The 72,089-nt window shown below is 41.7% G+C and overlaps 2 protein-coding genes across 2 annotated transcripts; one reads left to right on the top strand and one right to left on the bottom strand.

The window, feature by feature from the left end:
• Positions 1-44,892: 44,892 nt before the first annotated feature.
• klhl20 (kelch-like family member 20) lies at positions 44,893-58,180 on the bottom strand. The gene is made up of 14 exons (XM_079172458.1): positions 58,105-58,180; positions 56,235-56,298; positions 53,438-53,695; positions 53,224-53,332; positions 52,251-52,457; positions 51,649-51,807; positions 51,394-51,488; positions 51,125-51,240; positions 50,745-50,928; positions 50,511-50,654; positions 49,439-49,572; positions 49,145-49,353; positions 48,876-48,982; positions 44,893-47,631 (listed from the first exon to the last, which is right to left on the bottom strand). Exons 2-14 carry the CDS (start codon positions 56,255-56,257, stop codon positions 47,547-47,549), a joined length of 1,830 nt encoding a protein of 609 aa, XP_079028584.1. The 5' UTR covers positions 56,258-56,298; positions 58,105-58,180; the 3' UTR covers positions 44,893-47,546.
• Positions 58,181-59,489: 1,309 nt separating this feature from the next.
• olfml2bb (olfactomedin-like 2Bb) lies at positions 59,490-67,236 on the top strand (the record flags this gene model as incomplete). The annotated part of the gene is made up of 10 exons (XM_079173082.1): positions 59,490-59,756; positions 60,751-61,023; positions 61,169-61,276; positions 62,334-62,498; positions 62,609-62,831; positions 63,230-63,444; positions 63,697-63,835; positions 63,942-64,118; positions 64,984-65,180; positions 66,847-67,236. 10 exons carry the CDS (start codon positions 59,490-59,492, stop codon positions 67,234-67,236), a joined length of 2,154 nt encoding a protein of 717 aa, XP_079029208.1.
• Positions 67,237-72,089: the final 4,853 nt, after the last annotated feature.

Genomic DNA, 72,089 nt, shown 5'->3' with positions numbered 1-72,089 from the left:
AAAACAAGCTGTGCTGGAAGCAGAGCAACAGAAGAAGACAGTAGCTGTGCAATGACAAAATAAGTTAATGGGAAAAATTATTGGTATTTATGAAAAATTATTGAATTAAAAAATAGCTCTAACTTTGTGATTCTGTTTCGGCCAGCACTGCTGAATCGACTCTGCTCCATATTGGGAATATACATTTGAGGTAGAACTGGAGGACGACTGGAGTTTGAACAAATAAAAAGACTTGCATGCTGCTAAACGGTCAGTTAGATTGCTCCATGTCTGTCCATCATTCATCTTCAGTGCCACGGTGTCACCCTTTAAAGCAGCGCTGTGTGGTAGTCTGTGGACTGTATAAATTCACAGCAAACTTTTCTATCTATGAAATAAAGTCTGGCCCGACCTCAGTTAGAGCTATTGCCCAAACTCTGTTGGCAGGAGTGGAATAATGCTTTGCCAGTGAGTGCTGTTTTTCAATCATTGCCAGATTAATCAGCGCTGTGGCACGGCGCCATGACTAATGCTTTGTCTGTTTGCAGTGGCTGAGGACTATGTCGGCCGAGCCAACCCTCGCTCCTCCAGAGAAGTGGAGTGCAGGAGCTGGGTGCGTGTTCAACCACGCACACTCCACCAGGCCAATGGTGAAATGACATCCAGAGTACAAAAAAAAAACCTGCATCTGCTAAACACAACAAGCGAGTTGTATCTTTTTCAGACTTGACATGTACATTATTCCATGACATTGCAAACATTATTTTAAATGACCTTCTTAGCGTTTGTGCTGTGTAGGATGTGCTAAAAGCTGCTGTACTTACAACTAGTTATCAGGTTCAAATGCTCTACATCAGTGCTGGCAAAAAAAGAGAAATAGCACACAAACTTTTTTACGAATAGTTTTTTTGAGTTCAGCATGTACAAGGTCCACACTGGTTGCTACTGTCTCCAGGATATAGCCACAACCTCGCACTCCAAGTCCAACATTGGCAATGCACACAACCTCTCCTGCTCACTCAGCTTTTCTATTTTACCATGACAAACTGATGTTTCTTTGGCAAGTGTACACACAGTTGTACTCTCAGCCATGCAGCCTGCTTGCATATATATAAATGAAACAGAGGAGGAAAAATGGCGCGTGACACTGTCAGAAATTGTTCACCGTAATCAACCACCTGAATAACATCGGCGACAGTCGGGGTTTACAAGTAGGAACACCTTAAGTGGGTTATATATCGAATATGTTTCGGATTCCGAGTTGTCTGGGGCGCAGCGAAAGTCCCGAGGAGCTTATGAGGGAATGAGATGCAGGTGAGTAGGTGGGCGGGGAAGCTCAGGTGAGGTAAAAGGGTTCTGAAAGGACAGCAGAGTAAACCGAACATAAAATATGGACATGATAAGGGACTGGCTGGGGTCGACGATTATGATGATTTGAATAAAATACACTAGGATGTCATAACTCATCGAATATTTGTAGCCTACAGCTTGAGATTTTGGAAAATATTGCTTTACTTCCAGTGAATGCCAGTACCCTTTCCCTAAAAGGTACTTTAAAAATACTTAGAAAACAGGAAAAACTGCACCTACTAAAGCAACATGGACTTGAACTCCCCGGTACTAGTTGAGATACGAAAAACGTACACAAGGACAAACTTGATACACAAATGTAACAACATTACTTAACAAAATTAAGCTTTGTTTGTACTCTCACAAAAGTGTTCATGCACAATGCCTTGTTGGCTCCATTATTCCCTGAAATGCCAGAGGACATAAAAACTAAATGTACTGTTAAGAATCAAGAAGACAACCAGTGTAACTGGCAAAACACCATAAACCAACCTCCACAACGCAGAGGAGGGATTGTGATTAACTTTAAACTAGTATCTCATATGTTTATTGCATTTATACAAACCCTGTAAAGGAAGAAGTCAAGAATGAAATGCATTATAGAGAAACAAAAGTTGAATATGCTGTAAACAGCTTGATTTGGCTGCAAAATATATTATATATTAAGACCTCCAGTTTCTAAAGCATCTCAAAGGGAATTGTTAACAGTACTTTCATCAGTGCATCTGTGACCATCATGTCTGGAACGCAGGCCGTGATGACGTCATGTTCTGGCTGTACGAAAAATGACCAAAATGCATCACCCCTTGTTAACCTGCTCTCCCCCTCTCTCCAACCCATGAGCAGCAGAGAGTGCAGCGGCAGAATATGTTAGTCTAGTCTGCCTGACTCATTGATCCTTTATCTGACTGAGGTTTGTGCATGTTACAATCTATGGCCCCGACCGTGGCTCTGAAATATCAGCAGCCTAACTGTGCTTGAGGAATCAATGGCGCGCTGTCCGTGGAGCTGAAGTAGTAGACGGATTTGTAATTGTGAGTAAGTTCTGCCCCTCTTTGTGACCTACATATCTGGTGGTTGTGACAGAGAAAACTGAGTCGACACACAGGATTTCTTTTTTTACATTTATCCCTTAAATCAATAAAGAACTGTTTTAGTCTCTCATTCATTAGCGTTTGATTCATTACAGCAGCTGACCATCAAACAACATCAAACAAGAAAAAAAGGCCACAACTTTGCAGCCCACATGTCAGTGCATGTCTCCATGCTCTAATACCACAGGTGGTCCTCCTTCCTTTTCGTTTTTTTCATTCTTCCATTATTCTCCACTTTGCTCTATGTCAAGGCAATGTCCAGATAGCTGTTTCAGGGGGCAACAGAGCGTAGCATCACAGCAGGAAAGGAAGCAATCAAGTCATGAGAAAAGTCCATGTTAGAAAAAAAAATGCTGGAGAGAAAGATGGGGAATAAGAATGAAGAGAGAAATAAGAGGTGCTGAGCTGATAGACATGTGGAAATACAGTGCTAACGAATGGATATCTTTGCAGTGAAGCTCCCGTCTCCAACACTCTCAGGACATCCATCACGGTGCAGCTGGCAGGGTGATCCGTCACATGAATACTTTATAGCTAACATTTATTGGTTCCGTACACCTTCTCTATTCACTATTCATAAGGATTTCACGGAGTCAAATTGTGAAGATGTAAATGTAAAGCTTAAAAAAAGTTTCTGCAAATTTCTGCAGAGATGACAGAAGCATAGACCTCGCCTATTGATATTTTGTAAGTTAGGATTACAGAAAGAGAAATAAAATAAATCCATGTGCAGGAAAACAGGGGAGAAGAGTAAGTTCTCTTGTTGGCCGAAAACCCTGATTATCAAAAATGTCAAAACTCCTTAAGCAAAAGACATAAGACTAGATAAGAACAATATTCATCCTGAGGGGATTTGTTATGTATAATTTAACAACGTAGACGGGATGGGCCGCCGTACAGAGCGTCCAAAGTTAAATTAAGTGAAAGTGGGGATGATGCATGCTTGTATGTTTTGTGCCTCTGACATAGATGCTTTTTAGTGTCTAACAATTGCAGCATAATATTGTCTTTAGTCCATGTTTCTATTTTAATATAGTTATCTGCCTCTGTGAGAGCCTCTGTGTTGCATGTCTTGTTAGTACTTGACAATGTATAAGAGTCTCCTGAATGATGATACTACGTATATTAATATTCTCACTTTTCATTGTTTGGGCACCCATTGTAAAGCGTCAATATTGTATAACCTTTCAAATTTAATCTTATATTCTGTTTTTAGGTTTATTTTGTAACATCTGCCTCTTGGGACTACAGATGAAAAATAGCCTTTTGGCTAACTGGTACATTTACAGAAATGTTTTTATTAATGTGTCCCTTATCAAATAAACCAATAAGTAAAATAAATGAGAAATGTATTTTTAACCATTTTAGATCACCTCCACAGTCATATTGTGCACTTAATTAACAATGTATGTAAAAAAAACAATACATTTCTTCTATTTTATATAAAAATCCAATCATTTTTTCTTCCTGTAAAACAATATATGAGGTTTGATTACATAAGCTAGTGCCAACCAACTCCAACCAATAGCATTGTCACATCAATCCATCAATCAACCTGCAACTTTTAGCAACAAGGGAGGTTAATGTGGAACATAGACTGTATTTAAGAAGTAGCGAGGTCAGCCTGACGTCAACCTTTGGTTTCTAGACTGCAGTTTTGAAGCCTCGAGTTTGGAAATTTTTCGCCTAACTCGTAGAGCAAAATCTTCTTTTTTTGCAACCAAAGAACAGAAGTGACCGTGTTTGGACTGTGGAAGAGTGACGTAGAGACGCCGTATATAACTCTGGTAGCGGTAGCGACCTGTATAGCCCCACCCTAAAGCATACCCTGCTTTATGGTCTATTTGACTCTAAATGGAACATCATGCTGTATTGAAGAAGACTTGAAACTAGAGATTGAGACCATAAACTTTTATAATGTTTACTGAGGTAATAAATCAAGTGAAAAGTAGAGGACTTTTTGTCATAGACTTCTATACAACCAGAGGAGTCGCCCCCTGATGATCCCTCTTGTAACCGCTCAAATATTCCCATTCACTGGGAAATACTCACAGTGAAGAAGATAAAGTATTTTTCACTGGGACTAAAAATTAAAAGAAATTATATATTTAAATGATATAATTGAAATCAAATATTATACTAACAACAAGATTAGTCCCCTGAGAAACGGCCCTGCATGTTGGTATCAGTTGTTTGCCGAAGCTGCTGCAGACTGAGGTTGTTGATCCTGTTGGTGCTGCTCTCATCACACCACGACATTGACGAGAGCGTTGGCCACCGGCGAAGCATTGAACATCTGCAGCAGACGAACGACAGGGGCCTCCATAGGAAGTAATGTAGGCTCTGAGCCTTCTTGCTGATTTAGCTTGATTAGCACGTAGCTTGGAGTTTATCCAGCGGAGCTTTCGAAGCCAAAGAGCAGATGATGCAACCTTTCATTGAAGTCGATAGATGCAAAACACCTCGAGACGTTTTCACATGACAAAAGCAATATGTATCTGCCCATCACCATCGCCATCCTCGCTTTCAAAGTGACTTCAAGTGAGTAATGAAAGGCAGGGGATGTCTGAGCAGTGCGCAGTACACCGAGAGTGATAGAAAAGACCTTTAGCTGACCTTCACAGCTGACGGATCCTGCTTGGACTTCAAAATGCACCTTTTTCTGTCTCGGCCCGCACGCTGAAATCAATGATGGTGTGTGTGTGTGTGTGTGTGTGTCACTGACCCGCCAGCAGCAACATTGAGTGATTTGATTCAAAGGGACTTTGAGGATTATGAAATCCACAGGTTAGCAAGTAAGCGGCAGCCAATTGGAACTGCAGCCCGAGTGCAAAATTCAAGAAAATGTTTTTAAGAAAGTGTGTGTGAGACAGAAACGCCAAATATGTGTTTTCACTGCTTTCACATTCACTGCTGCCCACTCCCAGTGTGTCAAGGACCCAGTTTGTCACGCGGGAGAGATGTTGACCTCGGGCAAGACCCTGAATCGCTAAAGACTTCTTGTGTTTGAGCCTGAGTGAAGATGGGAAAGAGAAGGACTCATCATTATACTTTGAAAAGCTGCTGCAGCGTGAGTTTTAAAATGTGCTTGGAAGTACGTTTTTATACGATCCTTAACTCTGGATCTGTAAAAACACTGTAAAGGCTATAATTAAGATAAATAAAGGAGATACAATTTTCAGGTGAATAAAGCCGAGTGAGTCAGCAGGTTAACTAACGACCCTAAAAGTAGGACGACGATTTCTCAATACTATGATGCTACATATTTTGTTGAAAGGTACATATTGGTCACAATTGGGGTACATAATTTTTTGTAGCCCTACAGTTCGAGCATTCATATCACAACTAAGAGTAACTTGCGAGAAAAGATACCTTCAAAGGTAACTTCAGTACTGCATCACTGACGGAATTTTTGATTGTACTACACTCTTTTTTTCTGATGGGAATATCTAAAGCTTCCTATAGTGCAGTTTAGCAGAGGTGCTAAATGCTAAGCATTTTCTTGGAAAAGCACATTTGTGAGTCCCTTGGGGACAGGGGAGACATGTTGCCAACATAGTACCACCTTTTAAGTTGATGCGGCAGAGGGGGGGAGCTGTAAAGGATGAGCTGAACTTGTTTTTCAGACATTATTGCATTTTTAATGGCGGGGTCTCGATGGACTTAACCAATAGTGAAGCCTGTTAGAGGGCTAAGCACATACTCGTAGAACTGGAGTTGCATCTAGTAACTGTGATTTTGTTTGTTGTCTCTGTATACCTGGGTTCAGAACCTCTAAACATGCCAAACTTTTAACTTTTTTCAGATTTTCAAGTATTAACATTTCTTGTGACTGCAATGAATGGTGGGTGTATAATGCTACTTATTGTAACTGAGAGAAAACATCAAAATGGAGCCAGAATAATAAAATACTCTGCACACAACTTCTAGTCATGCTTTGGGTTGATGGTACAGTATGTATCCAGATAGCAGCGGCAGAAGCAGCAGAAATGGGCAGAAAGACATGTGGCTTCACTTATCTTGTCCTTTCCAGGTGGCCCACATTTCCACAACTGTCCAGTCAAGGCAGCATGCCAAGCTTTCTTTTAGAGTAAAACACAGAATAATTTCCCCACCTTGCTTCAGATTGCTGCGCGTGTTCAAAGCACTGCAAATGCCTGTGGCAGATTACGTCAAGCAAATGAACACCAAGCTGTATTTGAACATACATACATAAAGGATCTTTTTTTGTCTCATTCTAAACTCATGCTATTTAGTTCATGTTAATTTTCACACCTTATGATAAACCTTAAACTACAGTCAGTAGAGTGCCAGTTTAAGCACTGACTATGATTTAGTTGTATCTTTCCAATGTTTGTTTGGTATGTTTCTGAATTTGTCAGACATTTCTTACAAATATTCCTGCTCATATATTCAGACTGAGTTAACTAGTGCTCTAATGGTTAAGTTGTCAATATATTAAACTGCAGAGCACCAGCAAGGGGTTGCAGAACTATGGATGACAAGATGATGAGACAAATTACTATTTTCATCGATGAAGCAAAATCTCCCACCAAAGATAAATAAGTGACACGGATGTATTATTACATACTGGATGTCTTGAATTTTGTAACGTGAGGATCATCTCGCATCTGTTTTCATCTCCTCAGTTTTCTTTATTCATTGACAATAAAGACTTACATGCACATTCCTACGGTATTTCAGACGTTCCGCCACAGCTTGTGTCTTCCTTGATGGATGCCTGCGTGACACATTGTGGAATTGTGAGTATATAGGTGTACTCATACATAATGACGTCTTCTTTTTCTTCAATGAATTCATCTTGCATCTTTTTTTCAAATTGCTAGAGGTTTTCCAATTTCGTCATCCTCCGCCTACTCAGATTTATGCCATTGCTAATTACCTTCGAAACAAAAAGTGAATTTACTCAAAGCATGCAGGCTGCTGTTTCAAGCCAACGAGCACAGCTACTGGTCGCAGAATTATGGATATCCAGAGTGTCTGCCTGTGAGGTGTCCTGGCGGACTCTCGTCTATACCAAGAAACCTTCCGTGACGGCGCAGTATATAGTCTGAGCACCGAGGGGGGGCTTTTCCTCTCCACACTTCTCTGGCTTTTGCTCAGCTTCTTAACTTCAACCACATACTGAATGGATCAGCCGTACAAATCTAACCCCACGAAACAACTTTTTCTTTAGATTTTCTCTTCCCTGTTAAGATTTGCTGGCCTGTAACGCTCTGTCTAAAATGTTCTTCTCTCGAACTTCAGTCACTCCCACACGTTTGTTTCAGAAAAGTGTTCAAGGCCCTTTTCTGCCAAACTAGACACGATAAGTTTACTGGTAACAGCAGAAAAAAGTCTTTGTATGTAATAAAAGGACATAAAGGAGACAAACAAGATTCGGTAGCTCCCATGTGGCTTAGACCGTGTGCCGATGTCGTACTGAAGATGTTGCTGCTGTATGCAGACAAAATACCTAGTTATAATTGTACCTTGGTTGGTGCTCAATTTATTAAATAATAATTGTGGTTCTTTTCAAACAACTTTTTAATGTGAATTTCTATTTACTGCCTGTCCACTGTCACCAATTTGCCCTTCATTATCATTAGCAGTAATCCAACTGAACATCATTGCTGAGATTCGGCATCTCATCGCTAAATGACAATCTGGTGGACATGTTGCGGATGAACTGAAGGAAACACACCCCCGGAAACAGGAAATCCCAACATGGACGCCACTCGGCCAGGTGACAGCCGCTTAAAACGCTATTCTTTTTCCGATCGTTGGATTGCTTTTATCCTTCTATATTTTAAGTTTCTCTTTTTCGACTGTACTTTTAAACTTTATTCTTGGACTACAAACGAGTTTGGCTATGTGTGGGGACTGCAAACCTGCATACTCACGGGACGATTTCCACCACCTGGAGTCAGAACTCCGCAAAAAAGAACAGCTGATCGACGGATTTGTATCCGCAGCGGCGGCCCAGGCAAAGCATATCTCATATATGCAATCTTCCAGGCTTGCTGTCACGGCAGCCCAATCTTCTAATTGCATCATACAAAGGACTTGTCTCTGTTCTTGTCTTGTTACACCTTAGTGCTGCGTTCGACACCATAGACCTTTACATCCTGTTGCAGAGACTAGAACATTATATCGGCATTAAAGGAACCGCACTCAACTGGTTTAAATCCTATTTATCTGATTGATCACAGTTTGTACATGTAAATGATGAAACCTCGATGAAGACCCACGTTAGTCATGGAGTTCCACAAGGTTCTGTGCTTGGACCAATCTTGTTCACCTTATATGCTTCCTTTAGGCAATATTATCAGAAAACACTCGATGAACTTTCATTGCTATGCCGATGATACTCAATTATATCTATCGATCAACCCAGATGAAACCTAAGGACATAAAAACCTGGATGACCTGCAACTTCCTAATGTTAAACTCTGAAGTTATTCTACTAGGCCCAGAACACCTCCGACATCAGTTATCTAATGATATAGTTTCTCAAGATGGTATTGCGCTGGCATCCAGCAGCACCATAAAGAATTAACTTTGATCAGGATGTCTTTTAACTCCCAGATAAAACAAATTTCTAGGACTGCTTTTTTTCAACTACGTAATATTTCAAAGATCAGGCACATCCTGTCTCAAAGCGATGCAGAGAAATTAGTTCATGCATTTGTTACCTCTAGACTAGATTACTGCAATTCCTTATTATCAGGCTACTCTAATACGTCTCTTAAATCTCTCCAGCTGATTCAGAATGCTGCAGCTTGTGTACTAACAAAAACTAAGAAAATAGATCATATTACTCCTGTATTAGCTTCTCTGCACTGGCTCCCTGTAAAATCGTGAATAGAATTTAAAATCCTTTTACTTACCTACAAAGCCCGAACTGGTCAGGCACCATCATATCTTACGGAGCTTATAGTACCATATTACCCTACTAGAGAGCTGCGCTCACTAAATTCAGGGTGACTTGTGGTTCCTAGAGTCTTAAAAAGTAGGATGGGAGCCAGAGCCTTCAACTATCAAGCTCCTCTTTTGTGGAACAAGCTTCCCGTTTGAGTCCGGGGGGCAGACACACTCACCACATTTAAGAGACTTAAGACTTTCCTTTTTGATATTGCTTATAGTTAGGGCTGGCTCAGGTTTGCCTTGGACCAGCCCCTAGATAAGCTGGTATAGGCTTAGACTACCGGGGGACTTCCTAGGATACACTGAGCTCCTCTCTCCTCTTCTTCATCTCCTTCTGTATGAATTGATGTCCCATTAATGTTCATTACTGACTTTGCTTCTTCACCAAAGTCTCTGTGCTTTCTCACCTTGCAGGTTTCCATGGATCCTGGTTATACCTGGACCCTGGTCTTGCCTCTGGCCGTGGTTCTGTCATATGCATTGAATGTGTTATAACTATGTTATGCTGTTCATTCTGTACACATGACTATTGCACTTCTGTCCATCCTGGGTCCATCCTCCATCTCTCCCTCTTTTCTCCCTCTGAAAGTTTTTTTTTGTCTTTCCTCTGTGAGGGTTCCGGGACAGAGGATGTCGTATGTGTACAGATTGTAAAGCCCTCTGAGGCAAATTTGTAATTTGTGATTTTGGGCTATACAAAAATGAATTGAATTGAATTGCATTAAACAAAGTAGTACAAAGAAGTCCCAAGCAGTCACAGAGTTTAAAATAATCCCACAGATTAGCTACATTTATTCATAAGAGAAACTGTTAAAGGTGTTTCCCAAACTATCTGTAAATATCAATCACAGTTAGATCAAGAAGGAATTAAGGCCTTGGCACAAATGTTCATATTTTGTATGCGTTCTTTTCAGATCTGTCATCCGATAATAATGCAGCAACCTTGCACACTGGGTTCAATGCGTTTCATTATTCTATTTGTTGCGAAACCTTGATATAAAAACCACAATGGACTAATCCCTGTGAGGTTACAGATAGCGACCTCACTGTCGCTACGTAACCATGACAACACATTAGTCTTCCCTTTTTTCTCAGACATTGAGTGATACTGAAAGTGCAAAGGAATTAGACATCACAGCAATGCTGATGTATTATATTACGGATATGAACCAATCAGATTGTTTGATTTGAGCTACCTATTTTATAAACTCACAACAAATGTAAGCACATTTATTTATTAAAGTGCTTGTTGGCAATTGCTAGTTTAATGTGTACCTCTAATCAAACACACCTCTGGTCAAATGAATTAGGTCAAAAATGGTTTTCCACAGGGCGCAGTGCTTGGACCACTTATCTCTCATGGATTGTAAAATTTGTTGTCAGAGATCCATCTCTGGATGTGTATCATCTTCCTGAATTGGAATACCCAGAAGACGGAAAACTCTCATGTTGCTCCAGCCAGACATAGATCAGGTATCATGGATTTTTCAATTAATCTTGATCGCTGTACAATTTCACAGAGTCAGTTTTTGGAAATGTTTTTTACTCCCATCTCTTAATTTTGAGCCAGAAATTAAGTATACGTATCACGAAAGCTACCTTCTTTGATTGATGCAACATTGCCAAGACAGGCCCAATTTTATCAAATTCGGACGCCAAAATCCTTGTTCATGCTTTCATAACATCCAGAACTGACCACTGCAATGCGCTTCTCTCTGATCTAAACATGACAGCAACAAGAGGATTCATGTGGTCCAAAAACACAGCTACCAAACTCCTACAAGATCATAGAAGTTGATCATTTAAATAATATTGTCTTCTCTCAAGCTGACATTTAGGTTTACTTATAGACTTACTGTAATTTGCAATAACGAAGACAGTATCCCCAGGTTGAATGTAGAGTTTGGAAGAAAGACTGAAATCTAATGACCTTATGAGCCATCCACACACACATACACACACATACACGCTGGAATCAATCACACCAACCAGTCTTTTGCAAAACTATAGAAGTCTGGGAATCTTTCTGTGTTGGTGTTGTTGAGCTCCCCTTCAGTCCACAAGTTGCCCGATCCAATGGACAAAGTATTTTAAGCCAGTCATGGCCGGTCAACCCATGGTCAAAATGTACTGTAGCATCTAAACAACACTAAATATTATTTACAAAATCTAACCAACAAAGTCCAAGAAGTCAGAACTCTCTCTGTTTTTTTTCATGGAAGTGACAGCCTCCTCACCCTCAGTGAGAGCAGAAAGAAACAGATGATGCAAGACTACTGAGGAAAAAGGAATTGTGGGCTGCCTCTCTATATTATAGCCACTACTTGTTCAAATATTAAACTGGAAATGTAGCAACAGCTATCGATATAACAGAAAGAGTGCGGAAGAGAGGGGGCTTGATGAAGTGCGAATGTAAAAAAATGATGAAATTACAATGCAATTTCAAAATAAGCATGAAGTAAGGAAACATTTAATTTTAAGAACATTTGTCCTCCTTTTCAAACTCTGTCCTATGGTGTACGTCTTCTTCTGTCTGTGTCATCAAGCACTACTACAAAAAGAAGAAAAGAAAACTTCATGATACTTTAAGTGCATGCTGCAAGCATTAGAGTCACTGCTCCCCTTTACTGGAATACATCCACCAGTGGACAGTCTTTTCAGACTGCAGTAATGGACACTGTGTAGCGTCAGTCCAGCCGCTCCTCTAATAGCGTCTTCTGAGACACAGATAATAAGGTCGGCACTTAATTGAGCGCGGGTGCCCGTCCCGGTGGGGTTCCCCAGACTCCCCCTTCCTCCTCATCAACAATCAATCCAACTCTGCTTGCAACAAATAACAGATGAAAAATTGCCTGAAGCTTATATTCCAAGCTCGTAGCAAGAGAGTTCCCTGAGCTAGACGGGGAAAAAAAGTTTTCAGACATCACTCTAAAGCAATACAGCAGTTCGACTAAGGGCCAAAGCTGTTGCAACAGTAAGTGCAAAGCTTGGTGTAACTTTACCTGTGCAAGGACTTTTTAGACCATGCTAGCCGAATCAATGAAAGCTGGTTGGATCATTTCGGTCCAGTCTGAAAAATCTCAGCAACTACGTGATGGAAAGCCATGACATTTTGTACATACATTCATGGGACCCAGAGGATGAATCCTAACGACTGTGGTGGTCATCTAGTGCCATCAGTTGGCCACATATCCACATCTGCTGAATCAGTGTTTCCCAAACTTTTTTTTCTGGGGACCCACTTTTTTAAAATGACACCAACGCAGCCCAATCCACGACATACCTTATCTATAAACCGCAAGAAGAGTAAATTGTGCTAAATTTAGCACTTTCTTCTTCTACTATTCCTGCATACAATATAAATACAAAAGACAAAAATTCAAAAAGAGAACAAAAACATTGCTACTAAAAACATATGTTTTTTACATTAAGTTCTGGTGAACAATAACAGTCAGGACAACCCTTGATGATAACTACAATGCATTGTTTGTGTTGTTTGGATTGCAATGAAATTTGTTACATGCATTCATGTTCCACACCAAATAGTACAACTAATACTATTTAGCGCATTTTAAGCTAACACATTAAAGATAGTGGCAATGGTAAACATTACCTGCATACCATCAGCATGTTAACATTGTTATTGTGAGTAGAGTTGTTCCGATACGATTCCAGTATTGGAAATGCCCTGATACCTTTTAGGTTGTACCGATCGAGCCGACGCTAGCGGAGTGTAAGGTTAGCCGGAGCTAGCAAAATGTCAAAAATGTGGCAATATTTTACACTGGAAAATCTGTCAATCTAGATAAACGTTCTATGGCATTCGTTCTCTGTATGTTGTTCATGTTTTACAAAGGATTTAACCTGAGCCAGGCTATAAAACAGTAATAGAAATCACATCCATACAGGGTTAGAAGAACACAGCTGTCATAGGGTAGCGATCCTGTCAATCACAAGGTAGCCCCGCCCTAAAGCATACTCTAATGTATGGTCTATTTGACTCTAAATGGACCATCATTTACTAAATGAACATCATGCTGTATTGAAGAAGACTTGAAACTAGAGATTGAGACCATAAACTCATGTTTACAATGTTTACTGAGGTAATAAATCAAGAGAGAAGTAGAGTCATTTTCTCATAGACTTCTATACAACCAGAGGAGTCAACCCCTGGTGGACACTAGAGAGAATGCAAGTTTGAGATACTTATGCATCGGCTTCACTTTTCAGAGCTGGAGGTTGCCATCTGATTATAACACACTGGTATCAGATCAGTAATCCTTATGAGGAAAAAATGGTATTGGAAGATCTCTAATTGTGAGCATGTTAGCATGCCGACACTATCGTTCCACTCACTGTGCCTACAGCCTCACACAGTTGCTAGTGCAGGTAATTGACCTGAAAATATGCTGAATTGGCAATACAGTGAAGATACTCATTAAAGTTCACTGATGACAAATAGCAGATTTCCCCTTATTGATTTCCTTTTATTAAATCTATGCTCACAAAGTAGATTTAGATAAAGACACAATGTGACACGTCTGCTATTTTGTACATTTCCACCTACATGCATTCTGGGTGTATTATATATTTTTTTTTCTTTTGATGGACGTGCATATAATAATAATACCTGCCAGCAGGCATCAATCCTGGGCCCTCCAGTTGGGAAATGATCCCACTAACCACTTCACTGCCCGCCATCCATCATTTTACAAACATGCCTTTTATTTTTCGCACACTGCCTCAGCTCATCACTGTGTGCCATTGTATTGAGTCCAAATACTTAAAAACCTCACTGGTGGACCAGAGGAGTTGGAGGTTGAGTTATTTGGGGGGGAAAAAGAGATGAGCAATGAGTTTCCCACATTTATGGCCCGCGGCGTTGCAGCGGTTGACACTGAGAATAGGGCGATGGTAAATGTAGTGACTTTTATTTCTTAACCAATCATCTCAAATGGACAGCCATTGATGTAGAAGAGCCATAACTCCAGAATGCATACCTCTTTAACTTTTGGCGAACAGACATAAAAGAGATAAAGTATGTAAAGAAGAGCATCCCAGTGTTGATTAAATATTAACGACAGTATCAATCACCTTGCCACAGCAGTAATTGGTATTGATCCAACTTTTCCACAGTGCATAGGCCCTTTTTACAAATGCAAATTCAGAGACAACAATTACAATGTTTTTTGGGATACAAGCAATTATTCCTCCGCAACACGGAATGAGAAATATCATTGTACTGTAGATTATAATGAAAGATCAACACATTTTGATCTACGGTGAACATGAGAAGGAGAAAAACCCTTAAAGCTGCACCGGTCAATATTTATTAACATTTGCTCAAATGACTATAAATAATGTGAAAGGGGTCGTTTATGGTGATGAACCCCAGGAGAATCATCACCCTCAGCTCTACAAATCGTACCACTCTCAGACAGCTATGTTCAGTAAAACAGTTCTGATAAACCACTGTACGCTACCTGCTCAGCATCAAACGGCAGTACAGTGAGCAACTAGCCGGTGAACAAAGGGGAGCATTTGACTTTTGATATTGATCCGCTTTAAGTTAAACTACAGCTCATATGCTGCTTCATCTGTTTTAGTTATCCAAACCGACTGTGTATCTTCATTACGACAGTGGAGTGGTTTGTTGACACACTTGTTTTTTCACAGTAACAAACCTACACTGAAGAAGGAATTCTATACTAGGAAGACGGTCCAGAAAAGATATTCACTTGATTTTGCTAAATTAGAACTCATATTAGCTTCGGCTAATGCACTTTAAGGTATTTCATCAATATGTCTTTAAAACAAAAGGTTGTGGTGTACAGTTCATCCGTGGTCGAGCGTGACACATGCCATATAACCACAACGAGCCCAGTAAGTTTTGAAGTTGGGGGGCATCTAGCTTTTGGATGATGTAATACAGTGATTCCCATACAAATGTACATTTTTAATTCGGGTTTTTCTTTTGTTAACAAGTTAATCATAAACACATTAGTTCTATATGTATGAATTGTGGTGACACGACAAAAAGTCACATCGATAAAGTATGGTGAACTAGATGGTCTGTGTTTTCCAGACGGGTCGGGTGGGTTTCCTTCAGTCAGCCCCGTCGCTCCCTGCAGGGATGGAGGAAGCAGTGAGCACTAAAGTCCAAGAGGGTGCAGTACTTTCCCAACTGGTCTTTCCAAGTTGACCTACAGCCAGCCGCAGACACACCGGAGGAAACGTGGCCGACGAGGGCCAGCCAGCACGAGAACGGTCTCAAGGGAGGATCCTCCCACACCGTGAGTGGCAGTTCCCTGACCTGCCGAGTTGAATGGGGCTGGGGGGGTGGGGGTCCTCACAGGCAGCCCGCCTGCGAGGACCCCCACCATTCGAAAATTATAAAGATATTACACAGTTTCATAAAGTTAATTATGAAACTGTGGTGGGTCTGCCTAGACTGTGGTTGGCTGAATGTCGAGGCTGAATGTCTGATCACTTTGATTTCATTTGAACTAGGCCACACAATGGTTGATTGAATAAAGGTCCAAAATCTTAGACGCACGGTTACACCAATCGGTCCAACATCCTATGACCGTAATACCAAGTTTAAATGTTGCCACTTCAACTCTCGTTGTCACCCATATTTCAGCCCCAGTGAGTGATTTGTGTCCGATTCCAGCCGGGACACTTTGTTGTTTCAGATTTGAACCATGGATTTTGTCACTGGGGTTCAGTTTAGATACAACACAGTGTAAGCCCAGGAGTGGCCTCAGGGTGAGAGATTCCCACTGAACTCTTGTTAATCCATAATGAATGGCCCTCTGAGACCAGCAATCCACGTGGCACTCTGCATCGCTCCAGAGTGAGCACAGCACAAATGCAGCCATGGCGCTTTATTTTGTGGAAAACAACGAAGACGATCAAAGAGAAGGGAGGGCTTTTCAACGAACAATATCTGGAGTGTCAAGACACTGCCATTCATGCAATTTGCAATTCATGCAATTTGCTGACGCTTAACTGCAGCGGGCATTTCCAGCCAGACATAACCATCCACTTCAAACACGCCAGAGGATTCCACTGCATCAGGCTTTTAATGACTTTGTCTGCCATTTTCTTTTACGGTTATTCTTCTGTGTCTGAAACAAAAACAGCACCGACGTGATGACAAAATGAGTCTCATAGTCCAACAATATTAATCTGAATTCTGACTTTATTCATTTTCAGGTGACATTAATTATTGATTTGAAAAAAGCATTTGCTATGTTGTAAATATACACTGTAATAAATATATTACAATATATATTTAATATGATTGTCACGTTCCTTAGTTAGTTTCAAGCATTACAAAAGGTAAACAGGCTGAAAAACTGTCTACAGCAACATAGTTGTTAACGACATACTGTCTGATTAAAGTTTTAAGTAGATAATATTTACTTTGAAAAGATTTGACAAATTACTAACTAAAAGCTGGAAGAAGCAAATTAGAGTTTTGAAGTCCTTGTATTTTACTTTCCATTATATTTCCATTTTATGATAGAGTTTTATTTTATGATAGGGGCCCCGTTTCATACATGTGGAAATGTTGGCTGTTACCATTTTCACCAGAGGCTTTTTTTCTCTGCTTGTATCTTTGAAAGCACTTTATCAAAGACACGAGCAGTGACTTTGTATAATTGGGTCTCCTTCTTAGTGCTATGGCCTTCGGCTATGGTATCATCTTCAGCAGCTACAGCCATCAGAAAAGCAATTCTTTACAAGTCCATCATGGTGGAGCGCCATTAGCAGCGGCCATTTAAGAGTGAGAGTGTATGCGTGTCACACAGCATTTTGGGAAAGACTTTTACACGCCATGTTTGAAATGAAACAAGTTGTGATGCAACGTAGCTGCATGTTTCCACGACCTGAAGATGACTGACGTCAAGGTTATGATAAAACTGAACGTGTACAGCTCAATATAGATCCAGTAACAATGGATCTATATTGGTCATTCATTTGCTCAAATAGAAAGGTATGACGATATTTTAATTTTAAATGTTCACAGTGCTTCATAATCAAGAGCTAATAGTTGATCCAAAACCAGGACCAAGCTGGTCAAGAAAAAGACGGACGAATGAACAGCAAGCTGTGATTTCATAAGGTGAAGTGCACATCTGGGTGTCAAAAATAAAAGACAATCAGCAGCAGTTGAAAAGATAGTATTAATCCATTAGTGCATTGTCTCTTTTCCAATTAGAGATGTCATTCAACATCTGCTTCACCTCCATGTATAAATAAAGATATAGTCAAAAGTGAAACTAGGTCGGGAGAGGTTGTGACATTCAGAGGAAGGTGTTAGTTTCGGCTTGCTTTGGCTCAATATGTGAAAGTTTGCATGATGTAATTGCCCTCTGATTGAGGCCGCTGTACTTTTCCTCTCCCAGAATGCATTGTGTAACATTTCCAGGTTTAAAGCTGCAGTTGGTACATTTGATGAACATAACTTTTTATCATATTTGCTCAAACTGTCACTATATCCTGACAGTAGTACATGAGACAGATAATCTGTAAAAAAAATCAGGTAGCTCTTCCTCCTTTTAGTGCTCCTCATGACATTACCAAGAAAAAAAATGTGAGAGAAGTCTGGAACACAGCTGTCAATCACTGCTCGTGAATTCTAATCACACTGTCAAACTAGGAAACGCTGATCAAATATGAATCATCACTCTGATACTGCATTGCCTATTTCTTGCCTCAAATGTTTTCAGAAGCATATTTTGGTGTACTGTTTTGCTGTAAAATGACAAACTTTGTGGAGTGGCGGCCATGTTGAAAACAGTCTGCAACCAAGCAACGCCCACCAACTGGAACAAGTCTCATTTCAGACAATGCAGTAAAGGAACTTTGACTCTTAGTTTGACAGTTTGATCGGAATTTACAAGCTTCGCAAGCTGATTGACAGCGACGTTAAGAGACTCCTCGGTTCTGATTGGTTGTTTTCCTTTGGGCGTGGTGGAATCTTGTAAATGCCATTAGGAGCACCAAGAGGAGCCAGAGGAACCTGATTTTTTTTTCACAGATTATCTGTCTCGTCAGGATATTGCAACAGTTTGAGCAAATATGACATATGATGATATAAAGTTATTTTCATAAAAGTTACCAACTGCAGCTTTAATCAGTAGTTGCAGGATATAATCAGTATCATAATCACAACCGTTTATTGCCAAGTACGTTACACATACAAGGAATTTGACTTGGTGACTGGTGCATAACAATAAACAATGAACCATGAATAGTTCGGTAGTCAATCAAAAACTTGGAGTAAATGCTGGATAACATAACTCAATTGTAAAACTAATCTCTAAGAAAGAGCTCCACTCTTTAAGAATAATCAAATGTTCACAATGTGCAAATTTACAAGTATCTAAAAGAATAAACATACACTGAATGATCAGTCCAGGCCAGAGCCGTTATTCCAGCTCCATCAGCCAGGAAGGAGATGTAGAGGAAAATAACGAGACAGTTCAATCAATAGAGCATGTCATTGCAGCAAAAGGTCATGTGTTATAAATAGCTGCATCCCATTTAGTTTAGCTAGTTCCATGGCCCTAGTATTGTGCATAGTAGCTGTTAATATAACTTGCTGAGTTGAGGAAAACCTGATTAAATATGTAGAGATGATGTTTGTCTAACGTACAAGATTATACACGGCTTGACTTTGTCAACGTACTAAATTATACATCATATTAGGTCACAAGAGGAGCAGCAATAGTGCATTGGTTTTAGTTAGATAAAACTGGCCAATATAAAGATGGTCTTCATAATGGAACCTAGCTTACCTTAAGGCAGTATTTCCCAAACTGTGGGGCGTGGCCCCCCTAGTGGGGCGCAGCAGTATTACAGGTGGGGCGCAGGGGGAAATGCTGATTTTTTTATTTCAAGAACTTTATTGAGAACTTCACATATTACAAAACTACAAAATACACGGACATAAAACTAAGTCATTAATAAATACATGGCGAAATGCCTGTACTTTTGTGTAAATGTTTACATTACACCGTTAACAGGTTACGCTTGCGCATGCGTGACAGCAAAGATTCTTGGCGACTTATGTGTAGCTTAGTGTGCTTCCCTTCACCACATCCTACCTCTGTGAGATCGGCTTTTCTGCTGTTGCCTCTCTCAAAACAAAATACAGATCTAAGCTCAACATTGAGGCAGGACAGAGCGGGGCAGACTGTCAGACCCCGCTGGAGTAAAATGAGAGGTTTTCTAAAGGGACTCTGGTGCTATGTGCACTTTTGTCCACAAGGACAGCTAAAATCAACACAGAATGAGAGTTCCTCATAGCAGCTTTAATGTTATCTGCTTCACCGGTTTCTTTTGCCATTCAAATGCAGTGTCTTCTCTCTGCAGAGAAGAAGATATGAGGATTGTTCAGCTTTGTCCTGATATTAAGGCATACGTGTCCCTTTGGATCAATTATATCCCTCAGCCTTTGAGTTAAAATCTTCCCAAAAAGTTGTAAAAAATAAAGTTAAAGCTCAAAACTTGAAGAATAAATCATAATAATAAAAAAAAAACAGGTTTGCTTTTTGCTGGTGCAGTCGATATAGTGACAGTAATAATGAATGGCATATTTGTTTATATGTGTCAACAAAGACAGAGTACATTACCGTGTGGGTTTGGTTAGTGTACACGCGTGTTCGTGCTGCTACGCATGCACTGGCCTTCCTCACACACTTATTGTCGTACGAGCTGATGAAATACTGACACGACAGACAGCAAACAAATCATGTCAACCCAGATACTCAGACACAGCTGTCACACTCTAATGACTATAAAAAAAAAATAGATGCTGCAAATTGTTTGCCAGGCTTGGAAATTTATGAGACTCCATGTGACAATTTCCCTTTGAGAAGTTTTTTTTTTTTTCATCCAAAGAACATAAATGAGTTATTGTGAGCAGCTACTCTGCTGCTTGGAGAAAGAAGTCTGATAATATGAATAATGAGGGTGATGATGACAGACAAAACCTCTACATGCATAAACAACTGCTAGTGGATTAGTATTGAATTTGGCACAACCTGTCCTATTATTTCCTAGTCATTAACATGCTATTGTCAGCCCTCACACTGTCTCTGATGGGTTCAACATGATGATTTATATATACACCATATTCTGTCCTAGAGTGGTTTCAGACCGTAACATCCGCTTGACATGTAGAATATTAATGCAAAGATAAATGGGTCAACTGAGTTTTTACATGCACACTTTTTTACTATATAATTACCAGAGATTTACAGTTTTTACAATTGTATTATATTACTTAAAGGAATAAAGAGAGTACACAAAGGAAGGAATACATCATACGTTCCTTTTTCATTCCCAGCAGGAGCAACTAGTTTCAATTTGAACCCTGAGTAAAACCCTAACCCTAACCCTTCCATAAAATGGAATGAAAACATCCATAGAACCTTTTCAAACTACTCCTTCAGCATAATCCACTTCTCCAACTCGTATATCATGCAATACAAACATAGACTGTATATAAGAAGTGGACATAGTCACTGTGACATCACCGAATGGTTTGTGTACTACGGTTCTGAAGAGTCGCCATCTTGGTTTTTGGCCGTTGTCATCTTGTTTTTTTGCAACCAGAAGTGACACGAGAGGGTGGAGCTAAGTATTACCGACTTCTGAACATAACAATCACAGTTGACCAAAAATGTTACAATTAACGTTCATGAAGTGAAAACACACCGTGAAAGTAAGGCGAAAACACGGACAACTCCCAGACCGGACAACGATGTAGTAGAGACCTGTCAATCACCGTGTAGCCCCGCCCTAAAAGCCTACACGTATTGATATCAATGCAGTGCCCGAATTGCATGGACTAGTATTAGTTTTATTAATGGAACCCAACATTTGTCCAGAATGGTCCCATTTAGGTTATAAATGTCTTTTGCCAAGATGGCAGCATAAATGTTTCAGTACAAATAAAGACAGCAAATTACATCAATGAGTTAACATTGTGGTTCAGAACCAGGACCAGGACAGGTAGTGATGAAATAGTCCTTAATCCTGTTTTTAAAATCTTGCATGCTTCTAAAATAATCTAGTCTAAAGGTGTGAGATACGAGATTGGGAGCGTTTCATTCTCTCAACACGTTGACGGCAAGCCGGGCGGCACATAGCTATTTTTTTTATTTTACATATCAAACAATCAATCAATTGATTGACAAAATAATCAGCAGATTAATTCATAACTGAAATAATCAGTCTTATACGAAATAGTCAAAATCTCAGTCGCATTTTCTCAGGCCATTTTTCTGCATAACTTTTATAACGTACAACAAAGTACATTCCCCTGATAAGTATTATCATTTATGTATCATTATTCTTATGTTTACATTGTAGTATTAGTACTTTTACACAAGTTAAGGATCTTCATACTTCCTCCACCTCTTGTTCCAGCAGAGCCCCTCCAGTGTTATTGCAAATGAAAATGTGATTTTAAATGAGGTCTTCTTACAGATCCCTGTCTGGTTTCACCTCAGCTGTCTTTAGGCATTCTGTAACTGTTCCAGACTACCAGGGGGGTGTGTGTGTGTGTGTGTGGATGAGTTGTGTATCCACTCAAAAGACTTATGTATTTGTACTGGTATTACTAGCACAAACATTGTCTTGTAGATGGAACAGAAGTCAACAAACAAGCAGCATCTCTTCAACTCTACCTCGTCTTCTGTGTGTCTCTCCCGAACAGTCCTCGTCAAGACGGTCTCCACACGTCAGCCGACTTAAAGAGGTAGTTCGGAGTATTTGAAGTGAGGTTGTATGAGGTATTTATCCATAGTCAGTGTATTACCTGCAGGACAGCAAAGCAGTGCACTATTGTGGAAGGGGGCGGTAGCAAAACCTATTTTAGACACCTAAAAAATGGACCTCAACGGACAAAACGATGGAGGCAGGAAAAGTGAATCCAAAGCTTCATGACTTAAAGTTGCATTCTCTCTAGTGACCACCAGGGGGCGACTCATCTGGTTGTATAGAAGTCTATGAGAAAATGACTCTACTTCTCTCTTGATTTATTACCTCAGTAAACATTGTAAACATGAGTTTATGGTCTCAATCTCTAGTTTCAAGTCTTCTTCAATACAGCATGATGTTCATTTAGTAAATGATGGTCCATTTAAAGTCAAACAGACCATAAAGCAGGGTGTGCTCTAGGGCGGGGCTACCAGATCTACCAGATCGATACGGCTACCAGAGCCGTATACGGCGTCTCTACGTCATCCACAGTCCAAATATGGTCCCTTCTGTTCACTGGTTGCAAAACAAAACAAGATGGCGACGGCCAAAACGCCGAACTTAATAATAATAATAATACATTTATTTGTATAGCACCTTTAAAAACAGAGTTCACAAAGTGCTTTGACAGACAAAGCACTTTAAGGCTTCAAAAGCACAACGTCAAGACGACTACGTTCTTCTTTTCTACAGTCTACGGAATTAATGTACACATGAGGATGAAGACCAATAGAAATGACATTCACAATGATGTACACCCAAGACAAGAAGGCAAGGCTAGTTTATTTGTATAGCACATTTCAACAACAAGGCAATTCAAAGTGCTTCACATAAAACCATTAAAACATAAGGCAAAAGAAAAGGAGATTTAAAAACAATTAAGAACATTGATTAAAACATTAAAAACAGTCATTAAAACACTAAAAAGCAGTGTAAGAAATAAAATGCAGTAGTAGTAAAATGCAGGAAATGTATTAATATCCTTGAATGTGGTTCAATTAAAGGCAGCAGCAAACAGAAAAGTCTTCAATCTTGATTTAAAGGAGCTGAGGGTCTCAGCAGACCTGCAGCTTTCTGGGACTTTGTTCCAGAGATGTGGAGCAGAACAACTGAACGCTGCTTCTCCATGTTTAGTTCTGACTCTGGGAACAGGAAGTAGACCGGTCCCAGACCACCTAAGGGGTCGGGATGGTTCATAAGGTAGCAGCAGATCACAGATGTATTTTGGCCCTAAACCATTCAGTGCTTTATAAACCAGCAGCAGGATCTTAAAGTTAATTCTTTGTTAGACAGGAAGCCAGTGCAAAGAACTGGAGTGATGTGATCCACTTTCTTGGTCTTAGTGAGGACTCGAGCTGCAGCGTTCTGAATCAGCTGCAGCTTTCTGATTGACTTTTTACAGAGACCTGTAAACACACCTTCACAGTAGTCGAGTCTACTGAAGATGAATGCATGGACAAGTTTTTTCAAATCCTGTTGAGACATAAGTCCTCTACTCCTTGATTAAGAAGGTGTTACAGCATATAATGAGATCAAACACAAAACACCACACAACAACTGAAGAGTTGGATCAAAGCCTCTCACAAAGATAGTGTTCACAGTCTCCTCCACCATTGATGCTTTTCATTTCATACCGCATTTGAACTCCCCCACTCTCAGGCCTGGATAAACGTGACATTGTCTCCTCCATCACCCTTTTCAGTGTTGGCAATGTCATTTCCTGGAGCAAAAAATTCATCCCATGCTGGCGCCTAGGAGGGACTCTGCATATTGTATAATAACCATCGACCCCGGGACACGGGAGCAGGGAGGGGGCGGCTCTTGAAATATATAAATGGAGGGAACTGTGCCCGCAGTCAGTGGCAGGATTCAGATTTCAATTGCACACACACATATATGTATGTATATATATATATATATATATATATATATATATATATATATATATATATATATATATATATATATACATACACGCAGAGACAAATCATTCTTCCTCCCCCTCAGAGCAGAGATAGAAAGACCGAGCGTGGCCTTATTCTCTATCACGATTCACCAGCATGTGTGGGTTGTCTCCCTTTCTACTCCTCTTTTCTCTCATTCTGTCTCTGGTTGCCATTTCTCTCGCTCTAATTTCTCTCATGTCCTCTAACTCAGCAACTCTTTTCACCTTTTTTTAATCTGTTGCGTGTCCCTACATTACTGTGATCTATTCTCTCCTGTCTCCATCTCGCTCTTCTCTTTTAATTTTCTCCGTCTTTGTCTTTTTTTCACATTGCCCCGTGCCCCCTATCATTTGACTGCGTAATCAGACAGTTTTTTCTCTTCAACTGAAGTGAAGAACAGTAGGACAATTGTTTTCCCAACGGTAAATTAACTGAATTCAAGACAGATTTTGTACGTGTGAGATGTTTGTGTCTCTTTCATCCAGGTTTTCTCAGTCTGCCTCAAGGCATCATCGAGTCAAAAGGCCAAAATAGCAACTTGAAGCAGCAACAAGGCGGAATCTACCTCCCTTAAATGAGACGTTGTGAATCAACTCCAGTCAAAATAATTTGGAGACTGAGACAAAATGAAGGAAGGTGCCAGAATTAGTTTGAAATGTTCATGGGTTCAGATTGAAGACTTTTTCATGCATGTTGTGTGATAGCTGGCTAGCTAGGAAGCCAAGCTAAGTTCACCTTGAGTGGTTGATCATTTCTCTAACTGGGAGAAATAACCATCAAAGGAACGAGTACCAGATCTATGTGTCGCTGAATAAATCGGACACATGGCTAGCTATAGCCGGGCTAAGACGTCATGACTTTAAAAACCTTGGAGAACAGCTCTTACATCTTTTAAAGGAACAGTTCACCCCAAAATCAAAAACACATATGTTTTCCTCTTTGATGTAGGGGTCTTTATAGATGATTGTGATATGCGTAGTTTTGTAAATCGGTAATATTGATGTCCGCCTTCTCTCTGACATAATGGGACTATATGGCACTCAGCTTGTGGTGCTCAAAGCGCCAAAGGAAAATCAACAGAATTAATACAGGAAAGAAAAGGTAAGAAAAATATGTATTTGTAATGTTGGGGTACACTGTCCCCTTAAGTAAGGTGCAGTTTTATTTTCATGTCTCTAAATCGAGTCCCGGCACACATCATTTTCCAAACGGCACATATGATCTGCATCTCTGGCTGTAAGTGGACCGATGAGTGATGACTGACAGGATGTGATATTGGGTCAGCGTGATAAATTATGAGAGCCAGCTTGTCACATTAAAGGGGGCGTCACTGCCACGTACTCACCTGATATTAGTTTAGTGCATATGGCTTTTGAAACGAGATCCCTCGTCACTTCGGCTCGGCCCTTTGCTGTCCCCGTCACAGCAACCAGAAGTTCAGGTTCAAATTTCAGCAACAAAGTGCACATATCTCGCCCTGCCCAATTGACACCCGTGGTTCTATAACAGAAGAAAGGTTGGCTGCTCCTGCTGTCAGGGGGCTTTTTTTTCCTGTTCCTTAATGAGAACATCTGAGGGTGAGGCAGACAGGGAGAGACGGAACGAGGAAGCGAGCATCGGTGCGTGCTTGTAGACCCAACAGCTGGCAACACTAAGTTAGCCCGGCAGCCCCGACGCAGCCTCAGTAACGAGACGAGAATAACGAGCTACTCCACCCCAACACCCAAGTGTGAGAGTTAACACTCTCGTCCCAGCCACCCGGGGACATGTCGGAAAAAGTCCCAGTGCAGTCGGCTTGAACGCTTTGACATTTATGGGTGTCTTTGATTTCTTCACAAAAGAGGAAGTGTGAATTGTTCCGTCACGGTGGGTTGGTTTTTAATTTATATATTTTATTTTGAATTTTTAGTTAAAAATGAGCACAAATGAACAGTTATATTGCCTTTTTTAGTTTAATGTATATTTAAAGACAGGTTGGGTGATGAAGAGTTCAATCCCTTGTTGTAAAAGTGTGTTCAGACAGACAGAAGATCATTTTCCGCTTGTGTAGATGACAGTTGCACACTGTGTGTTTAAACGCCCCACACAGTCAATGGAGTGACTATACCGATGGTAGCAGTATGCTAATTCCCACTAGTCTCTCGTCTCTGTACGTTTAGGAAGACTCGACACAGGAGACATGTCCACACGTTTTTTAGAAGGCAATATTTAAAAAAAAAACAGAAGAAACTGCACGTGTTAGGACCACGTGTAAGCTCCCGTCGAACTCCCCCGGGAGACGTCGGGGTGAACCGAGGAAAAGCCAATTTGAGAGGTTTTTACCACAACTGTGTTGTGAATGTAGAAATCAAGGCAGAGACATTACTTTGTTTGAGATTACAGTGGAATGGACTGCAACAGTCCAGTAAAGACGGACATTGATGGTGAAAGATGTAGTGCATTAAATAAGGATTCTGACGACACTATCAAACGGGTAGAAACCTCAGCCTGTTTATAAGAAGTGGACGTAGTCACTGTGACTCCACCCATTAGTTTGTGGACTGCCACTTTGTAGCCTTCCGGCCGTCGCCATCTTGGGTTTTTGCCACCAGAAGTGATATGAGAGGGTGGAGCTGAGTAAAGTTCAAAATAACTTTCATGAAGTGAAAACACAAATAGTGTTTGTCTGTGTTGGGCCGTGCTACACACACCCACGATGTGCATTCAATTTGAAACATAGAGGAATTGTTTTAGTTTTTTTTGAATAAATGCACTGTCACTGGCTTCCTACAGGGATCAACAGGTGGGACTGAGGTGTCCCTTTCAGCACAGTTCTTTTCACCACACGGCACAGTTCTGTCAGGCTGTTTATTAAAAGAGATTCAGATTTAGTGGCTTAAGTACAGGAAAATGTTCAGTGAGGTTTAGATACAGTTGATTGAAGCTTACCAGAGTCATCCACCTGGCTCAGACGTTTCTCTTCACAGAGAGTTGATGCCGACCTCGTCTACAGAGAAGTCAATGCTGCCTCCTTTTAACAGCAGCTCGTCTTCCTTAAATTACAGGTTAGTGTTATGCGTGTCCTTTTGAAAGTTTTTAAATGCCTACTAGAGTTCATAATCTTACTTTGCACACCAGCACTCCACAGGACGTGGAATCCTGCTGAAGAGGATGAGAGACAGTGTCACACGTCCATCTTGATAAGTTCACTTTTTTCCCCGTGAAAGCCCTAAAGCAAAAATCATTCTTACTTGCACATCAGAAACCATTGGACATACACAACACAAGAAACCAATGAGAATAATTCCTGATACGCTTACCTTGTCGAATCCCTAAACTGTTTCAGTTGACTGGAAGTGGCTCCAAATGGATCCACAAACAGCAGTTCTTCCTTTGGTTACACAGCATTTTACAGACAGGACAGTTTAAGATTCGCTCAGTTTGAAATGTAGTTGCATAAATTGCATTGTGGTGAACTTACCACTTATAGTATGTCTTTTTATGACTTTTCATGACATACATACATAGTTCTTATTCCGTTTTACACATTTATTTGGCTTCTGTAATGTAAATAGTTTATTTTTATCTCTGATCACCAGGACCGAGAGGAACTCATTGCAAAAGCCAAAAGTCATAGTTCACTATTGTGTTATGTGTGATTTGAATAAATATCTGAAATGTTGTTATTCTTTTGCATTTATGGTGATATAGCTAATTATACACCCATGTGACATCACCACTATAAAGTACATATTCTGAAGAATGAGATATAAATAACACAATCGTTCATTACGGTGTTGTATTATTACAATAGGAAACCAGGCGGCCAGAAACAGGGACAATGTCTTCGGCCTCAGAGGTTTAAAAACCAACAGGAAGTGTGTTGGGTTGGTGCCAGTCTTGTCTTAAATATAAATAAGGTGTGGAAGTTGGAACGGTGTTTGTATCTTATTCTGGGGCGACTGTGGCTAAGTGGAGAGCAGGGTCGTCCTTCAATCAGAGAATCGGCGCTTCGATCCCCGGCTCTGCTAGTCGCATGTCGATGTGTCCTTGAGCAAGACACTTAACCCCAAAATTGCTCTTGTAGCTGTGCCGACGGTGTGTGAATGAGTTAGTCTGACAGGGGGCACTTAGCCCCTGCAATCAGTGTGTGAATGGGTGAATGATGACAAGTAGTGTTTAAGGTGCTTTGAGTGGTCGGGAAAGCGCTATACAAGTACAAGTACAGTCCATTTATTCAATTAAAAACATGTAGTTCTTATCTCATAAATCATAGCAAATTACATAAAGAATAAATGGAGAGTATGGAAATGAAGATAACTTCAAAAAACTTTAGAACATCATGTCAAGTGGTAACAGTTTATATTATGAAGGGCTTTAAACATGTTAAGAGATTCATTTATGAAATCTTGAGTTGTGGAGTTAAAACTGCATTTTGTACATCTACAAAAGTATAAAAGCGATAAAACATGTCATTTATGCATTCTTTATTCCATATTATGAATAAAATGTACTTCTCTCCTCAACTGAACTGTGCCAACATACCATCATACTCTACGTATATTACCTGTAAAACTGATGTGAAATATTGTTACCATGACAACAAGCCTCTACGCTCTAGTTTTATGGTAAATACAAACATAATTATTATATTCATAATTACAATAACATCTGCTTTATTAATACAAACATTATTATTTTATTAATAATGATATTATATGTATTTTGGTCGTCATATTGTTTGGAGGTGCAGATATCAGAACAGACTTTCTGAAGTAAATCTAAGCAACAGGTGGAACATCTCTCTCTTCTTCTGCACCGTGCGCTCTCACTCACTGCTGCTTTGATTATTCAGGGAACCAACAACATGACATCATTTATGTATTTATTATTTATTACATAAAACATCAAAATATACACGTGTAATAAAAAATGTAATACCTACAGCCACAACATCAACTAGGTCTTGTGATTTTAAAGTCAGAATTGTGAATGGAAAGCCACGGCAACGGAACAGTTTGTAAATGTTGACACGGTCATTCCCAAAGTCTGGGTCGGGACCCACCGGTGGGTCGCAGAAAATTTGATTTGGGTCGCTGAAAGCATTTGCATAATTTCACCACAGTCTTTTATTGAACATTTATATCTGCAGTACTCCTTTGAACCACATGAGGGAGTCTGAATGTTCTATTGTTCTGGTAATTGTTACTTATAACATTGAATCTAATATGAAGGGCTGGTGTACATTCTGTTTGTTTCACTGATGAAACGATCAGAATGCGGTAACGCTGCCGAAATGCATTCATTTGCTCTCATTAATAATAATTATAATGATTTAACATGTTTTCTATAACAAGTGCATAAAACAAAGTTGCGATTTATCAAACGTATATCTCTTAGAAATGGCTGATGCTCCATTTCAGGGTGATGAGGGAATGGCAGTAAAAGTGGTCAGGAACTATTATTTAAGTCTAATCTTCTCTCGATTTATAGATGAGGTCTAACGGGAATTGAGTCGCAATGGTTTGTCATTTTTTTCAGAATAAAAAAGTTTGGGAAACACTGCACTAACCCATATTTTGGTTTGTCAAACTTTTTACAAAATTCCAAAGGAAAAAGCAAAACTTTTGCAGCACTGTCTATACGTAAAGAAAACATCTTGAGAAATGAACATTCACGCTGTCCATAAAAACGTTGTTTTTTTAAACCTTAACCCCCCCCCCCCCCCCCCAACAATATTCTGCACAGATATTCTACAGATGCCTGTGAGCCCTAAAGCTGAATTGCAGCAGTCCTGCTGTTGTAAAAAAAATGGCGATTTGTGAAACTGCAGCTTCTAGAGTGAGGTTTTTACCGCATGGTGGGGGATTGTGTGGGGCACCCTTGAGAAAAGTATTTAACCTTTAACTGCCTCCCTTAATGCCACCCGGTCCCCGATACAGGCCACAGCAGAAACCAGAGACGGGAGGGTGAGATGCTGCGGAGCTCTGCTGCCCCCATCTGGTGACACTGAGGACGACAGCTTTGCTTAGTTAGAAGTAGTGCAGAGAAAAGAAACAAGCTCAGCTCTCATGCAATCACATATCAGATAGTTTCAGTAATAAATAATAGATAAATATAGGCACTGTTTCTGAGGAATAATTACAAAAAATTATCAATGAAGTAACTTAAGACGGTAGTTGTTTCTTTTTGTATGGCGTCACAAGCCGAACTGTTGGGGAGCCACTGTGTTAAGATGCATATAATTCAGTTCTTTATTTATTTATTTATTTGTATATTTATTAATTTATGTATTTATTCATTTATATTTCATATATTTATCTATGTATCTATTTATTTATTGCAGCGTTATATTACATCAATACCTAACAAATTTAATTTGAGCAAAAGAGATTATAAATATGACATCATCCTGAACAACCTTAAAGGGGTAATTCTGTAAAATTGTTAACTTTTAGCCCAATGTTTTTAACTGAATGATTATTTAAATATATAATTTTTATTATAATATATAAAAAAATGTCGTATTCGTCTTACAAATTAAAAGTTTAATTCATAAATTGTTACATTTACTGACTTCACTCTTCTCTACAACGTAGCTCCATGTTGCTATCTTAGATTGGTTGCTTATTGGGAAAACTTGACGGAGACATATAGAAGATTTAAGTTTTCAAAGTAAAATATGTCATTGGCTGTGTGATGCATCAGTGTGGTACTGTAGTGTGAATGTAAAGCAGTGAATAGCAAAACTGGATTATCGACTGCTGTGGGGCCTGAGGGATTACAAACAAATCAATAATCAGGAACCAATACATCCGCAATACATGAGAGACAAGTTAACTCAGGGATCCTCAGCAAATACATGTGAGTGTGTTTATGTGAAAAGAAAAAAAAATAAGAGGAAAACAAAAATGTATTTTTAAATACAGTCATTGCCTAAAAAACTGAGATTTGTAGTTTTTCCAACATTTATTTGCACTTCTATTTAAAATCTAATTCAAGGTCTTGTAGTTTTTTTAGGAAATAAGGACTTTTTTCGAGTTGAACACAGAATGAGTTAAAATGCCCAAGATTAATGGAGTGATAAAAGAATGCAGCACATTCACAAATGGCATCAGAAGCTTCGACAGAGCTGCAGCGTTCTCTCATATTTGTGAAAGAGGATTATAGATTGGCAGCAGCGGAGCACAGACTGCAGAGCAGCTTGTGCAAACACATCTTCATGCCGAACATATTAGCAGGATCAGTGTGACTCGTGTTTATATAAAAAACATCTGTCTGTTCACGTGACAGACGTGCGATATGCAACAGTCCATCAGTCTAACCTGTCTCGTGACCTGCTTTTGCGTTGAACGGCTCTTGGCAGAGGTTAATGTGTTAATGGGAGTCAGCGGTAATAAGCGAGGACGGATCGTTTGTCTCACGTCAGACTTATTATAGGCTGTGTGCACGCATTGGGCCTTTCGTCACCATCTCACATTCTGCATTTCACACCGAGGTTGAGAGTCCCAGCGCAGACACGCACTCACGGAGCAGACGGGATTCAGGAGGACAGGAGTTCTGCCGAAGATATTAATGCTTGATCCTTTCCCACATGTCCTACTGCATTACATGTTGGGGGCAGGCTGGTGAAACAGCCATAAGACCTCTCGAGTCATTATATAAGCAAACAATACAAATTCTGGACAAAAGGCCGTTGCACTTTCACCATTGTAGGGTATTGGTGAAGCACAATTTACTGAGCTTTGACAATTTTAGATTGTTCTCAAACTTGTGCCTGGTCTATAGACTTGTAAATGGTTTGGCCCCTCCTCCACTCCGTGACTTTGTATACACTCGCTCAGTAACTTCCATTAGATCAGCAAGAATATCCTCTACACGAGATTGTAAAATACCATTTCACCGCACTACTTTTGGACCATCTGCCTTCTCTGTAAAAGCAGCACATGAGTGGAACCTGCTGAAGGTGAGAGGAGCTGCAGCTCTATTAGCACTTTTAAATCCAACTTAAAAAGTCATTTAAAAGCTGCACAACACTGCACACACTGACCCCAATTCATGTGGTCTTTCTGACTTGATTTTATTGACAAACATTAATGTTGTATGTGCTATTTGTGTGTAGCGTTGTATTGGATGTCTTGTGTGTTCTTTATGGTATATCTTTGTATTGTGTCTTTTCCTTTTACTGTGTTATTGTCTTGTCCTTGTTTGACCTGCCAAGGGACTGCAGATGCAAATTAGCTCAAGCTACAATCTGGTACAGTGCATCGAATGGAGACATTTATGTTTTAACTGTACATGGTCCCTTTTAAATAAATAAATAAAATCAATAAATGGCAGCGCTATCAGTATCACAGTCCCTTGTCAATAGAGGGGACTGAGCAATGTTCCAGGCTGGACGTGAGCTTATCTGAATGCCAGGACAAACTTATTTTACATTTTAGACAACCTGGAGGATTTGTGATCACACTGAAAGCATCTAAGCTCCCATGAACATCTCTGCTGGACTGAAACACTTTTAACGTTGAAGACCCGCCGTAGCTGTACGGGGTCACACGCTCCAGCGATGGGTTATCCGTTCTATCTTCACGTTACGAAGGTTTCAAACGATCGGTGAGCAAATGTTAAATCCACTATTTTTTCCTCCACCGTTTGTAGAAGAGAATCGTTCACTGTCCACCCAAAATCACTTTCTACATCACTTTCATTGCATTTTCAATTTCATTTATTTGTTATCACCTTCCTGTGAAGGTGCTCCATACGATATTCAGAGCAATAATGTAGCAGCAAACAGCTGCTGTCTGTGTGTTTTTAACAAGGACAATAATCTCTAGTAGTAGCAGGTGTTGCTGCTCCCAGACTACAAACAAGCAATCTGTATTTCCTGTGAAAAGGAGAAACAAGGAGGATTTTTTAAATAATAAATACATAATCAAGTTTGATTTGATACCCCACTCGTGTCTCTGTACAGTAAATATAAAGTTACAACCAGCAGACAGTTAGCTTCGCATAAAGACTGGAAGAAGGGGGAGACAGCTAGCCTGACTTCATTCAAAGGTCTCCAAGTCTTCCTCAGTTCAGTTCAGTCATAGTCACTGACTATAAAAACATTTTTCAAAGCTAGACGATGGCTTCAAAACGTACTTTGCTATGAACACACTAAGCTGCCGTCATTACCGTTTATTATTGTAATATTCAGGAAGAGGATGCATCAAACTAAACTGATGATGCTAACAATGTTAGCTCTGTGAGCCAAACACAACGCAGGACTCTACCTCTCACACGGGGGATAACAGCTACCGATCTTCTCCTACCGACATAAGGATAGGAGCTCCATTGCAGTCAGTTCTCGGTTCAGTTTGTCATTTTCCTAAGCGATAGTTATACAAACATGTAATTGTAGGCGAGCAAGTCTAGAGAGCAACAATTTGTAATCCGTAGCAGAAAGAAAATGTTGTAAATAGAATAGGTTTCCTCAAAAAATGTGAATCATGAATCAGGTCCTTGAGCATACATTCATAAATGAGCACAGAACACAGGCTGATGGGTACAGCAGTGTGCGAGATGAGCTGTGGACAGGCAGACATAGACTCGCATGCACACCACCGAATACATAATCTCCTGGCGGAGGTAACTAAATACACAAATGATGATGACATGATCCCAACATGCACCAGCAGCACTACAAACTCAATCAAGTTGTGGTTTAATGCGATCCTGACAGTGTCTGCATATTACCATGCACTCATCTCAAGAACCAGTGGTGTGAAGAAGGACCTGTTTACCATTTCATTACACACCATCTCAGATCTACAACGTATGCACTGTGCAGACCAGATGCCACAAAACATGGTTCCCCAAATCCACGTTTGCAAAGAAGATCCCTCGTGACAGGCCCAAAGTCAGCAGCTTCACAGAGTGTGTTAGACCAGGAAGGACAAGAAGTGCGACTAAAACATTTACTCATCATCTTGTATTTTTCTATCAAATTTGACACATGCAACAAAGGAAAGGAAGGACTGAGAGGACCGGGGGAATTAAACACGCTTGTTGCACGTTTCACGAAGACGACAAGCAGACAAACGAGGCTACTGCCACACACACATCAGAAGAATTTTCAATGACAATGATCTTAAAAATAGTCGTGTGTTTCTGCTTGTTTGGCTGACAACGTGTCTGTAATCTTTGGTAAACACAAGCTGGAGCAGCTGATTCAGCGCAACTGTAAATGTCATATAATCCCCGCATACCTTCAAAGGCTTTAGGGCTGTGATGGAAAAGCAGCTTCTATTAACAAGAAGCAACTATTCACAAGATGTTTGATGGTGTGGTGGGCGGAGCGCATACCTGATGGAAGATCATGTTGTTGCATCTTTATCAAAAAGAAGACTTTCTGATATTTGACTTGTGTTCAATTCCAGTGTTTTTAAGAGCATATAAAACAGTGTGTGTGTGTGTGTGTGTGTGTGTGTGTGTGTGTGTGTGTGTGTGTGTGTGTGTGTGTGTGTGTGTGTGTGTGTGTGTGTGTGTGTGTGTGTTTGTCGATCACAGATCATTCTGGTCATTTTTAGTTGTTGATGGTTGTCCTTTGAGGAGGACTCAAGTGCTCAAAATTGCACAACAAAATATGAATAACTTTGTTGAAATTCGGGGATCATGGTTACAATAACATAAAGTTAAACAAAATGTGCCTCCTGCTTTGTAAATGCTGTGCCTTTAACTTCAGTATGGTGTTTTATTGCCTGGTTGTTTCAGGCCTACTGCCTATTATTTTGGCACGTATTGAATTTGCAAGTGCCGCATCACTGCAAACATTTATTACTGCAGCGATCGTTGGATGAACGTTTAAATTGACATGTGCCAAAGCTGCAGGCGGAGTACTGTTAATGGCTAACATACTGTAGGTAGAGGAGCAAATGATGTGAGTGTTGGCAGTAAGGAAGTCAAGCTGCTCTCTCTGCTCTGGTCATGGTTGTGGTTAACATAAGTGCACTTTCACAGCATATTCTGTTCCATAAACATGTGTGTTTCTTATGTTTTCTGTCATTTATTGTCCCGTCTGTCAGCCTTAGAGGAGCTTAAAGAGACAGAGAGCTGATTACACATTGAGGCGTCACTCCTCCACACATACTGTATGTGTTCACACGTCAGGTCTGCTCATTTCTCCTTCACTGACAGGAATGTGGGAGGACTTGTTCAAAGAAATGGATGCAAAACTATTGAACGCAGGAATCCAAAACTCAACTGTAATCCTGTGTCTGCTGAGCAGATATCATTCAAGGAGAGGAGATGAAGGTCCGTGCTCCTTCAAGAAATACAAATTGAAGCATTTGATACTGTCGATCTTTTTCGAACATCTTGTTTACAGCTCTGAAAAAAAAGGCCATATTAGAAACAAAACAGTCTTACACAAAGCTAATTATGAAAGTATGATATCTTTGTGCATAAACTAAATGTGTGAGATGAGGATGCTTTGTTGGCAGAGATCCTCAGTGGAAAATAAGCATTACAAGTTTACATTAGATTTCCCAAAATCAAAAGTAATTCTAAACCTGTAAAAGGTTTTTAACAGATTTCCAATTTTGGTCAAGTGAGCCACTTTAAGTTGGAGATATCTAGACCAATAAAACATGATTGTTTGTTTTGTCTAAGTTATGTTAAAGAAAATGTCCACACATCTGACATGTAAGAAATATGAAAGTGGTGAGTTCTGTAGCCAAGGGGCAGCATACAGAGACCAGTATTGGACCTAGAATTGGCCCTTGTGGCACACCGTATACTAAAGGAGCTAATAGGAGAAGCACAGGAGGGAAGAAATCTAGTCTGCTTGAATAACAGCCAGGTGAGGACGGTCAGGACAGAAACTAAATAACCAACCAGTTGAGACCAAAGATGTAATTCCAACCGAATTTCCAGAAAAATCAGCAAAAGAAAATGTGAAGAATACAGTATCAGGAGCTGGGTGCAGTGAAGTAAACAGTTCATAACTCCAGCTGGGTTCATTACGGTAAACTATTGCAGAAGAGGAGGGCCATTCAAACCTCAAACGTATGAAAATCAAATATGGAATTTATGTCTGTTTCACATTTTAATCTGAGTGAAGTTATTGTCTCCTCATTGCCGCACAGAGATCTGATGTTTTCGTCTCCAGTGGAGCATTAAAGTCACATTCTTCATGTACGACACCATTTATTCACAAAGTCACATTTTGTTTTTATCAATACACCAATGTTTTTTCCCTCAACCAAGTGTAATCACAATTTTGTTTTTAAATGCGCAAACTAGAAATGTGCAGAAAAAAAAAGTCTTGAAAATGTCTTCTAAATGTCTTCTAAATGAGGACATACATGATTGTTGTTCCTTCAGTTGTCTACTGTATGTAAGCAGGTCACTGCTTGAAAAATCACACAAATGATAAATGGATGATGCATCAACACATTTTTAAAACAATACTTGAGAAAAACTTATTTTCAGCTTGAAGATCAGAACCTCAGGATGATGACTGTAACTATGGAAACTAGTAAAGGGAATACGTCCGAGAGTTGCTGAGCTATGTGACATGAGACGTGACATATAGAAGTTATAGCACCGTGCCAGAACGGGGGACAAAGCTTTGTCCATCCGGGCGTTTCCATCACTGCCGATCGGGCTGGAGTTAACAAATACCTCTGACTACTGCAGTCATTTGTCCTCCGCCTGAGAGACAGCTGATTAAAGATCTCTGATGTGTGGGTGTGTGTATGTATGTGTGTGTGTGTTGTCTCAGTAATTTAGGGTCCTTTTCATTTGTTTACCAGGGTCTATGATTGCAGCACTAATAGGGAATGGGCTCCCACATCTTCTGTGATAATGGAAAATAAGTGGAGGAGAATGCAGTCAATTCCTTTTTTTCTTTAAAGACTTGATTAAACTTTATTCTGAGAAGCTTCTGTATGCACAGCACAGGCAAAACTATTCCAAATTAAACCTGACACAAAACTAAGGCGTGTTTTGTTTACTTTCCTTCAGGTTCTTGAGTAGCTCCGCTCTAAAGTAAGAAACCACACTCCTGATTCCCACAGAGCCGTGTTGTCTGCTATTCAGCAAAGTGCTCGCATTCACTCAAAACGTTGTGGTCATCAAGATCAGGGACGTCCATCCACATATTCATTGTGGATGGACTGAAATCATCTGCAAAGGTGATGATTTTTGGATGTGCAGAATGTTGTGTCATTAGTGGTGTGTTCCAACATTAACACTCAACAAGACCATGCTATCATGTTTCACGTTGACTATCTTAGCTTTATAACTACTAGTTAGTTCTATAACTATCTTTTAATTATTTTTTTAAAAGCTGGTTTGATGTCGAGCTCACAGCTGATTGGCACTGGTTTGTTTACATGACGTAACACTTCCGATGTCTCTCTGTGACCGAGGTCTTTGCCATCATTCAGGTTGAACTCTCGTTTTATTTTTAAATAGTGAAGGTGAAGTAGTGTGACTCCCTTCATATGAGGCATTCAGCAGCCCAGCCCACACGAGACAGGCTTATCTTTTTTTATTATGACAAATTTTGCTTTTAAAACAGAATGCCCACCTTTAGCATCTGTGCTTGCTTTATTTCTGCCAGTTACCTCAGACTAGATACCATTTCAAGGTAGACAGTTCATCAAGATGACAGCGTTGGCAGAGTGCCTCAAGGTGAAGTGTTGCATATTGTAGCTTTCAGTCCAATAAACCTTTGAGTGTACATCTGAAGGGATGAGTCACCACGTTCCTGTCAGTGTGTTCATCGACTTGAGGATGTTATTTTCTGTTTCTTTTCCTGGTTTTGCAGCGACTATGGTTGATTCAAAGGAAAATTAAGTATTTAAATCTGTTTCATAAATTAATTCTGAGCTCGAAATGAATTTAGTCTTGCATAAAGCCTCATTGCCAATATTCCCTGCCTTTTCAGCTTTTCCGTGTACGATTTCCAATCCAACAATTCGACATATAAAAGAGAGTTCCTTTTTTCTTGCCATTATTGACCCAGAGCAATTAGCAGCCGACTGTCTCTAAGCCCTGAAGAGAGCCCAGTCCAAAATCACCATCTCATCCCAACAATCATCACTTCATGATGTTGTTGACGAGGAGAAGCTGAGACCAAACTGCAGGATCTGGTTCTGCTGCAACTTGGTGCCCGATAAAAAAAATAAAAGGCACAGTTAAAACCATAGAAACAGAATAGGAGTAGAACGGACATCTGTTATTCCTTACTTTATTTCTATGGGGGGAAAAGTGATTTTGACTGAAGCTTGTCTTTACCTTTACAATGTCACCAAATCACATTTGGCCTGACACACTATGCTTATGTTCTCAAAAATAACCGCACACAAGACTATGATGATGCCAACATACATTGAAGTGAGTCACTTTCAAAAGAAATACCTCTTCGCTGTCTAACAACAGAAAGCAGGAGCGCTGGGTGTTAAAAAAGTAACTACGAACATATATAAAAAGATTGTTATGCTGTAAAAATGCAGTGATGTGCACATGTATACGTACTGGAGCAGAGGTCAGCTCCAGCTGAGCCACAAACCAATACAAATGCATTTCAATTTTTTTTCTCGCCCAGAGCAAAGTTTTCATGGTTTAGTGTATTTTTGAGAGTAAAGGGTGCTTCTTCTGGGACAGATGCAACGAGCAAGACATTGTTCAGTAAGGAATAGCCTGCAGTCATTTATGAGACAGTAAAAAGGAAGGAAGGAGAGAGCGAGAGAGAGAGAGAGAGAGAGAGAGAGAGAGAGAGAGAGAGAGAGAGAGAGAGAGAGAGAGAGAGAGAGAGAGAGAGAGCGCAGTACTGAAACAGAAGCAGAGATGTGTGTAGGTAGTGTGTCTGGTGTCTGTCCACCCTTAGGTGCTTTAAAGGAACAGCAGAGCAGAGCTCACTATTCACTGCTTCCACTCCTCCCAAGCATGGCCTGCAATAAAAAAACTAAAGTTTCAAGAAAAATAAATAGATCAACCTCCTGTTACATAGTGTTGTTTAGTAAGTGACTGCTGGCGATGATGCAACACATCCTCACTAACAACTCAAGTCAGGCACTGAGGCTTGGTCAGCGGCCCTTGAGGTTCAAACTATGACGCTCTCTGTTCCACTCCAATGGATGGCAGTTTTGAACATATCAGGGACGCCGTGTCAGTTGCTATGGAAGCCCATGTGAGGAAAAAAATAAAGATCCCCTCAAAATTTCGACTTACTATCTCAAAATTTCGACTTAGTAGCACAACAGCTTGTGGCTATTATGTAACTATGTTATTGTAAATGCCATCTGAAATACAGGCCCTTGGAAATTAGATTTAAGTTATGGGCTGATGTTTTTGTTGCCCCATGTCTATACAGCGTTCTAGCCGCTTCTTACACTACTGTGAAAGTGACACTGAAAGCCACTTTCAGCGGTCACAAGCTGTTGTGCTAGTAAGTCGAAATTTCGAGATAGTAAGTCGACATTTTGAGATAACAAGATCTTTATTTTTTCCTCACAGTGGCGGAAATGGGCTTCCATAAGTTTCCGCACGTTACAGGTATACAGTCTCTTTTCAAAATAAACTTCCAGTGTCGGTTTACTTAGTTTAGGTTTGCTTGAACAACTAAAAAACTTGGTTAAGTATAGCCCACAAAAGCATGTGGTTAGGAAAGGAAAACGGTTGTGGTTTGGGTTCAAATAAGTTTGTTGCAGAAACTGCGTCAGTTAAGTTAGTAAGTAAGTTACGTAATAAATCTAAGGTGAACGGAAACAGCGATCTCCTGGGTGAATGTCCTGTGTTTGTTTGACCAATCCAACCTTCAGTCAGTTGCTCTAACCGTCTAAAGATGACTCAGATGGGTTTACATTGGACTTAGTTGAAAGCCCGGTGAGTCAGTACGTCGGTATCAGACCAAGCGATTACTCTAACAAAAGTCACTTTACTATTTTATCCAAAATTTGATGGGATAACTTAACGTTTTACACGAAGACAAATGCAATTTGACAACTACAGTAATTGCTTTCATCCATCCAGCCATTTTGTGTTCGTTATTGGGGGCCAGGTCATGAAGGCAGCCGGCTAAGCTGAGACGTCCCTTATTGCAACAACAGAGGCCTGAATGCATTAAGAGCACATCTAGAAAGTTCAGTGTACAAATCACTATCACCAAACTTCAGACCATTTGACAAATGCTTGTTCAACCACATATCAGCTGTAACCCGACAGGTTAGAAACCCTCACTGACCCTTTGCTTTAGCTAAATGCTTCACCGAGTCGTTATAGCTCATTATTAGGTCTTTCATGGAGGGTTTGGTGATGCGGCTGAAATAAATACCACAGTATTCAACATATCATAATGTGGTTAATGTATACACAATCGAATGAAAAATGACCGTTTGTCGAACCTCGGATTCAAGAGGAGCAGTGCGGATTCCGTCCCGGCCGTGGAACAGCTCTTCACCCTCGCAAGACTACTGGAGGGGTTCTGGGAGTTTGCCCAACCAGTCTACATGTGTTTTGTGGACTTGGAGAAGGCTTTCGACCGGGTCCCTCGGGGGTTCTTGTGGGGGGTGCTGTGGGAGTATGGGGTGCCGGACCCGTTACAACGGGCGATCCGGTCTCTGTACGACTGCAGTAGGAGCTGTGTCCGCATTCTCGGCAATAAGTCAGACACGTTCCCGGTGGGTGTTGGCCTCCGCCAGGGCTGCCCTTTGTCACTGGTCCTGTTCGTGACTTTCATGGACAGGATTTCTAGGCGCAGCCGGGCGGTGGAGAACGTCAGGTTCGGGGGTCTCGGGATCACCTCTCTGCTATTTTCAGACGATGTGGTCCTGTTGGCCTCCTCGGATCGTGACCTCCAGCATTCATTGGGGCGGTTTGCAGCAGTGTGAAGTGGCGGGGATGAGAGTTAGCACCTCCAAATCCGAGGCCATGGTGCTCTGCCGGAAACCGGTGGATTGCTCCCTCCAGGTGGGGATGGAGTGCCGACCTCAAGCGAAGGAGTTTAAGTATCTCGGGGTCTTGTTCACGAGTGAGGGTAAGATAGAGCGGGAGATCGACAGGCGGATCGGTGCGGCTGCAGCAGTAAAGCAGGCGCTGCACCGGACCGTCTTGGTGACGAGAGAGCTGAGCCGGAAGGCAAAGCTCTCAATTTACTGGTCGGTCTACGTTCCTACCCTCACCTATGGTCACGAACTCTGGGTCGTGACCGAAAGGACAAGGTCACGGGTACAAGCGGCCGAAATGAGTTTCCTCCGTAGGGTGGCCGGGCTCAGCCTTAGAGATAGGGTAAGGAGCTCGGACATCAGGAGGGAACTTGGAGTCGAGCCGCTACTCCTTCGCATTGAAAGGAGTCAGCTGAGGTAGTTCGGGCATCTGATTAGGATGCCTCCTGGACGCCTCCCACTGGAGGTTTTCCGGGCACGTCCAACTGGGAGGAGACCCCGGGGAAGACCCAGAACACGCTGGAGGGATTATATCTCCCAGCTGGCCTGGGAACGCCTCGGGATCCCCCAGTATGAGCTGGAAAATGTTGCGGGCGAGAGGGAAGTCTGGGTCAGCCTGCTGCCACCACGACCCGACCCCGGGTAAGCGGAGGAAAATGGATGGATGGATGGATGAAAAATGAACCATCCTCCTCTGCAGTTGTAAGACCTCCAGCATCCTCGTGCTCTGAAGCATTTGACCAGCTGCAGTGACTGTGTCTAAGCTGAATGGACGTGCTCGGTTTGATGACAGTGGGTTTTTTTGATGGCTTCCTTGTTATTCTTACGGGCAGCATTTTCATGCTTAATTGTCAAAACGTTTATCCAGCAGGCTGCTCGGAAATTTAATTTAATTTGGTTCTGAAATGAACCAAATGTTCTTCCGCTCAGCTTTCCTAGCGGTGTTACACTGCAAAATGAAATTCTTTCATTAGAATAAATATGGAACGATTTCTTTTGGGAGGCCTTTTTTTGTCCTTTGCAATCTCTTCCAGAAAATATTAGATTGCAGGCGGCCGGCACTACGCTAAAAACACATCCAGACCTCCCACCTAATACCCTTGCTTTTGGTTGTTGGCAGCGTGCCTAGTCAGGGATGGATTGTGAAACATTTCCTACAGTAAATTAAAAAGATGCCTTGGGAGGTTTTTGAACACTAGTAGTGCTGTGCAGTGTCCTTACATGAGTAAAGATGTCTTGGCTTGCCACATCAACATAGTGTTGTTTTCTATAGCGTATCTATCGTGGTGTCAAATAACCAGCGCATAGCTGTGTTACAGCAATATTAATGTCATTGGAACCAGGCTTCACGTTCCGATCTTTACACGTGAGAGCAAACGGTCAAAACAGCTGTTTGCTGTCGTCTTTATCCAAAACAGCCAAGAGCCAGAAGAAAAACGCAGTGAGCAGCTCCGTGAGGTGGAAGAGGACAACAAAAGGCTCATGGGGAATTTATGAAAAATCATTGAACAAAAAAAAAAGCTGCATTATGGGAAAATTACCCGAAGTACAAAAGCCTGGAGATGAAGAATGAACTAGCATAGTGAGGAGAAAAACAGCTGTGAATAAATAGAGAGGACCCCACTAAGGATGTGTCTACATTAGAGAACAATGCCAAAGAAGAACTCTGGAGGCAGCCGCTTTAGAGAAGGAAAATGAACAGTGCCTTCATTACTACTTCAAAAGGCAACAAAGCCAGTGCAGCAGACAGTTTATTGAAATAGTAAAAGGGTTTTACAGATACAGTTCATGCAGTGTAGTGTGTGAACTGTTCACCTCTCAACCATCTGCTGTCTGTTGGGGTCTTTCTCCACTGTGACTTTTGATTCACTAGGAATTTTCACCTGTAGTAAAATGAGTCCTTTACCGTGTGAGGTGCATCTACAATCATGATGAAGAGAAATGTTGCAAACTTCATATCATGAATACTACTACAGACTTATATTTTTTTAATAACCTTCCATCCCTTTTGGAAAAAATACTAAATGATTGGACCTTTTTTCACCAGACTGTAAGAAGTGGACGTAGTCATATTTTTTTTTTGCAGCCAATAAACATAAGTTACTATATTTGGAATGTGGAGGACTGACGCAGCAACTCTGTACACAGCTCTGGTAACGGCAGCGACCTGTCAATCACAAGGTAGCCCCGCCCTAAAGCATCCCCTGCTTTATGGTCTGTTTGACTCTAAATGGACCATCATTTACTAAATGAACATCATGCTGTATTGAAGAAGACTTGAAACTAGAGATTGAGACCATAAACTCATGTTTACTGAGGTAATAAATCAAGAGAGAAGTAGAGTCATTTTCTCATAGACTTCTATACAACCAGAGGAGTCGCCCCCCGGTGGACAGTAGGTTATTCAGGTCAAGCCACTTCCCCATCTGCTTCACTCGTCAGAACCGGCGGTTGCCGCCTGCCCTCTACGCTGTGCCTTTGAGTCACTCAGCGCTGAACGTCACACAGTTGGTTTTAGTCCATTATGTTTCAAAGAAAATGGCATATTCACACATTTTCGTTTTTCGTCAATCTCCACAAGGCTTACATTTAAAATGATATTCATGGAAACACTCAAAAATCATTCAAGGCTAAAGCTAAAGGCTAGCGGCCACAGGCTGCTGTGAAGTATGGACATCATTGGTTGCCAGTTTTGGATAAAACAGGGCTTTCGCCCAATAGAATACTGTCAGTATTACGTGAGCAACACCAATTCATTGTAGCCATGTCCGACGATTAGTCAATGTTCGGGGGCCCCTGGTGGCTGCAGGGCCCCAGGAAGCCTCTAAATTGGCTTAAGCTGTAGTGAGATTAGGACATTGCTACATGACGAGCATCAGGAGAAGACAGACAAAAGGAAAACCGGCTTAATGTGGACGACAGGCCAAAGCGGAGTTCTCAAACCAGCGAGTGTGACTCACTTTACCGTTCAGAGAACCTTCTACTCCTATTTGTTTGGTAGTCGTTGTTCACTGACTGTAAAGCAGCTCTTTGTGTCTGAAATCCTCACTACAGGCTGTCTCTGCTGAGCAGCTTCAAGTCTTACTGCTACAGAGTAGAACATTTTATTTTTCTGCACAAACTACAAAAACACTGGGAATAAATTGACTCACACACGTTTTTGTTTAGTTTTTCCCGGGAAAAGTTTAATCCTTGTTTAGTGAACACCGAGTCTGGAGCTGCTGCAGTGATGATACATGAAAACCAACACCAGAGATCACAACCGTGTTTGAGCCACATGTCGGATCACACAGAGCAGACTCAAAACTACACATTTGTACATCGGCGACTGACTTCTGCTCATCACAATCACAATGCATCGTTAGTAGCTTACAAGATCAGGAAGGAAACTCCACTCAAGTTTAGGACACAAAGCAGCATTACTGGTCTAGGACGCCTCAACCGATTTATATGGGAACACAAATCTCTTTAAATGAAGACTAGAGCGAAAGATATAAAAAAAATAAAAAAAGGGAAATTTTGAGGGTCTTAGGAGGATACGATTAATAAATACGAAACATTTGGGTATAATTGAACTTTTCATTCCCTCATCAGTAACATGAGGTTTCTGTCGCTGTGCAATGAAAACTACAAATCTATAGTTTGTTAGCTTTTTCAAATAAATGAAAAGATTACCTGTGGCACCTTTTAAACTAATTCAACAGTTGGAGTATCTGAAAGATGAAGCGCCTCAAACCTGAAAACAGGGTGTTTTTCTCAGACCATGAACGCATCCAACAGTAACAGAACCAAAGCAGTGACATGTCCGGAGTCGTAACCTGAGTGGGTTTTCCTTGTACTTCTGTGGCAGTGATGAATAGCAACATGTTCATTGTCGAGGTTTACAAGAAGCAGGCGTACACAACCAATAAGATGCCTTTATCCAAAGTCAAAATCTTTACAAAAAAAAGAAATGGGCATGAAACAGTCAGATTCAACACGATGTTGTGCATTTATGATGAGACAGACCGGGTCTTAAAGTCTCCCGCTAGCATAGAAAACTGAACCCAGCTCAATGTGGAGTTGCCTTATTGTTAAAGGTTTAACACCAATAAACAGGTCGGGACCTGCTCCCTCGTGGAAATGAGGTTATAATAATAATGCATAAACAGCAGCATTCGTTCCACAAACCATTCAAACTGTGATGAGCTGTGTGGCACAAAGCAAGTCATCCTCAGCCTGAGGCCAGAAATGTCAGATACCTATGATGATTTTTCTCCCCACGATGGAGTTGAACACCCATATAGAATACACTTAAGAAAAAAGAATAAAAGGTCAGATCTAAAATACATTTCCAATCACAGTGCAATCAATTCTGAGATTCACACCAAACCAATTCCCCGTGTGTTTAACATCGAGCTGAGATCAGTTCTACCACATGTGAGGAAACTGCAGAGGGATCTGTATCCATCATGTCAGAGCTGCACTACAACTGTCCTCCAGCAGGGGGAGCCATTACACTGTGCTGCATATGACGACACACAACAAAAACAAACGTGGGAAGTGAGAACGTAGAAGAAAACTCTCATGAGCTGAACTTTATTAATGCATATCCAGTTAATAAACAAACTGGGGTAAATATACTACTGCATTTGTCTTGAAAATAAATGTCTGGTAGGAAAGAGGTCAGACTTTGATGCTAGTGTTAATCATGTGACAGACATCCAAATTTAGGAACTGGGTTTGATTCTCCATTTCAATGACGATACTCCCCGATTTGTGTTATCAGGGATATTATGTAACTTAGTTAAAAAAAAAAGAAGAAATCTCTTAAAGTGCTAAATTGTGAAAGTATAATTGTAATAATAAATTAGAGTCCAGCGGTTTTAAAGTAACATTTCTGAACTGAGCTTGGGCCTTGGTAAATATATCGGCATCCTAAACGGACGGCTGAAATAACAATAGCTTCAGCTCCGTCTCAACTAAGTTTGTCCAATTGTTAATTTGACACTGAACGGCTTTGGTGCATCATGTTGGACCTGAACCCTTTTTACCACATCAGTGCCGAGTGACTTTATGACCTGAGCTCTAAACTCACTTGTTGTGGAAACAGGGAACTCAATCTAGTATTTCAAAGCAGTACGTTTGTAATCCATCTCATGCATTCTCTAATAAACATTTAGGATTATTAGGAAGGTAAATGATGGCACTTTGCTTTAAAAGGGTTAGTCTGATAAAATCCTAGATTTTTCTAACCGTCAAACACCTTGTTTACACACAGCCTTTTCTTTTGTCTTGTTCCAATACAACGAAACCGTGCTGTCAATTACGTTTTGGGGGAAACGTAATTGGTGGTGGATTACTTTGGCTTTCGTCATATCAAATATTTTTCCAATAACACAGAAGTCTGACTAAACCTTGTGTTTTGTTTCAATCTTCAGAATCGTGTTAAACTGTGGTTTGGTTTGATGGTTTTCACTAAACCTAACAAAGACGTTTTTGTACCGTTTTTTTTTTTTGGTTTCAATTTGAGAAAATAGGTTTCCGTCGAAAAGAAATTGAGAATTTAGTTGCATGGCAACGTAATTTTGTAGGAGACAGGGTTGTTGAAACAGAATCGTCTGACAAGCCGGTTAGAACAGAGGAAAAATGACTCGGCAGGCCATTGGATGAACCACCTGTCAATCAAACTCTTCACCGAAGCCAATCAGGAGAAGAGCGACAATGGCTTTTCTAGCATCAACAGTAAAAAAAAGAAACCCGTTATACCACTTGGTGATTGTGGTGTCCGAGTTCTTTCCACTGACGGGTTGAGATGATCCTTCAAGACGCATCGTCAGCATCTGAGCCTTTAAACACCTTAATGTAACAACAGTTACCACAGCAGCAGAGAGAGAGAATAGGATGCATGCTTCACAGCCGAAAGCAGAAAACAGGATGCGAGAGTGGATTTACCTCCGACAGTCAGTAATGTAATGTTGTGTCTCCAGGAAGTAATCGATCTCACACAATGAACGGAACGTTTGCTGGTCCGCTGGCTTCTTTTTGTTAACTCATTGAAGGCTGGTCAGGAACATTTTAAAGTTAAAACAAAAAAATGATATTTCTTCCCCGGGTGGTTGATTTGCAGTGAGCCGATGCTTGAACGTCTTCAACCTGTGAAACGTAAACTAATCTCCTGCAGCAGGTTGAGCTCCGTAACAGACGGTGAGTCGAACGGCTCGCGGAGCACTTCATGCTGACCGTGGTCCAACCGATGACGACAACAAGGGTATCCCAAAGTGGATGACCTCGGAGTGTTGGGGGTTTGAGCTAGAGTTCAAAGTTTGTTCCTCTCTCCGTCTCTCCCTTCCCCCACATCTCTCTCATCCTCGCTTCAACTACAGCGTCTCTTTCGGAGGCACAGGTGTCAGTGAAGAGAGGCATCCATTGCAACGTGAGGAGAAGTCTGAGAGAATGTATGTGTGTGTGTGTGTGTGTGTGTGTGTGTGTGTGTGTGTGTGTGTGTGTGTGTGTGTGTGTGTGTGTGTGTGTGTGTGTGTGTGTGTGTGTGTGTGTGGGGGGGGGGGGGGGGGGAGTTACCATATGTGAGATTCACAGTGAGTCATTTTGATGACGCCCACCCCCCCACCTAGCCGGCGGTAGTTCATTCCTCCATACAACCTGGTGAGAGGAGAGTGAAATGATGAGGAAAGAGAAACTGCATAATATAAACTGTGAGTGTGCATTGATGGATGTGAACACAGCAGCATAGACGAGCAGGACAAGACAGATTAAAGAAAGTCAATATATTAATTGCTGTTTTTTTGGCCGTGTACCTTATAGTTTCTTAAAGGATGTCCTTGTGCAGGTCTAATCACCTCTTCTGGAGTGTGTAAAATCACACGATCTGATCAAGTAAAGAGTTTTGTTGTGTGCTGTGACTAAGCGTTTACTTCTAACTTAACCCCAGCAGGAAAGGCCTTTACACACGGCAACGAAAAGGATAAATACTCGCCTGCAAATATTTCTCATAAAACCTACTCACACTGGCAGCGATGTGAATTTGTGACAGTTGCAAGACTTTGTCAATGAAAGGTTTGAATAGACTCACACAGGAAAAAGGACCAACTAGCAGGATCCTATAGACCCAGAGCAGAGTCTGTCTGAGCTAAACGGTTGTATAACCTAAACTGCTGCAAGATATTCTATTAAAATGCTCTGATTGAATTTGAGTTCCATCTGGTGAACAGTTGCGCAATGTATTTGTCGAGGGCTTTTATTGTGAAAGTTAAGAACAGAGGGCTAGGACCTGGTCTGTGCTGCCTTTGTCAAAGTTGAAAGGAGTAATAAAGTTTGCCGTTTCCTTTGGACTGTGTTGTTGTACAATAAGGACGATGCCTTGCCTATAACCATGTGGCAAATAACTAGTGTTAGTTAGCTCAATGCTAACACATATTACCAGTGACATGCTAATGGAAATTAGCATTGTGATAATATTACCGTGACAAACTATTTTACTTCACATGTATAACAGAACACTTCACACGTGCTCATTCTTAAAGTCATACGTTTCCATTGCTCTGAGGACGTGAACTAGTCGCTGCTTTACTTCACATTGCTAGCTTAACCTGCTGCTTCGGTACTCCACACTGACCGACTACGGCAACCTCACAGGGTCAAACCTCACCACCAGTAAAGCCGGGAGAGGACAGCACAATGGCGGTAGCTCATTAAAGAAGATGTGAAGTTATATTACTTTATTAAAGTCATTCTGCTGTTTTCTGCTACTAGCCAAGAAAAGAAAAGGCGTTTTATAGCCTGGATACATTTTATTTGAATACAAATAAAAATTTTATTCTTTCAATGTTTCCCCAAGGTAACGAATATCAATAATATTCAAGGTTTTGTTTTGTAGCCCCTCTCACCTCCATGTGTTGGCATCAGGGTCGTAGACTTCTATCGTTTTGAGATACGTCGTGCCATCAAAGCCTCCCACTGCCATCAGCTGACCATTCACCACAGCCAAGCCCACCTACACACAGTTACACTTCAGCCTCGTACACACATTAAACCACGGTCAGTATCTTTAACATCAACGATAGTAACTTAACTGACATGTGTCAAAAAGCATCTCACAGATTAAATGCAGTTATTGACGTATGACTGTGAAGCAGTAACTAAAACAATGTTTCACCCCGCTCCGTCTGGACGTCATGGCCACCACGGGAGACCACTGGTTGGTCCTGGGGTTGTATCGCTCGGCACTGCTCAGCTCCGTGGTGTCGTCTCTCCCTCCAACGGAGTAAATCATGTCCTGGTAGACGGCACAGCCCAGGTGCTTCCTCCTGGTTCCCATCGGGGACACCGTGTGCCAGCGGTTCTCTTGAGGGTTGTAGCGTTCCACTGAAGACAAAGAGATAAATACTATCTTGTCAAAGCTCTGGGTTACTAAGTAAGATTGTCCTCATCACGTGACTCAGTACCACACCTGTATTTAATGGTGACGTCCCATCAGACCCTCCGACAGCGTACAGGAAGCCCCCCAGCACAGCGACAGCCACACCCAGCCGCCTGGTGCTCATGGAGGCCACGCGAGTCCATTTGTTCTCCTTGGGATCATACCTACAGCGTAAGAAGGATGCCATGTTCAGAACTTCTCTGTGTGAATATTAACAAGTCAATGTGGGCGTGGCCAAGAGCAGAGGTCATTCTGACCGAATACGTTCCGTCTTTGACGCCCCGGATGAAGCCGCAGGATCCGGGTGTCAAAACTAAAATGGGCTCCGAGGCAGCGATGCAAAAGAGAATGACAAAGTCTTCTGCAGCGTTTGATTACACACAAGGTGGCACCCGCTTTATGTCCATGCAGACCAGAAGGAAGTTTGAGTTCAGACCGACATATTGACACAATAGCCGCAGTATTTTTAGTGGCAAATCATGCATTTATTGAAAACTTTAAAAGCGGCATTGGGTACAGCCCTAGTGGCGCCATCTGATCCACTTTGTTTGCCACAGAACGGACAGCTAGCGGACCGTGAGGGAGACTGGAATCAGAGACTCCACCTTTAAATAGGCCCACCCTATTATCATTAAAACATTTAAATTAAAAAGGATAAAATACATTGTGATGGCACATTTACAACCTTTTCTGCCAAAATGAAGTCTAATGCAACCACTAGCCAAGAGAGGGCTGGGCTGTGACGAGGAAAATCTATGAAAAGAGAAGCCGGTAGGAACACAATATCAAATCAGCCAGTGGCATAACAAACATTAAGAAATGAACAGTGAGAGAGGACTAGTCTGGCTCATGTTTACAATGTTTAATGAGGTAATAAATCAAGAGAGAAGTAGAGTCATTTTCTCATAGACTTCTATACAACCAGAGGAGTCGCCCCCTGGTGGACAGTAGAGAGAATTTAAGTTTAAGACATGAAGCATCGGCATCATTCGGTAGAACCGGAGGTTGCCGCCTGGGTGACACATAACATGCTGAACTAGCACTTAATCTACGGGTAAAAACATGGACAGTTTATCATAGATGCAAGACTTTTGACGGATACCTTTCTACGATGTTGAGACAGGAAACCCCATCCTGTCCCCCTACAGCATACAGATAACCACCGAGGACAGCCACTCCTACGCTGGTACGACACGTGCTGGTGGGGGCCACGTCACTGCTCCACTGATTGGTCTTCGGGTCATATCTGGACAGGAGAGATGGAATAAAGGCAATATGTAATAACATATTCATAATTAGAATTCTCGACCTAAATCTGAGAGATCGTGCCGCTCACCGCTCCACGGAGTTGAGGTATGACGAGCCATCGTGACCCCCCACAGCGTACAGCAAGTCGTCCAGAACACTGACGCCGACTCCGCATCGACGCTTACTCATCGACGCCACCATCCGCCACTCGTTGGTCTGGGGGTCGTAGCGCTCCACACTGGAAATAGCGTCGCCGCTGCACCATCCGCCGACTACGTGACGAGGAGACATGGGAGGAGAGAGTGCACAATGTTAAATTAGCACACGATGAAGAGGAGTCATTCCTTCCGTCAGTCTACTTATTTGATGCCAGGGAAACGCGGAGTACTATCGGAAAACAATGGTTTTAAAGGGCGACTCGTATTCTAGCGAGGTGTCTCAGTGTGATCCGGGCCTATAGGTACTGACCTGCAAAGAGGACCTCCCCACAGCGGATGGGTTTCCTCGGCCGGGTTCTGGGGCCCTGCATCAGTGGCCTCTCCTGCGGCAGCAGCAGGTAATTCTTAGCCTCATCGACCAGGTCTCTGGAATAAAAATAGATGTATATAATCATAAATCAAGGTTAAATATCGTCACTGTATCATTCTCAGTTTTTCCAAAAAGGGAATCCACCAAATTCCTGGATCCAGATCAGCAGCATTTTCCCCACTCAAAACACACAAACAAACAGCCCTCACCTGCACTCCTCGTCGCTCTTGATGAGAGGGTCTGACCCAACGGTGCCCACCAGGAACTTGGGGCTGAGCAGCGGCAGACGGACATGCTGAAGGACCTACAGAACACAGGAAAACCCACGTCAGTCTCAGAGGGTTCCTCGGCCACAACAGAAGCCTGAAGTAATGCTGAGGGTTCATAACTGGAATGTACACCCGTAACCATCCCGGCAACAAAACCGCTAACTGCCGCGGTGAGATACTTCCTCAGCCACAAACCTGCGGTAGCTGTGGTCTGCGCTCCTGGATGCTGTACTTCACCCAGGCCATCACGGCGTTGAAAACCTGCTCCTCGCTCCGCACGTTGAGCTCATCGCTGGAAATGATGTCGATCAGCTGGTTGGCGGGCAGCAGCATGAACTCCTCACTTTCCATCACCTAAGACAAACGGGGACAGAGTCATTCAGCGGCTCTGCCACAAAGACAGGACGCTAAATCCACCTTACACTTTGACTGCATGCATTTATTTTGAAAAGCAATGTGCTGTGAAGCTAAATGTTCCGAATGCGATGTAGCGACGGCTCCCCTCTTCTTCTCTGCCGTGTTAGCACAAAAGCTCTCGTGTCGCATGATGTTTTTTTATTCACGAGTCAATAGACTGGAATTTTTCACATGTTTAAAACTCCATGTCAAAATGATGCAGTGAACCAGAGAGTCGCACCAACAACTACATTAGTGACTGTGTGCACACATCCTGAGGCTTGGAATGAGGACGGGAAAACAGTGCTGAGAGAGAAACACTAAACAAACCAACTACTAACATCTACTATAACATGACTTTGAGAATTCTAGGGGATGGTTATTCTCATCCATGGGCTTACCTCCTGAAAATTGTGCTGGGTGAACTTGTCTGCGATGCGGAGCAGCTCGCGACAGGAGTGAGTGTCTGCAAAGGCCCTGATGCCCAGACAGTTGGAGGGATCCAGCTGCCTCTTGAGGAACTCGCAGCAGGCCTCCTGGATCTCAGCCAGCTGGAGGAGGCAGGCGGCGGGGAGCAGCGTCTGGACGTTTCCCTCCTCTACCGTCACCTGGGAGGTTCAGGACATCAGAGACTCTTCACATGCTCTTTTAAATCAGACGCTGCGATTGGCGAGATGCTCGAGCGAGACCTGTCTGCAGAGTGTCCCCCATCTTGGCTACAGAACCCTGCAGCTCCTTCTCAGATTATTAGCTCTGGTGGCCATCTGCAAGCTTTTGGTTAATATGGCGACACGTTAGAGGTGGAGACAGATTCCTTGGAATCGCACACCTCAGTGACCATCGATTCCTCTTATCGATGCTGATCGACAGCTGCACATGCACGATGATGAAACACCATGTCACATGTTTTAGTTGATTTCAAATGCTCAAAAAGGACGGCACTAAAAAGACCTGAGGGGACGCTACATTTTCAACAGCAAATGAAACGAGCAGGAGAGCTCGTTAACGTTAGCACACAGTCCTGCTGGGCTGAACGGTTTACGTTGAGGGAGATTGCATTGATTTACATTATGATGCCTTCAAGGTCTACTCAGTAAAAATGAGTATTGGACGAAGGGAAATTATAACCTTATTGTGATGTTCTCGAAAATGATCTTGTAAAATGACATTTTTAGTGAGAATATTATAAGGAGATGTTTTCAAAGCAAAATAAAACAGATATTAAAATCAGATCGATTAGTGGAAGCAATGTCGATAAAAACAATGTTCAATCAATTCCCATCCCTATTACGCGTTCTCCTCATCAGTGGCCCATTTTGTGTTACCATAAACACACCACTGACCCCGAGTGCCAAATAGAAACTCTGTCGTTACCTGTGAGGTGTAGGCAAAGTCAATGAGCAGCTCCATGGCTCTCTCATCGATGTCGCGGATGACCACTTCCGTCTGCCTGCTCTCCGCCAGCTCCCCAGTGAACATCGCCCTGAAGAGAACATCAAGACACATTACTGTCACAGCCAGCACTCCTGCACTTTGACGTGGATTCATGTCCAGATATATTACGCAGCTGCGAGTGGCCTCCTTGTACCTGAAGTAAGGGCTGCAGGCCGACAGGATGACGCGGTGAGCGTAAATCTTCTTGGCGCCCACCACCAGCACCACGTCACAGAGCTCCCGGTGTTTTCTCAGCAGGTTGATCACCTCCAGGGTCTGCCGCGGGTGTTTGTCTGACACGTAGGGCATGCGTGCGGGCTGGGGGACCCCCTCTGGGAGCTTGTTGGGGTCCCCCAGAGTACAGCGGCTGGTGATGTCCATTCCAGTGGCGTCTTGGCGTGCGCTGGTGGCCCTAAACAAGGATTAGATTGGCACCATTAATTTCAACCCGCCTTCTGTGAGTCGCCCAGCTTTGTGGCAGAGAAATGCTTACATGTTAGAGTTTAATGCCATTTGATAATACCCTAAAAATCTAATTCTTCCATTAAAAGATACTGTTTTCAAATTTGAGGATGTTTCCTTCTTCAGGTACTTGTAGGGCTGCCCCCTAAAAGCCGATGATTCGAGTCCTCAGTCGCTGTCAGTCCAATCTATTTCAGCACCCTTTTTTTCCGCTGCGTCATTGTGAACAGAGCAATGCAGGAGCTTCTGAACTAGACGCTGGAACAAACTCCTCTATTACTGACCAGTCCGACTGCGCGTTCAGTCTGCTTTATAACTGATGCACCCCTCTGTGTCTGACTGTGTGCAAATAATGAACAAATGTGTATCTTACAGGTAAAACATGAGACTAGTGCAGGCTGATATAGGAGTTTAGTGTGGGGCGGCTGCTCTGCAGATGGTGCTGAACTGACACTAATGGGGCACAGTAGGTACAGTGTATGAAAGAAAAGCTATATAGTTGTTGTAATGAATGAACATCATCCCTCCACTGGGCCACTAACATGTCAGAGGACAGCCAAAGGCGTATATTAAGGGTTTAGCAATGCAAAGGGCTCACTAAATGAACATCATGCTGTATTGAAGAAGACTTGATATTTTCTCATAGACTTCTATACAACCAGAGGAGTGAGCCCCCTGGTGGACATTAGAGAGAATGCAGCTTTACGACATAGAGCTTTGGCTTCTCTTTTCACAATCTAGGTGACATCCATCCAGTACTCTGGGGGTTGGGAGGTGAGGTGGGGGGGGGGATTCTGGGTTGGAACCCCAATAACTAGTAGTCTTTAATCAAGGGGCGGACCTGTATGTGGCTCAGTGATAGAGCGGGTCGCCAAAATTGCTCCCGAAGGCTGTATGTACGGCGTGTGAATGTTAGTTAGCCTGATAGTAGCCCCTGCCATCTGTGTGTGAAAGGGTGAATGACATGTTGAGTAAAAGCGCTTTAAATGGTCGTAAGCCTAGAAATGCATTACACAAGTCCATTTAGCATTGTATGACAGGGATTAGTCTGCTTATGTGAGTTTTCCTTGAGTAAAATATAACGACATTCACTATCCGCACCACTTAAAAACACACACACACACACCTGGGAAGGGCTACGAGAAGTTCATCTTAACCGAGGGCGTGTGTGACATGACGTCACACACTGAGCACAGAGAGTGAAGAGATAGAACTGCTACTGTGTGAAGAGAATCCTGCTGTTAAAAATAACCTTATTTGTTTAAAGTGTTTGCAAACCAAATGTTATTGTCACGGGGCATGGTGGAGGACTCAGACGCAGGCCAGGCAGAGTAGCTTGCAACAGATATTTAATTACACGAAATCAATACAGGACACAGCAGGGGATCCACGGATGAGACAAGAGGACAAATCCAGCAGAACCGAAACAGGGCAGGCAGACAGAGAAACCAGGACCAGGACGAGCAAAACGGGCGGGAGACATGAAGCAATGAGCTGGCAGGGAGTGACTGCGGGGCAGGAGTTTATGTAGAGGTTTGAACAGGTGAGGGGAGTTGTGCTGGTGAGGGGGAGGAGCTTGATTAATGATCAGAGGCAGGTGAAGGGAATTTGACTGACAGGTAGAGTGAGGAGGGTGTGGAGCTACACAAAGACACACAGAACACAGAGGCAAAGCCTAATCGTGACACTTTTGTTCATAGCAGTACTTTTAAAATAAGAGTGCGCAATACACTACTTTTGAATTCATTATTGCCATAACAATGCGATTACAAATGGTAATTGTTGCCCAGCACTACTAATAATTGCATAAAGGAGGAAAGCACTTTATTTATAACCAAAGTGGTGCAGAATAGATTCATTTAAAACATTTTAATTTGTGTTGTCTTTTTTGGCTGCACAACTGAGAAACGTTTTTTATATATATTTTGGATATAGAATATACTGTTACTGTATATTGGTATTTTAGCAGAACGTTTTTATTCATTTATTTATTATTATTATTATTTATTTGGTGCAGAATACTGTTTTGTATTTAAACAGGTTTTATTACCGTTGTGTTTAAATCAGTTCCAAGTTACACAGATGTTAATATATTTTAATAAAGTTTGCCTGTTCAACATAATATCAACAAATTCTTTTTATATGGCGGGGGGGGGGGGGGGGAGGCTGGCAGTGTCCCTACCAATGCTGAGAACAAACCTACGGCCTTGATCTTAACCACACAAAAGCTCATAGCGATACATATCATCCACATGTGACTGTTAAATACAACCCATCATTCAGAGATATAGAACAAATTATATATATATATATATATATATATATATACAAAAGCAGTCAAACTGAGTCCAGACTCAAAGAGTCTTGGTGGTCACATTTAATCTAAGCTTTGACTAAAACACACTTCTTGTAGAAGAGTCTAGAGAGAGTACCAACACGTTTCTTAATCTGGAAAGGAGTGTATACAATTTCCCTCACAGAACACTTACCTGCGCATTGGCTTTGCGTCCATGCACTGAAGGGCAATGTTTGGTCCCAAACCTTGGGGTTGACCTACAAAGACAGCACAACAAAATCACACCTTTCCTGGGGCCAGTCTGTCCACAGAGGGAGTTTAACCAATTCAAAGTCAATGTAGCAGTATTTGCCAGAAAGCCCTTTCACAATTCAACATTTAGTTTGGTACCTACTTTTATGTTTCCATTTGAAAAAATGTGATTGGACTGCTGATGATAAAAAGCTACGGCATCCTTTTGTGAGGGCCCGCTGACTGCTTTATTTTGTATTATTATAGTTTGTGCCACACCTCCTGAATTTGACTCGTAGCCATTTCTCTAAACAAGACTACAATCAGATTGATCCGTTTGCTTACACCGAGTTTATTAGACACACCTGTACAATATATTACAATCAAATACGGCCGCTGTGCAGGAAGCCCTGCCATCCTAAAGTGTATGCTGTACAGTTGTGTGCATACACAACAGTTATAGTCTCCGCAGCTCATGTGGAGACTAAAGCTATGTGCTGACGTTTCTGCGTTTGTTACCCGAACACATGCGTGAATTGGATGTATTGTAAAACCTCTTACAATGTAATGCAGTCCTATACAACAACAAGACTTCTACAGCCTCAAAACAGCCATAGAGTCAAATCTACACAGCATAAACAAAATCAATATAAAACTACAGGATCCATTTATTGCAAGCAATTGAATTAAGCTGAAATACATTTTACAGATGTAACTCTTGCAGTGGTAACTTAGTGTGTTTGCGAGGTAAGTGTTGGGGTTTCTCTTATTGTGTATAACACCTTGGAGTACAGTATTCCAATACAACGTATTGTTTTTGTATTCAGTGCGGTTAAGAGGTTATGGCTAAAAGAATGAATAGCATACATTATACAGCTGCATTGTGGGTCTGCGGATGGTTTAATTAGAGTCCTCGTTTCCTACAATAAACTTCGGCATCTTCATTTGTTGTTGATATAATTGTAGACGCGATACTGAAGACGTTGGGACTCATCTGTCCCTGAACGAAGTTAGGTGGAGCACAGTTGTCAGAAAGCATTACACTAACGTTATTAGCTTCATCACAGATCGGGATTAGTTAGTTGGGGAGACAGGAAGAAAACAACGATTAGTATTGCACGTGAACAGCAAGACAGCGTCTCAGATGTTCACTTGCCATTACCGTCAGTTCTGATACCCCAAATACCCCCCATGTCAGCCCCATCACTTCATGTCACGTTAATACACGGCAGCTCCCCGAGAGTGGCTGATTCTCAGCTGCTTTATCCGCATTATTAACGAGTTATTGGGGTAAGCTAGCGGTTTGTTGTTAGCCGATTCAGCAGATAGACAGATCCGGATGCAAGACAGTCCACCTAGCTAGCTAACGTTAATCAGAATTGGGCTCCAGTGATGTTTCTCGATAGTTGTGACAGAAAATAATGATATTACTGGAGGGAATGCATGCACGCGCAGAGTTAACGTAGTAAAAAAAAAGCGAGCTTCAGTAGCTAGCTAACGAGCTGACGTTAGTTGGCTAACGTTTGATCATTTCCAGAGGATGTCGGTTAATGCTAAAGCTAGGTGCTATCGCTAGCAACAGGCGATTCAGTACTCAGTACAAACGTAGAGTGTCAACGTGAATCGATACAACCAATGAAAACAAAACGAAACAAGATAAGAAGACATCTCCTACTTTGCCGACATAATTAGGGCATCCGCGGCCGCTGGAGAGTTTGTCAGCACCAGTACAGACATAGCTAAACTAATCGTAAAATAAGTTAACATCAACTGGATGGAATGTGTTGACAACTATGTGAGGAAAAGGGACAAAGATTGAAGACGGGGTTTACCTTATACTTCCATCCCAGCGACAGAAAGAAGTTGCCCGGATTGCTAATGTTTACAATTCAATGCCGTCGGCTAAACACTGGTGAATTTATGCGCATGCCAAATGCCATGCGCCACTTCCGGACATTGGGTTTTTCAAAATAAAAGTATGAGATGACGTAATTGCATCAAATGTATACCTACAAGTAAGTTAGTGTTTAGGTTTGAAATGTATTAATTCATTGGACAAATGTCAAGGAAATTGTTTCAGTTCAGAGTTAAATCAATTCAGCATCTAGCATTATCAAAGGGTCCCTTCTCTTTGAGATTTCACTCAGTTATTCATTTGCGCCTGCTGTCCACCAGAGAGCGCTGCAAACCTGCAGTTTTTGGAGCAAAAGTAGAAATCTGTATAGGCTTTACAGGTTTTTGTTTTTACCTTCACCTTGCTTTTGTTAAGAAGACAACAGGGGAAACAACATGCTTGTACCCGAGAGAGAGTGTGCACTTCCTCCAACAATGTGTTGGGTTGGCTAAGAGTGAGTACTTCTGATAATTGTCTTGGAAATATGCCTATTTCAAAAGATAAACCCACTTATCATTTTTGGTTGTGCCATTTGCTATATATATACACTATATAAAGACAATCCTATCTGCATCGTGGTTTTAATTGTTTTTTTTTGTGGGGGGGGGGGGTCTCGATAACAAAATAATATGCTTATTCTATGTAAATTATAATTTGAAAAAAAACTATTTAATTATTACGGGAGGCCACCGTGGTTCTCCAACGTGTGTGGAAAGCGAGGGCAGAGCTGAGGGTCTTTAGTTGGTTGCAATCTGCAACTCACCACTAGAGGCCACTAAATCTCACACACTGGGCCTTTAATGTTCGCTTAAATTATGGAGTATTAAAATTAGGCTACTGTACCTTTAAGGGACTATTGACTCTGTCCCAAACATGCACGGTGAGCCTGCGCTCTCTCTCTCCCTCTCTCCCTCTCTCTCTCTCTCTCTCTCTCTCTCTCTCTCTCTCTCTCTTGGGCATGAACACAGACCTGGTTTGGACCGGGTCCAGTGTGGAGGTCCATGTCCTGTACGTCACTACCAGTACCACCCGTCTCACCGGCGACACGTCGCATGGAACCAATTGGAGCTCCTTCTCTTGTCTCCGGAATTTTATACTTGAACAATTCGTAACTCCGTCCTTTTTCATTCATCCTTCTGCTGACACACTTCATCGACATAAACTGAGTCTATTGTGTTAAGTTTTTGTTGTCAGGTTAAACTTGGAGCAAACGTTTTGAAGGTGGACAACTCTTTTCCTGAAACGGTCATTGAGAGACCGGTGGATCATCTTTTAAATACAACTACCTGATAATTACTTGAGACAGAGAGCTTCTGTGGAGAGATGTGGCGCAGATTGTCACTGCTGCTTTTATGCTGTGCTGTAAGAGGACTTGATGCTCTGGAGGCGGACAGGAGGGCCGACCCTTCGCGGGAGACGATGCTGATGACCGAAGCGGCGGAGCTGGGCAAACCGGACAAGGATGCTCCCTCCACGGCTAAAGAACAGGACAGAGACGCTCCTGTTGTGGGTGCGGAGGGGAGAGTTCGGCAGCCCACCGCCGAGCCTCTGGAAGAAGAGCTGGATAACCAAGAGAATATTATTAGCCAGGTCGGTGTAATGTATGTGTGACCACATTTCCTTTATCACCAAACTGCATTCACAAACTCGTGGTTTGATGACAAATTGCGTAAATCATACGCACAAAACTATCAGTGAAAGTTTTCACATGTGTTATACATTAAAGAGGCATCCTTTAATTCGGCATCCGTTACGAACCAGTTTAAACGTGTTATTCACATTACCCAGTTTTGTATGGGCCAAGCTGGCAAAAAAATAAAATCCTGATAAAAGTGGGCAATATTAAACTGGCAGAACTTCAACCCAAGCCCAGTTTGAATTCCGCTCCCTCCATGAGACTTCATTTGATCTCGTGCGCCGACAGTGTGGCAGATCACATCTCAGTGGTTACTGAGCTCAGGAAAAGTTTCCATCCACTTCATCAAGTGAAAACCACATGAGAATTCAAAGCACTTGTTGGACATGTGTTGCCTGTAAACCATCCATTTCTCATATCCAATGTAAAAATGAGAGTGCTTATTGGACACCAACTGGACCATACTTTATTTTCCTTTTAAACGTATTCCAAACCCCACAATTGGTCAGTTCAGCTCAAATGGCGTGTACATCTGCCCCAGACCTGTGTGTGTGTGTGTGTGTGTGTGTGTGTGTGTGTGTGTGTGTGTGTGTGTGTGTGTGTGTGTGTGTGCGCGTGTGCGTGCCACGGTTGCATCCTTCTGGTGGTTGGTTATGTAATATCCTCCAAACCAAAAGGTGTCTGTTGGTAAACGCCTTCTATCTTCCTCTCAGGCAGCTCACCAGCTGCAGTTGCAAATCATCACCCATGCTGCAACTCTTTTTTAAATGTGTTTACTTTATTAAAATATTTCTGCTTAATATTTAACATTGAGACTAATACAAATTATCAAATATACATTCATATCAAAGTTGAGTAAAAAGTTCACATTTGTGTATTAATTCTTCAAAGTTTCTGTTAAATCTGAGCGGCCTAAATAAAAAAACTAACTCCGTCTGTCTCTTCCAGCTGCTGGGCGATTACGACAAAGTGAAGACCGTGTCGTCAGGGTCCGACTGCGTGTGCCGCTGTATCGTCCGACCAATCAAACGCTCCGACTGCAGCCGCGTCCACGACAGCGACCTGCCGTCGCCTTCCCAGGATTTTTTCACCGTAGAGACGGTCACCAAGGGAACGGACTGCAAGAAGTGTGTGTGCATGGCTCCGCCTTCCGCCGTCAACCCCTGTGAGGGAGAGTACAGGTTTAAAAAGCTACAAGAGGCCAGCAAAGATGACATCAAGGTAGAAACACACGCACAATGTCGTCTTATAATTGTTTTGCTGTTGGCTATTGAGGACAAGAGATGTTCTCGCAGAGTTTGAACTTTGGGTAAAGAATGATTCCCATCTCTCTGTGTCCTTCACCTCTGTGGTTTTGCCTGTTTAGCTGGCGACTATCATTGACTTGTTGGAGGGCTCTCTGTACGGAATGGACTTGTTGAAGCTCCACTCTGTCACCACCAAACTGCTGACCAGGGTGGACAACATGGAGAAGGTGAGCCCACACACAACAAACACAATCATCCGCTTTAACTTTCTAGGTGAATGTCTTGCATGGAGGGAATGGAACTCTAAACTCTCTTTCAAAAAAGTCCGCTTTTGTTTTTGACAGAAGGATTTGAATGGAGGTTTTCAGGCTTTCCTTTAGCCAAAGATTGAAGCTACAATCACAGAATACACACTTGTCATTTTCGGTGACAGGACAAGGAAAATAATTCTAATCGCCATAATTGGTATGATTGCAGTTAGCAGGGGGAATGTTTGTAAACGTTTTCAACCATGAAATGCAGATTTACATAAACGTGATACAAGAATGTCAATATAAATACCAGCAGTGATGTGTTTTATCACAGTACAATTACATTGTTTAGTCATTTAGCAACGTAACAACCCCTTTTCTGCCACTTTGTATCACCACCACACACCTCTAGTGGCTCATACGCAATGATTGAGAGGGATTGTCTTTAAGTCTATGCATTGTTTTTTTTAGGAAATTCTTGCAAATTTTACATTTAGCAAATAGGAGCACAGTATTTTGACCAAAGATACTCCTCATAGACAACATGAGAAGTTGTCTGATTTCGTCACATTGGAAAACCGATGTACTTTGGAGTCGTCTGGTAAACTCAGGAGACTCCTGCTGTGGAGTTTTACGACACAATATACTGTGTACATTAGAATAGAAAGTGATTGGTGTCCTTCATGCCTGTCTTGTGTCTAGTACTAGTGTCTTATCAAGAGCATATTTTCCATGACAATCGCGGCAACTGCAACCCCTTTTTTGAGCCTATATGTGTTTACATTTTGGCAACTGGTGCCATTAGAAGTACGCTGAATCAGCTATTGGATTGCTGTGACACAGCAGAAAACGTCTCGTAAAGTTCTGGATTAGTTATATCTGCACTCATATGCTCAGGTTTTTTAATTTCCTTTTGTTGCCATATTCTTGAAGTAGTTTGCCATCGAGTATGTTGTGAACCCAGCTTAGGATGGGCTGTTCATGTGCTGTCATATTGTGTGTGTGTGTGTGTGTGTGTGTGTTTGCACTCCAGGCTGTCGCCCGTAATTCTAGTGAGAGAACAAGAGAGAAAGAACGTGTGAAGGAAAGAGCAAAAGAAAAGGAGAAAGAGAGGAAGGCCCAGCAGAAAAAAAAGAAAGTGAATGATTTGGAGCGCGCAGGACAGAAAAGTGGAGCAGCTGCCTACGGCAACAAGCAGGTATTAACCGTCTGAAAATCAGAGTCTAACGTATCAGAAGCAAACCCATGATCTCGCCTGAAAATCCCAAATTATTTTTAAATTAGGCAGGAATTTAACTTCTGTTGCAGAAGAATTCTGATGGTCAGCTAAAGAAGAACCAACAGCGAGATGGACTGGAAAAACAACAGCCGTCCAGGAATAAGACGGGAACTCAAAAGCCAATCAAAGACAAGACAGAGCCAAAGCAGCCTATCACAGACAAGAACGGCATGGTCATCAGGGGCGTGACCTTTTACAAGGCGGACGGAGGGAGCTACGAAGAGAAGGACGAGAAAGGGAAAGGAAAAAATTGTAAGTCGCGTACCCTTACTACTGTAATGCTTTTATATCTCATTATGTCGAAAAAATATTGCGACTTGATGGCAACAACCGGAAGTAATCCCCTCCTTATGCAGCTCCTTTTGAGCTTATGGATGTGTTCCAGTTCCAATTGGAGGACATCCATAACCTCCTAAGGACAATCATATCAGGTCTTGGCAATCTCATTCAACAATATGATCTTCTGAAAAGTACAGTTCATTGTAAAACTCTGTTTACCACAGCAATATCTGTAACAGAAAGAGGATGGGACCGCCGCACAATTTCAATAAGAAACCTGGATTGTGTTCAGCTCTAGCAGGCAGATAGAAACAAATAATAATTTAACCAAAATGTCATCACTGCTATTTTTCTTTGTACTTATTTTACAGCAACTCTAACTGCAAATGCTTCAGTGGACATACTGATTCATGCGGCTCCCCCACCTACCAAGACTTTGCCCACCAAGAGTCCAGGACCTTCAACCAGCGTTAGCGCACAGCTAGACTTTGAGGACCGATCAAGGAGACTGAGCAGGCCTGCACCCACCCAGCAACCAACTGCTCCCCCGACTACCACCCAACGAACCACAACTACAACCAAACCAGTTCCCACCACCATCAAACCAAAGAATAAATCAACCACCAGCTTACCACCAACAACTTCAAAACCAACGACCAGCAAACTGACGACTACCACCCAACAACCTACCACCAAACCAGTTCCCACCACTATCAAACTAACGACTGAATTAACCACTAACATACCACAAACAGCTCCAAAACAAACGACAACCAAACCGACAACTACATCCCAACAAACTTCAACTACTATTCTGTCTACCCCTCACTTCAATCAGCATACCACCTCACTCTCAGATACCAATACAGGTCCACCCATCGATAGGTCCCCCATGGCAGACTCTCAGCCGGGATCCAAGAGTCGACTCAGCTGGACGGAGAGCCCCTCTGACCAACCAAAGACCACAAAAAAGCCTGGTAGAGATACATGCAGTACTGTAGTTTATCCGGTAGTGAGTGGACATATTTTGACAAATACTAATCACGTTATAGTAGAGTCTTGATTCACGTGTGTGTTCTTCAGCAGTGTGTAAGGACACAGTAGCCAGCATCTCTGAACCGGTTCAACTGAACACTTACGGCTTTAGTGACGGAGCCTGGATGAGAGATGGGCGCGGCCACGGCAACGTCATCTACCTTACTAATGGTCACTATGGCAACAACCTCCTCGAGTTCCGAGACATGGACACCTTCAAGTCAGGTATAGGAGTTATTTATGTGTGTGTGTGTGTGTGTGTGTGTGTGTGTGTGTGTGTGTGTGTGTGTGTGTGTGTGTGTGTGTGTGTTTGGAAGGCAAGCAGCAACTTCCAGGACTGGAAAGTGAATCCAAGGAACGACCTTTAACCTGCATTCCCTCTAATGACCATCAGGGGGCGACTCCTCTGGTTGTATAGAAGTCTATGAGAAAATGACTCTACTTCTCTCTTGATTTATTACCTCAGTAAACATTGTAAACATGAGTTTATGGTCTCAATCCCTAGTTTCAAGTCTTCTTCAATACAACATGATGTTCATTTAGTAAATGATGGTCCATTTAGAGTCAAACAGACCATAAAGCAGGGGATGCTTTAGGGCAGGGCTACTGTGATTGAAAAGTCACTACTACGGCATTGTCCGGTCTGGGAGTTTTCCATGTTTTTGTCTTAGTACTATAAATCTTTCAGATTGTGTTTTCAGTTCATGAAAGCGTAACAGTTTGGATGTTGTTTTATTCATTTGGTTATTTATTTATTGCTCCGCCCTCTCGGTTCACTTCTGTTTGCAAAAAGAAAATGACAAACTTGAGGTTTCAAAACATCAGTCCACAAACCAATGGATGACGTTACCGGGACTACGTCCACTTCTTCTATACAGTCTATTGTTGTGACAGCTACTAACTGAAGGTCCATCTCCGTAGTGGCTGTAAAAAAGAGCCAGTTGAGTACCACTACAAAAACACTTTCCATACTGGATGGGTGGATCACATCTTGATATGCAGTCATGGTTACACTTGTTCCAGAGGTCATGTTGTGAATTGTGAGCCTGACCAGTTGCATGTATGTTTTCTGTGTGTGCTTCCTGCTCAGGTCAGGCGAGTAATTCATACAAGCTGCCCTACAGTTTCACTGGAACCGGCCACGTCGTGTTTAATGGAGCTTTCTACTACAACCGTGCCTTCAGCAGGGACGTCATCAGATATGACCTGAGACACAGATATGTAGCTGCCTGGACCACACTGCATGATGCTATACTGGAGGAGCAAGCTCACAGGACACAAACTGAAGTAAGACCCATGGCATACATTGTGTGAGGGTGGTAACTGACATTTAACTGTACAAGAAACACTGCATGATGATTTATTAGTGGAACATACAATTGGGACACTTTAAAGGGTCATAAAGGTCAGTGCGGGGAACAAAAACACTACAAATCACTAGAGTTCAAAAGGTGAAATGGCGAAGAGTAAAAACAACTGCTGTAGTTTTGTTCCCTGTTCATAGCGTGTTCGTATAGTGTGGGTTTACGATACAGCTGGCAACGTGGCAACCTCACTGTATCAACAAGACTATCAAAAGACTAAAAAAGTACACACACCACATAACTACTCCTAAAATGACAAATTGTAATGAAGGCTTGGGTCACAATGGGTTAGAGAGAGAGCTTATTACCCCCTGCTTCAAGTCTTTATGCTAGGCAAACAATGTCCTGATTCCAGCTTAGTGCACACAGACATATTTATATCAATCTTCTCATCTGACTTTCAGAAAGAATGCAAAGAAGCATATTTCCCTAAATATGGAACTATTCATTTAGGAAAATGTGCTAAAACAAATCTTTTTGGCGACTTGAGGGCAGCACAAACAAGCTGTGAATCCCAACACTCATATCATCAACTTTAAGTCGATATGGGGAACTTGTTTGCAAAGAACTCTTTTACACATCCAGCTGTTTCAGTTACATTATCATTCATTTAGAGTGGAGTTTCTTTCACCCGATGAACGTACGCCCAGTATTCACTGTCCTTTAGCTCTGTTTTAGTCTCCACCAACCACTCAGACTAAAATCAGGCTCTTCAGTTGATAAATGCTGTTCTTTGTTCACCAGCTAGTCGCTAACTTTGTCTTCTGTCATTTGGTGCTGAGATCTTTTCACTAAAACAGCTGCTGAAAACGATGCTGATGAGAGTGAACCAAAACAGTCGAGTAGGTTGCCACAAAGCTAAAACAAGAGGATGAAACCCTCTCTACACTCTAGGAAATAAAGCTGCATATAGGGTTCTTCGGCTTGTCCCCATTGGAGAACGCTTTTTGGTTTGGAACATTTTATTAAGGTTCCACCTGGAAACCTTTCAAAGGTTTCTACCTAGAACCCAACATAAAGGGTTATACTTAGAGCCATCTGTGAGAGGTTCCACCCTGAACCCCCAATGAAAGGTTCTACAGAGAACACTTCTGAGGTGTAATGGTTCCACCCAGAACCCTCTCAGGATTTCTATCCAGAAACTGTCCACCTTCTAAGGGTGCTAACACACCTACGGTTTCTACAGAAAACTCTTTCATAGCTCAAGGGTTTCATCTAGAACCAACCTGAGCCTCAAGAGGTTCTTTAAGGGCCGGGAACAATCATGGTTCACAATCACCTTGTAGGGTGTAGGCTGGGAGGATCTTTTAACACCCATGCCTTCAACAATCATTGAAGAACTCTCTCTTCCAAAAAGGGTTCTTTGGATGAAAAGGGTTCTGGGTAGAACCTCAGCCCTTCAGGAAAAGAGTATAGAGCTGAGTTGATACTTTATTTGTTGGTTTATCACTTCGAGCGACACAGTTTACATGCAAGTAGTCACATGATCCATTGTTGATCTAAAAATATTATAATTATAGCCTTAAAGGTAATAAAAACTTAAAATATGATTGTATTTTAGTTTCTAAAACTCTTCCTATATTTTTCAGTTGGAGTTTGCTGTTGATGAGTCTGGCCTGTGGCTGCTCTACCCCGCTCTGGACACAGAGGGTTTCCACCAGGAAGTAACTCTGCTCATCCACCTCCGCCACCGAGACCTGCAGCCGATACAGAGCTTCCGCACAGGTCTTCGGCGCGGTCGCTACGGAAATAGCTTCCTGGTTTGCGGTGTCCTCTACGCAGTGAACAGCATGGAGCACCGCTACGCCAACGTGACCTACGCCTTCGACACACACACGCTCACGCACAGCATGCCGGGCCTGGCATTCACGAACATGCACGCGCACACCTCCCAGCTGGCTTACTGCCCACTCGACAAGAAACTGTACGCATGGGACGATGGACATCAGATGACGTACGATGTCGTCTTTGCTTATTAGCACAACGAATGGACACATAGTTGGAAGAGTCAACAGCTATTGAGCATATCCAGCAAACAAAGATGAGGACAGAAGCAATAGGGTAATAAGGGCGAAAATGTTTTTTTGTTTTTTTAAATGACTGTGGATCAGTCCAAGTGAATGTGTTTGTATATCGACCTGCTGCTTTTTCATACAGACCAAAGTCTGTATCAGCATCAAGCAGCAAGAGCAGCACTAAACAAGCAGAAATATATTTTGAATAAGACGAAACCCCAGGGGTCATATGAATGTAAATAAATGTATTCACATATTTCTCTTTTTCCGCAAATGGAAAGTTTGCTGTGGTTTAAAAACTATGCATACCTGACCCTCTGCATATTCAGACTGCCATGAAGAAATCACTGGAATGAGCATGCACAAGGTCACAGCTGTCCACTCCCGTATGAAACAGTACGGTTCTGAAAACATTCAATAATCCCATTCTTTAAGAGCACGTGCTCCGAGCATTCCAGTTTGTGAACAAATACACACTGCCTCACATCGAGTTTATTTTTCATGAATGGTGATCACTGTGGAGGAGCGGTATGTACGTGTATGTGTACACACTTAATTTAACATATTACAAGACCGGCAATGCTCATCGAAGCTTTCTGCCTCTAAAGTGGAATTGATCCAGTACGTACGAAATATGTGGTTTTTAACTCTTATTGAAGGGGAACTTTGCAGTGTTTATGGGGAAGAATTATTAAACTTGTCTGGGAGAATGAGGTTTATGATGTCATCAGGGTTGTTGTCTCAGCTTCAGCTTTAAGACTACAATGTAAGGGCATGTGTTGACATTTTCTTTACCTTGAGTTGAAAATTTAAAATAATCATAACTTTAGAACTAGCTTGTTTATAACTTCCATGCTCAAATGGAGGTGTGAAGTTAGAAAGACTTGGACATTGACCAGACAGGATGAAAAGATGCTATTGGTTGCATTGTGGGATATGTAGGATCCAGTGTTTTTAGGGCTAAAAGTCAAGATATCTTGCATCGCTGCATACATTTTTACCTTTTATTTTGAAGTTTGTGTCTTGTAAATCACCTAACTTTATGGAAGTGCAACAGGTAAGTGTAGAGTTTCCCTTTAAGGCAACACAATCTCACTTCCAACTCTACACTTCAAACAATAAGGCTCTAGGTTCCCCTCTAGCATCAGTTTTTGACATGTCAGGGACATGTTACATTGTTATATGCACAGTGTATTTTCAAAATAAACTTCCGTGTTCACAGGAAACGGTTTCTGTTTGTTAACGTCATATTTCAAAATTAACTTCCAACGTAGACTTACTTAGTTTTCAGTTCACAACAAAACTGCTTGGTTAGGTGTTGGAAAAGATTGTGGTTTGGGTTCAAATAAGTGCGTTGTAATGTTACTGACATTAGCAAAGTGCGCAGGTCAAAATAAGTCAACTTTGTTTCACACGGGACACTGACTGCGGTCTCCTGGGTGAACGTCTTGTGGTTGTTCGACCCATCCTCTCTATACTACATCAGTGGCTCTGCCCTTCTAATAATGAGGTGAATGGGTTTAAGCCGAAGCTAATTGAAAGCGGGTCTCATATAGATGCAGAAGAGTGCCTCGATGCCTTGGTATCAAGATGCAGAAGGGCACTGACCAAGCGTATTTAACGAGTTGGGAGTGGGTTGTTTCAGACGGCCATGAAAGGACCCTGAACTCAGCAGCCTATTTTTGTGTATGGTCAAAGTCTGTGCTGTATGTTTTTTATTGTATCTCTGCTCACCGTGTTGCATTTTTACCCTCACTCCTGTCCAGTAATGTTATCATAAGGTTTTAGTACAGCTGGGAACAGGAATGGAAGCTCTAACCCTGGTACAGTAATTGTTTCATCTGCCATTGACGTCCATTTATTTAAAACCATTTTCAAACATTGCTTGTTGAAGAAAATCCCAAGACAAGGTTGATTTCAACGGCTTTACCATAAGTTTGCCTTTTCGTTTTGTTAATTTATAATAAACAATTTGAAAACAAATGAATAAACTCCGGTCTCTCTCTCCTTTTCTTTTCCTTTCGTTCTCCTGCGTCTGTCTCGTGCTTGTCCAGCCTAATGTGGGCATTATTTCTGGGGTTGATTTAGTTTTCCTGGAAGCAGAGGAGCCACTGGAAGGATTCCAGGGTGGAAAATAAGCTCCAGCCAGATGCTGGTGAACCTCAGGACACAGACTAATACATGTTGGAGAGTCCCACCTAGACTCCTATAAAACCGTTAACTGGTGTTTGATAAGACTTCATCACAGAGAGACGTTTTCACTCTAGACTGGTTTGTTCTCAGATCATTGCATATTCACTCAAACCAGACTAAAAATGCCCTCAAATAATGAACACACGTCTAACAATAACACATTTTCAAACAGGCAAGCACAAGGAAGTAAATAGCTCCGCTTCATGGACAAGTTTATGGGTCCTCTGCTCCAGTCTTGCAGCTCTGGGCACATGGTTGCTACTGGACTCTCCGGAGAACTCAGCCTGATACGCATTTTCAAGGATAAATATGAATCGCAAAACAACTCCTGGCTCCCTATCTAAATCTTTTTCACAGCAACTGCACACCAAAAGATACAGTTCACAGAAAGAGTACATAAGTTATAAAAGAGAAAGTGTCAAACAAAACAAAATATATGGACATCAACAATATATGGACATAAACAATATATTGACGACAAAGGCATGATTTGTGTTCCAGTAAAGCTGATTGGATCTTCAAAAGTTATGTAAGTTATGATGACATCAAAAGTTATGTAACCATCATGTTTATGTGGTCGCGTTTGTGTGTGGTGCATGTGTGTGAGCGTGTGTGTGTGTGTGTGTGTGTGTGTGTGTGTGTGTGTGTGTGGTAAGTGACCACCAAGCAGGATGCAGAAGAAAGGCGGGCATTCACTTCAACTGCATACTCAGAAAGACTCACAAATCTGAATGTGTGTGTGTGTCTGTGTGTGTTCTGTATGACTGTTTTTGAACCACTTGGTCTGAATGTCTGAAAGCATGAAGACCACACACATACACACACATATCCCTGTACCTCTATCTTAGTGAGGACCCTCATGAAATACTGCATTTCCTAGCCCCTAACCTTATAATTTAACCATCACAACCAATTACCGGACCCCAAACCTTACCCTAACCCTTACCTAAACCTAATTCTAACCTGAACCTTAAAACCAAGTCAGAATTCTCCAACAGGCCTTTGAAGAAGCGAGGACCGGAACCAAAATGTCCTCACTTTTGGAAATGCCTACGTGGTCCTCAAAATGATATAATTAAAGGTACACAAACAAACACTCAAAAACACAGTGCTATCAAGTTCACAGAGCATAATGTCTATTTTACAACACACACACACACACACACTGCATATTGTCTGGTTTAAAGATATCTGCGGCATCTGCATACACATTCCTGACCACCACTGAGCTAAAAATATGCACAAAGAAAGAAAAGGAAGGGGAGAGAGAGATTAGAAGGTTATCATGAAAATCAACACTCACTCAGAGGTACGAAATGAGAGGAGGTGACAGAAAATTCACTAAAGGAGTCTATGGAAAGGGAGGAATGAAAAGAGAAAGTAAAAATGGTGGATGGTTTTGGTTAAGAGTGAAAAGGAGGAGGAAAGACGAAGGTAAGGAGAGTAGAGGAAGGAAAAGATAGCTAGGTAGGAGACCGAGCAAAAGAAAGAGAGTGACAGGGATGCATGTTGAGGTTAAGTGTCAGAGGGCACAAGAAAGGAGGGGGAAAGAAGAACAAACAAGGTCATAAAACTCAGAACTCAAAGTGAGACCAGAGGAAGCTTGTGGGGCTTTTATGGACATCAGAGAGGTCAACTGAACCTTTAGATGATACTACCTGCCACAACGCCTTCATGAAGTTCAGCATCATCTGACTGGAAGTGAAGCATGTACAGTACTCCCTTGCAAAGCTGATGTGTGAAATGGCATGGCTGGTGTGGTTCTTTGCCCTTCTTATTGTCAACAAAGCTCATGAAAAGACACAAACCAACAATGTGTAGCTCAATCTCTCAATACTTTACAGCTTCGCCACTCTGTCTATCAGCTCCTACTGAAGATGTACATCTTAAAGGGCGCTTTCACAAGCCTACATTATCTGGTGTAGAGCAACTCAGGGTGCGGTTCCTTTGGTCAGTGGTGACTGCAGTAATTGCAGTAAGAACATACTTGTAACATACATAATTTGACCCATCGAAGTGAACCACAACATTGGGGATTACGGGCTACCGTGCGGTAATGTCTTGCATAGTCACGACAGGTTAACATGAGTGTGAGACTGAGTTGGACTACAGATGACATCTGGGCCGAAGAGAACACACAGAATATGCTAAATAGAAAAATAAAGAATAGCAGCAGAATAGATTATTGCGCACAGTTGATCGGTGCCATGTCAGCAAATCTATTTCTTTGTTTGGTCCGGTTTAATTTGTGCACCGTGAAACTGAACCAGACCTAATAAAAACAAAAACAAAAATATCAATATCACTCAGATTCAGACAAGCCAAACTGACTATATTACCATTAATGCCTTCAGAATGTTGTTGAGCCACTCCCAGATTATCCTGTTCTGCTGCACTTTTGCAGATTGACAATACAATACATGAATATGATATTTATACATCTTAAAATATAAAATCATAATTTTAGGTAGTGTTACAGTAATACAGGACAGTTTTACACTGGTAAATCCCACTACTTTCATTGAAAGTAGTGGGATTTGGTCAAAAGTCCTGATCCAACCCCAGACCTTTCTAAAGTTGACAGGCAACCACTGAAGAGCAGCCAACTTCGCTGCAGACTTTTG

This window comes from Pholis gunnellus (assembly GCF_910591455.1).
Source record: "Pholis gunnellus genome assembly, chromosome: 14".
In the NCBI taxonomy this organism is placed as follows: domain Eukaryota; kingdom Metazoa; phylum Chordata; class Actinopteri; order Perciformes; family Pholidae; genus Pholis; species Pholis gunnellus.
The sequence above is the reverse complement of the archived record's forward strand: the minus strand, read 5'-3'. Positions and strand labels throughout refer to the sequence as shown.

Bases quoted from the DNA above. Each gene is read 5' to 3' on its own strand.
- klhl20 (XM_079172458.1), bottom strand. From the start codon at position 56,257: ATGGACGCAAAGCCAATGCGCAG. The intron at 53,696-56,234 runs GTAAGTGTTCTG...ATCCTTGTTTAG, and splicing joins GACGCAAAGCCAATGCGCAG to GGCCACCAGCGCACGCCAAG. The intron at 49,573-50,510 runs GTATCCGTCAAA...CTTACGCTGTAG, and splicing joins TGTCTCAACATCGTAGAAAG to GTATGATCCCAAGGAGAACA.